Here is a 72,089-nt window from a genome sequence, read left to right as displayed (position 1 = left end):
GCCAAAAGTTTTCGGGCTGCACCCACTCCACGTGCCTCTCACGCGACTTCACAAAACCGCAAAAGCTTACCGCACCAAAGTGCCGCGTACGCGTTAAAGATGCATTAATATGCCGAACAAATCTGAATTTTCTTCTCAATAGCCGCAGACTGCCCCGTTCCAAAAGGAATAAAAGATGGCTGCCACCAATCGCTCCGGCACTGGCTACTCGCCTTTGCCAGAGAGCATGGGTTTATTTGCGTATAATAAAACTTTTTTCGTGGCCGTGTAACGCTTTCGAGAAATTTCGGCACCTTTACAACCTCGTTCTGCCAACTCATCTTTGCTGAGGATCCGTTTTAGCGTAATTCTTAAGCTTCCGTACCATACCGCCGCGATTGTCGACGAGCCACCGCAAGCTAAGTAAGAGAAAACGGACCCATCGCCGACGCCATCACCACTTTCTTCATCCAGTTATCAATATTCAGTGCAGTGGCTCGGCCGCATCGCGTCCTCCTCCCCTTGAGCATGCTCCTCGCCTCTTGTGAGCCAATAAGATAGGACAAGTCACTCAGTACAGCCAATGTTATTCATTTTTCAAGCAACCGAAAGTGACCTCCTATGAACGAGGGGAGCATTTAATTGATTTGTTCACACAACCCTGCGGGTGAACGCCTGTTGCGTGCGTCAGCGGTTACGCAAATTTGACGTCAGGAGATTGGAATAAAAACATATCGGAATAGTTTCGCATTATAGCCCCAAGTCATCTGCAACATTAGCGATGTCGCAAGGCGACATGGGGACTGCATCGAGTTCATTTGGTGTCTGCGAAATGATGCGCAGGGTCTGAAAACGGCTAACGGTTTCGCAAAGATGACTCGGGCATTCTTGCATCAAGCGTTACGCAAACTCAGCGGCGTTGACAGGAGGCGCAGTTGTGACCTGCCATGTAAGTGCGAACAGTTTACTCGACATTCGGAATGGCTAGTGCTCAAAAAAATGGCGGCAGAACCATTATAACGAACACTGTCGACGGTACTGCGTTTAGCGTTGAATCATAAGAGTGACTAAACATACTGCAACCTTCAAAACGAGTTATCTATATGGCGTTTACTGCATCGGGATTTCTTTTTCGCGCTCCCAAGAATAGGCAGCGCTATCTATCGCGGCGTAACCTACGCGTTACCTTGGAAATGGAAGGTACGCCGGTGCGTCCGAACGCCGAGAAACGCGTGATGCCGGCAGCCTGGCTCCTCTCTCGCGTTTCTTGCTGGACACACTGCGCCTAATGGCCTACGAGAATGCTGAGAATGCTTTGCTAGCTTGCCTCCCAATAATTAACGCACGCTTAGTAATCCAAGTAGGCGACAGCGTCATTAAATAGTGGCGCGCACCACGTGCATTCTTGCGGAGCTCGCTAAAGCGTGTGCGAAGGCGCTGCCTCGCAATCCATGGCAGCAGGCCCCAGTCCTGGCCGGCCGCACCCAGGAGCACCCGGACGAGCAGACGCCACGCTAGCCCACACCAATTGGAAAGAAAAATCCACTTACTCGACAATAAAAGTTTTCTCTCTCTTTCTCTCTCTCGAACTGCCGCTCGCGTTAGCAAATCACTTTGTCCTCTATGTCTTCTAGAGTTGGCTGCAATGCCGGAGTTCCGACGATGCCGGTGGCTCCGATGATGATGATGGCGGAGTTCCCATACTGCCCCTCTCTCTGCGAAGGCGATGATGGCGCTGGCCCACGGTGGCTTGCAGCGAAGGCACCACACTCCCGGCAGTAGGCAAACCTTGCAAACTGCTGTCCCGAAGGATCGGTGGAGCTGGCAACGTCTGAGTCACCTAGGTCTTCCATGACCCCCCAGATACTAAACATGGCTGGCTTCCCGGACGTACGTTTCGCGGACATGCGTTAGACCAGGTTATGGAACCTCGAAGCTGTCGTCTTGCAGAAACCGGCAGGCCATAAACCCCTAAACCACTCCAGGAGGAACACCTGGTGCAGTCTTCCTACGTTGTTCTTACGAGTGCACGCAGCATGTCGCCTAATGCAGCTGCCGTCCGCTAACGTCCTCTCCACCGCATGGCACCACACCACGCCGTTAACAATAGGGGAAGATTGCTAGATAATCATGATCGTTGCTCGAACCATCTCGCTTCCACTACCGTTAACTGATCTGACGCGCCCATGAGGTTCTAGTAGCTGCTGTTGAACTCCTCTTCAGAATCATCGTGATGGTCGTCTTCGCTTCCGCAGCCGTCGGCCGGCGGTGAGGAAGTACCGCCAGAGTCCGAGACTTCGCTCTCTTCGGGCTCGGACGAGAATGACCTGCTGCTCTTGTTCTTGGCTTCGTTACACGACGAGCGGCTTTTCCGAGCAGTTTTCTTGGATTTCTTGCTTCTGCGTGCGTTGGCGGCTCCCTTGCCGTCAAAGATCCAGTCATCGTTGCCCTCGAACGTCTGATTTGTTGGACTGGGCCGCGCCGCCGGTTCTGGTGCCCGCGTGTTCTCCGTGCTTCAACTTCTGGCGTTGATACAATACTGCATTGGGTTGATGCAGGACCTGCACCAGCAGGTACCATCTCCAATGGTGGCGCTGGGAGCTTCAGCAGCGCGTATGAGAGCCCTGCGCCCCCATGCCCCATGGTAAACCCGATGACGGCGACAGGGGGGGGGGGTGCCGGCGGAAACGCTCCTCATCGAACGCCAGAGCTCCAGCTCGCACCACCGAGATGATGATGCAACAGGCCAGACAGGCCCGTGGAACGGGCACCGTCCACCTCCCCGCGATCATGGTCCTTCCCAGAACTCAGCCGGGGCCCCACGTTGGGCGCCAGTGTGGGAACGGTGCGGCCCCGCAATCAGCGGCAGCAGGCCCCAGTCCTGGCTGGCCACACCCAAAAGCATCCAGCCGAGCCTCAAACCACCTTGTCTTATCTTGTCTTGTGGCCTCAACAGGGGCGCGTACCCACTATGGGGGATTGGCCAAGAAGCAGGCGGTTTTCCATATGGTTAGAAGTAGAGAGAAACTAGATTTGAATAGTGGGGGGTGAGACGATAGGACTGTAATTTAGAAGCGCAATGAAAATATTGTTAAGAATTTTGATAAAATAAGTTAACGTAAGCAAATGAAATAAGGGAAACTATGGATAATTTTAGAAATTCAGCAAGGTACTCTTTTTGTCTCTCGAATAAAATTGTAAACAGCAAGAAAAGCATCACTGTGGCTGGATACCAGCGAAGTCGCCGCAGAAGAAAGAATGCTTGGCGAGGTTAGGGATAGGCCAAGTTTGGTAAATGAGTATTGTGATAGTGTTCTATGCCTTAGAAAGCCGCGGCACGAGAGAAAATAATGTTCGATAGTTTCAGGTGCACTGCAGAAAGAACATAGAGGGGACAATGCTAGACCAGACCTGTGTAAATAAAAATTTATAGCAGGTATAAGACATCTCAATTTTGTAAAAGAAACTTCAAATTACCTTGAAGGATACCAATTAATATTCCATGTCAAGCCAAGATGGTGGAATTCAGAAGACGGTGTTAGCATGGAGAGTTTTGAGATATAGCTAAATTTCTGTACCTAGCCGCGGTAACATAAGCTGATGTCGGCAAAACAGATATGATAGGGACGTTCAGGGATGCTAGTGTGAGTGAATCAGCCATTTCATTCAAGCGCAATCCATAATGTCCCGGTACCCATAGCAAACATACTTTTCGTAAGTACGGAGGTACCATCGAACAAAATGTTCTTTGAATTGCTGAATTTAAAGATGCTGTTAGTGCTGTGCATACAGATAGCAAGTCAGTCACAATAACAGCCTTTTGGAGGGAGTTTGCGTAATGCTAATATAATCGCTAATAATTCTTCCTGAAGTATAGGTGTGAAGTCGGGAAGGCGAAGGGAGTAAGACCATTGAAGAAATTCAGAGAAGATCCCCACTTCTGCCTTCTCATTGCACACAGAAGCGTCAGTAGCTATGACATTGTCAGGGGTTAGCTGGTGTAGGCGGTCGTGTCGGATACTAATTAAATCTCGCCTTGGTAATAGTTTAGCATGATTTGAAAAAAGGTACTCGAACTCAATGTTGGCATATGTTAAGGCATCATTTGAATGGTAAACTTGGTCCATGGACACATCCAATTTTTCTAGCTGTGCTTGTACAAATATTATCTGAGGACTGTGGAATCTCGACCACGATACTTGAAAAAACTCAGAAGGTTCAGTGATAAAAGCATATTGCGTACGTCTTTTTTAAATAGTCCAACTTAAAAAAAATGTCTGAACCGTAAGTATGCGGAATCTGCAATCTAGGGTGAGTACATGAGCTTCGTGATATAAAACAGCGTTGGCAACAAATCTAGGTAGCCCAAGGCATGACCGTAGAGCTTCTCTTTCTAAAAGTATTGGATGTTTATTTTTGTAGGTGGGGCCACCGGAAAATATTACGCAGCCGAGTTGTAATATGGGCCGAACATACATTATATAGATCATCAGTAAGGTATGCCTGCGTAGTCCGGAGTGACCGTGGTTGAGCCGGCGAAGCATAGCTACGGCTCGTCCTGCTTTTGTTTAAATATCTTCAATGTGACTGCACCAAGTGAGTTTGCCATCGTAAATACCAAGGTACTTGACTTCAACTTCAGGAATGATTTCCTGTTGGTATGGTAAAGATATGTGCACCTGTGCAGTTAAAGGGAATGCTAATACCGCACTTTTGCGAATATTTAACGACATACATAACCCCTATAGCCATGTCTCCAGCATTCCTAAGTAATTATGCAACCACTGTTGCAGTGAATGTATAATATTTGCGGCCGTAAAAATGCGATATCATCCGCGTAAACATAAACATGTACTTCCGGAGTTAAAGGAATTGTGCTTAGCAAAATGTTAAATAATACAGCGGAAAGAACGGAACCCTGTTGTACACCTCTTGTCTGCTTGTGATTCGACGCCGAAATAACGCGTTGGTAACAGTAAAACTCTCTATATATTCATACAGCCAAGCGGATATATATTTTGGGAAAGTCGTAGACTGAACTTTATCGAATAGAATACGATGTTCTACAGAGTCGTATGCGTTTGATACATCTAGCATCAGCAAACTGTTTACTCTCGTTTGCGGCGAGCAAGTTTAATGCGGCTCTTTAAATCTACATGGGCGCACCATATGGAGTGGCCGGGACGAAATCCAATCTGGCAAGGACTGACAGGGCTATCATCCTGCATAAAATTTGTTATACGGCCGCGAAAAATCTTTTCTTTAATTTGACGACATTAGAAGTAAGCGAAATTGGTCTTATGTTGTCTAAGTCATATCCAGATGATTTTTTTCTTTAATAGTAGAATAATTTAAGCTACTCTCCACTTTCTTGGAACCCATGCATTCTTGAGAGAGAAAATTATGTTTAGGTGGGCCTGAGGCGCATAATCAAATAAACATTTTAGCATTCATGTTGTAATACCATGTGGACCGAGGCTGACGCCGGTAACGAACTAATTATTCTTTCAATCTCTGTCGCTGTTACAGTTTCAAAGTCATCTCCCAAGAGAGGGTTTTTTAGGCCTAACGGCAACTTATGTTTGAAACGTCGCGCAAGTCTTTGAACAATTTTCTCAAGTGATTCCGATATTTCTTTTGTTGATAGAACGACCGATCGGCATTAACGGGCGCCGGAAAAACTTTACGAGATTGAAGAAATTTAAAAAGGGCCTTTTTATTGCAATACTTCGAAATGTATGTGTAGTGCTTCGAATCATAATCCTCCTTAGATTTTGAGACTTCGTATAAATGTAGTAGCTTTATATGTACAATCAGCCCAATGAACTGGACTTTGGTTGTATAAAAGTTTTTTCCACGCAGCTTTTCAACGTTTAAGATCTCGCTCGCAGTCGAAATTCCAACACGGACAGCATGCTCCACCCTTAGAACATTGCACAACAAACTGAGGTTTTTGATGACTGTTTTAAAATTGAACATGGGCTCATTGCTTTAATTTCCCTCTCCATTCCCTCCTGAGCGTGTAAAGCAGATTTTAACGCATTTCAAAAATTTTTCGTAATTAAGAAAATTGCGCACATCACTCTCTAAACTAGTTAACGGAGTAAGCCGTTCAAAAATTATGGGGAGGTGATCACTGTTAGTTCCGGAGTCTACAGTCTTTCAGGAGGTGACAGACATGCTCGAGGTAGCAAACGTAAGGTCAAGGGCAGATCGCGACTGACCCGGAAGGAAAGTATGTTCTCTCGAATTTAAGCAATAGACCTGATTCGTTAAGACCTAATCCCACAAGCATTTGCACAAGTGTCCATTCGGAAACACCACGATACATGATGAGAATTAAAATCTCCCACCATTAGGATGTTCCTCTGACTGCGAGAAATAGAGGTATCCAGATAGCGGGTATCTTGCACTACAGCGTGGAAGTACGTGTTAATTATAGAAAAAGGTGCGCAGCCAGGAAATATTATATCCAGCGCTAAGATTTCACAGTCTGGGGACATTATCTGCTATGTTATAGTAGCTCTATGGCAGATTTTTGATGAGACAAACAAAACTAAACAACCACCTCGGTATAAGCAATCCAATCGAAAACATCAGAAATTTTTGAGATAAAAAGTCTGACCAAGTCAAGCAACAAGCCAAGTTTCCTGTAAAATAATAATATCTGGACAATATTTAGAAATGAGATATAACAAATCGGTTGCAGTGGGAAGTATGGAACGACAGTTCCACTGAATTATTGGTAATGTTCCTATGGTGAATAAATCCGAGCAGTAGAGACTGCTTGGCCTAAACCCCTCTTTTAAGAAGATCTTCTTAGTCGGAATCTCTCTAACGTATTTTTTGCCTTGGAGTTGGTGGGAGAGCTAGGTTTTTTTCTCTGTCGGTGACCTTGTTCGTTTAAGAGATCGAGGGTCCACATCTACATCTTGATTTTCCATCCCATCTGTGTTGGAGAGCTAGATTTGGTCGACTTTCTGAGAAGTTGCTGGCTTTGATTAATCGTTATTTGTGAATGCCTGCTCGGTCGATATTTCAATTGGTGAACTCCGCAGCAGACCGGACACCGGATCCTCAATATTGGCTTTATTAGTTAGTTGAAGCCACGGAGTTAGTTGTGAGGACAGCACCTGAACAAAGGAGTCAGTGAGATTTCTCATAATGCGCTGCATTGTTTTCTCCAGCGCCTTTTCTACGGAAGCTGCCACAGCCTCAGAGATTGAGTTTTCCATACACAGCGTTTGACGGGCTGTTATACCAGCATACTGCTGAGTCCTGCTCCGAATTTCTCCAATGGTCTCATGGCGAGAGCATCGACGTCTATCAGTTATTTCAAGGATTTGTACTTCTTTTGACCTTGACGAGCAATTAGGCTTACCTGCGGGGTGGGGACCACTGCAAAGGCAGCAGGACTCATTTCGGGAAGAACAGTCATTTTAATGATGGCCTTATCCACAAATTCGGCATCGTGTGTTGGACCTGCAGCCTTTTATGGGGTGCCGGAATCACTAGCACTTAAGACACTGAAGGACACGAGGTCATAGAGGCTCAACTCGGTATATAAGTGGCCATGCCTTGATTTCCGATGGGCGGTTCTTTCCAGCAAAAGTAGCAATGACTGTTCTTGTGGGTATGCGCTTATTATCAACGACACGGCTGCAACGATACACAGAAATCACGCCTGCCGCTGAAAACATTTCCAAAATTTCTGCCGGACATAGGCTTATGTCGACACCGCGGACTTGGCCTTTGGTACATGCAAGGTGATGATGAATGAAACTGCTCACCGGATGTGTTGCGAAAACAGTGCACTTCAGTAAATCTTGAACACAAGCCTGCTTTGACGAGCAGCAAAGAATGCCCCCTCGGCCAAACTGTCGAACCTCGGTGATTTGTTGAAAATTGGCCGAGGTCATCCGGAGTTCGGTTTGAATTGCTTTGGGATTCTTCACGCGAATCACTATGCTATCACTCGGAACTAAAGCCACATGTACGCTGCTCGTCCCACTGTGTAAGAAAAGCTCCACCGGTATATCAGAGTTAGGAACAGAAGCTGACCAGGAGGAAGCCTCCTGGCCTGGCGGTGAGAGTGACATGGCAAAGAAGTAGGAAATTACTCTGGAAAGTTAACAGATATTGAAACAAAAGGTAAAACACAATTACGTGAAAGACACACATTAAAAGAAAACCGCCAGCTACTTGAACAGAACCAGTGTTTGGGAGCTCAGGCGCCAGGCCCCGTTAGCGCGCTGCAGGTGCAGGTGGCTTAAGAACCACCTATCGCGCTGAGGAATCACTTTGTCCTCTATTTCTTCGACTGCTGGCTCCGATACCGGACTTATGATGATGCCGGTGGCACCGATGATGATGGTGGAGTTCCCATAGCCGTTAGCGTGAAAGTAATTTGTGGAAAAGCAGCACCTGAAAAGCTCAGACTGCTAAAGCGCCAAATCGTTTGACTAGCTTTGTTTCTGTCCAGAATTGGATCACTTTAAAGGATCTTTTTTTGTGATTTTGCAGCGGAAAAATCTCAGTGGCAGATACCAAGTTACCAAAGTTGATGCCAGCGGCGTTCATTGAAGAGAGGCAGACACCTGCTGGCCCATACCAGATAGCATAAATTGGCTTCAAATACGTTTATGGAAGGCTAGACCCGGTGGGAAACACATAGAAATCCAAGATGGCGTCCAAGTGTTTCTTCAAACAGTGGTATCAACCTACTCCCGTGTCTACAGTGACCCATCATGCCGGCGTAACAGAGCCTAGGTGAGGACGCGCACATACGGACACATTGCTACACGCTTAGTGAGACAAGTGGGTTACGATGGCTGGATTCGAACCTAGCTATCTCAGCAAGGAAGCCCGATGTGCTACCCATTTGCGCACTGGCTACCAAGTAACCAAGGTAGGCGGGAAAAGAGTTATATAGGAATGTAAACACAGAAACATATATAGCTATATAAATTCATAGCCCCCGCAAAATGCATGAAGCACCCAAGAAAGGCAAACGCCTTAAGAATAGTTAACTTTGTGAATCTACTTCATGCAGTTTCGGGGTCCTATTTATGCTTGTATGTATGTTTTCATCCATTCATACATATAGGTTCGTATCTAACTTTTTTCCTGCCTACCTTGGTCACGAGGTAGTGCGTGGTCGGGTCTGGGTGGCGCATCAGGCTTCTGTGCTTTGTGTGACTTGAAACCCAATCATCAGAGCAAGTTATGTCACTGAGCATTTGACAATGTCTACATATCTGCAGATCTACAACGAACCACTTTCAAGCTTGAATGGCTAACTGTACTTGCGGGAATGGGTAGGCACAGCTGTTCTAGGAATCTATTTGACGCCGGTGTGAAGCACTGGGCATCTGCTACTCGCTGTATGCTGGTCTCCATGAACCTCTTTGATAGCAGTTTGCATGACCCGGCATGCGCCAGTGTGTGCCGCTCTTCAATGAACGTCGTTGAGTCTAGCCGGGGTAACTAGGTACGTGCCACTTGAATTGCGATTATCCACTATGACGAAAAAGATTCATGAAATAAATCCACTAGCCAGCACAACCAAGACTGCGTCACAGGGGTTCCTCATGCACACCAGTCCGACGCGTTGGCAGGCTGCGCACAAATATACTGGGCATGTACTGATGAACACGCCCACACTTTAGCTAGCAGCACTACAAATGCACTGGGTATGTGCCGCTCTCTAATCAACCTCTCATCAAAATGGGTCACTCAGTGTCACACTACGTGTGCGGCAAGCGAGGAAACTGTGCTGAGCATTCGCATGCACATGCTCGCACGCCTTTCGTCTCAGAGACGACGCACAAACTTCTACGCAGTGCCGCTAGATGGCGCAGCGTGCCTAGAAAGGAGCGTGAGAGAGGAGCCCGGCTCCAGACATGACGCGTTTTCAGCATTCGCATACATGGCACGTCATGTGTTTCAGGGGTCTTCCACAGACTTCACAGCGGCAGGATACGTGGCGGTGAATGTTCGTAGTAAAGGCATTGCAGTGCACGCCTCATACAAAACTAGTTTCAATGGGAGCAGTAAGCCGCACTGCAATATTTATTCAATGCGAACGCATTACCTTCGACAATCATCCAGAGATGCATTCTGCGGTATTTTTTGCATTGTGTTCCTCGAGGGGTTTCGTCTCTTCCAGAAGTGGTCACGTATATTTTTCCGAATATTCGCCGCATACTTTTTTCTTGGGACCATACCCTTGTAGGTTTTGCTGTTCTGCTGAGTGTGCCACTAGGTTCTCTGCAGCAATTTGTCTCAATAACATATTTTACCATACGCATAAGTTTGTCCAAGGAATGGGGTGGAATTAGTTTTTTCTCACGATTTCCAACAGTGCTCTAGCACAGGCTGAGTCCGAAAGATTTCGCTTTGCTGGCTGAAGTAGGCAACACTTTCTAAAAAGATAATAGGAATGGTTTCTGCTTAAAGTTTCTCGCCTTATCCCAGAGATCAAGCGCATTTTATTGAAAGCTAGTGTGAAGACTTTTTGGCATTCACACGAAGGTTAATTCTTTACGGTCTACAATGAGGAGGTAACGCTATTATCTGGCAGTGCCACTGTGGTATTTCGCATGTTGTGCATTTTCATCCACCAATGATTTCTCTCGCAAGCGCAGATGTAATTGCAGCCTTTATCCAGTCTACTGGAGCTGTCGTCACTTAGTTAGGGCAGTGCATGTGTTCTTTGGTAGAACAGGGTGAGAGACGATGCGTATGAAAATCTATCCATTAAAGCAAAAGCATTTGCAGCGATGTTGGTGTTGTGAAAAAGACCGTGCTTAACTAAGAACCTCAACTTCTTCAGATCCGTATTCAGCACTGCGGCGCTTTTAGCAAAGACTTCATCTAGTGTCGCCTTGGCCATTGACAGCTCATCTTACTTCTAGCAGAGACAGGGTTGTCGCCTCCTCTTGTGCTGATGTGGAGCCTTCTCCATCGAATCTATGCAAGTGGCGATAGGCCAGCTGTCTTGCTGCACCATGTCACCCACATTTGGTTCAGTACTTGACTCTGAAAAATCTAAAAATCTTAAAAAAGCAGTATGCATTCGGTATTTTATTGAGGCTACATTGTCGGTGTCTATCACTTTTCCTTCCTTGTATATTTTCTCTTCTAGACTCTTTCGCTGTCATCTTCATCACATCGGTTTGAGCTCGGTCTTGTACGTGGATTTCTGCATAGTATCGCTTGAGAGTCTCCTCCCAACTGTGTCGCCACAGGCGTGTCAAGAATATGAAACAAAATGTAAAAGAAGTAAAAGCAATGGAAACTGAGCTAAAGAAATAAATTCTGCTTTCGTGCTACTAAGTTGGAGTCATCCTTATCATTATGGGACATTGTAATCCGGAAGAGATACGAAAGAAATGTGAATACAGATCTTGGCCTCCATTTCCTCCACCAGATTTCCGTGTTGTGCTGGGCTTTAACAGCATCGTACTTTAGCTATTTTCTTGAAGTTGCGACGTGAGTTTCAAAAAACATTTAAGTTAATTTCTTGCAGTAATGACGAAAAGTCATGCCAAATGACGGAAAACAGTTTTAAGAGTGCCTTACCAGACCAAAAGGAATTGGCATTTCTCTTTCATGTCACTGTGAAACAGGCTCTCGTCCAGTATATATCGTTTTCTCTAGATGTCATATAAATTCTAAGCCAATAGAATCACTTGTGCTCACGTGGTGCGATCCATCCTTGTGCGGGATATACCTGTTTTAAACATTCTGGTTGGGGCATTTCTGCTTGAACTGAACGGTATTGCGAAGTTTCTTACCTCCGCTGTGGAGGCTCAGCGGCTATGTCACCAAAGAGCTCAACACGATGTCGTGGGTTCGATTCCCATTCGCAGCGGCAGCACTTCAATCAGCACGGAACAAAATAAGTGCTCTCTTAATATTTAAGGGCAAATCGAAGAATCCGTAGCGGCTGAAATAGTCTGGAGCTACCCATCCACTATGAAGTATCTGATAATGTAGGAATCAGTATATATTACGCTACGATATTCACCTTAGCGTGCGCTTTCCTCGACCCCTTGTATGGGTGGAAGTTACAGCACAACTTTTTCAGCTGATCATAAGGAATTTATTACGCACCTTTTCCGCATACACCGGGAAAGTCACGACGACGGTTAAGTAAAATCGATATACAAAGGATGGTACACCCTTCAAAGGCTCATAACTTTGGTTGCTGTAAGAAACTTGCACTGTAACCTCAAAAAGACCCTCTCCACCAAATATATTCCATAGGCCGCTATAGATGCCATCACCTCTGATATCGTCGATTCCTGAAAAATACAAGAACATTGCTTGAAATGTATTTTTATTTTGTGCTCTGGGAAAGCCACATGTGACAAAGTTTGTGTTTTAATTGCACCATTTCCAGAAGAACCAAATCGTGCTTCGACATATCAATGTTACCACTACAACAACGTGTTATAAGAAGGCAACAAACACTAACACCAAGGAGAACATAGGGGAAAAAACTTGTGCTTAATAAATGAAATAAAGAAATGATAAATTATTGGAAATTAAAGTGGATGAAAAAACAACTTACCGCAGGTGGGAACCGAGCACACAACCTTCGCATTTCGCGTGCGATGCTCTACCAGTTGAGCTACCGCGGCACTGTTTCCCCATCCACTTTCTTGGGTATTTATGTGTCCAAGTAGAACCCTGGGAGTGTTAGCTAGCGCCACCACTCACAAACCTAGGCGGCGGACGCGGAACGTGCTTTCTGCCGCAGGCGCCACGAGAACGTGATCTTTTTGGGTGAAGGCAACTGGTGAATAGACCCACACATGCTACCTGAAGGCATCAATGTTGCCGGATTCGAGACCCTCGTTATGTAATAAACTAGGAGAGGGGGTTAACCGAGGGCCCCGACTTTTATTAGTCGTATTACAAGAAGCCAACAAACACTGACACCAAGGACAACATAGGGGAAATTACTTGTGCTTAATAAATGAAATGAAGAAACGATAAATCAATGGAAATTAAAGTGGATGAAAAAACAAGTTGCAGCAGGGGGGAACCGAACCCACAATATTCGCATTTCGCGTGCGATGCTTTACCAATGCTCTAACAGCACAAGTAATTTCCACTATGTTGTCCTTGGTGTCAGTGTTTCTTGGCTTCTTATATTACGACTAATAAAAATCAGGACCCTTGGTTAACCCCCTCTCCTCGATCACTATAACAACGTGTGATTCAAGAATTCAAACTTATGTTGAGGAAATTTCTCCCCATATCCCAAGTTTCCCAGAGTTCCACTCTCATTTACTTTTATTTTGCATTTTCGTATTGCCTCTGGTAAGACACCCACGCGCCTAGTACCCGTTATCGCTGGGAAAAGCCATTAGGCACGTCGCGTGATCAAAAATTAGAAAAAATATATGAATGCAGGTACAAACGAAGCAGTCAAATGACCCAATAGGGAACTTCTGTTAGATGCCAACGAAAACTGACACCATGGACCGCGTAGCTGAAATCAGTTGTAGTTCTGAACTAAATGAAAGAAAATCTTCAATAAATGAAAGTCAGAGTGGATGACAAACGTGCTACAGCTGGGATCCCATATGCAAACACTTCTTTTTTTTTGTTATCCACATTACCTTTTATATATTTATCATTTTGCTTAAGTTAAATAAACTACAAGTAATCTCACCTATGCTGTCCTTGCTGTCATTGCTAGTTGGCCTCCTAACGTGTGACTAATAAAAATCGGGCACCTTGGTTTTCTTTCTTGGTGTCCATCCAGAAATTACGGCATTAGCCCTACAGCCTTCTCTGCTACATTATGGTAACACACCAGTGTAACTCAATTGGCAGCTTTAAATATCACTGTTGATTTAGCGGCCAATGTAGAAAATGCACTAGTATTTATGCATTGTGAGCGCAACACTTGTCTGACTTGCATCTTCATCATCTCTACATACGATTATCCACTGTACATCTCTTCTGTCCATATCAACGGCTGCACAGCTTGATCCTCGCGGTAGAACGTGAGCTCGACTGGAATAAAGCGGTTCCTGACAATATATATATATACATATATATATATAAATATATATATATATATATAAATATATATATATATATATATATATATATATATATATATATATATATATATATATATATATATATATATATATATATATATATATTGTTGCGATATTATCGAGCGATGCTCAAGAGAGCCGCCGCGAGAACGACGATGAAGTGGGTCTTTGCCCTTGGCGCGAGCGAATGTCGGCCTGGTGCTCTGGCTCCAGTTTAGTGTACATTAGTGTAAAAAGCCTGTAAATAGCCTCTTCCGTCTGTGTCTTTCTACACGTAACATTCTGGTGGAGGTCAGCGATCGCCGTCCAAACCACGGAACTCCGAAGTGGTCGGCACACCAAGGTTGTCACCATGCGTCCCGGTGACGAGCCCGCCTCTGCAACGGCTTCGCCTTGTCCGACTGCTCCAATCGTCACGGTTGCCCCACACCATGACCCAGGTGTGTTCTGTGGCCTGGAGGGACAGGATGACGACTGGATCAAGCTCTATGAACACGCCAGTGCTAATAACAGGTGGGACCCAGCGATAATGCTCCCCAATGTCATCTTTTAGCTCGGCGGCACCCCACGCTTGTGGCACCAAACGCACGATGACGAAATAACAAGTTGGGACAGTTTCAAAGAAAAGCTTTGGGAACTGTTCGGCGACCCCATTGGGCGAAAGGCTGCCGCGAGAAAGGCTCTTGCGTCTCGTGTTCAGTCATCTGCATACTTGTACGTTTCCTACATCATCGACGTCTTGGCTCTATGCCGCAAAGCTGACGATAATATGTCCGAAGCATATAAAGTGGTAAATGTGCTAAAAGGCATCGCCGACGATGCTTTCAATTTGCTTCTTTTTGGCAACGTCTCGACTATCGACGCCATTATAAAAGAATGCCGTCGCCTTGAACAAGCTAAGATCCGCCGTATCTCACACCACATCGCGCGGCTACCCAACACTGCTGCTACGTCGAAATGTGATTGTCGACCGCGTCAGACCGCCACCTGTGAGGACGTCATCCATATTGTTCGCCGCGAACTCGAAGCCACCTGTTCGCCAGCTTTCCCCACGACGCCTCCCGATCCGCCAGCAACCACGATTGCGATAATTCAGGCCGTCGTCAGACAGGAATTTCAGAACATGGGTCTGAACTCCGTGTGTTCCACGTCTCGACCCAGCGTTTCTCAGTTCTCTAGCGGCCCTCCTCGTCCCCGGCAGTCCTTTTCGGCCACATCTCGCCGCAACCCGTCCGAATTGCGTACCCCTGATTACAGGCCGATCTGCTTTCACTGCTGTCACATCGGCCACGTCGCCCATCACTGCCGCAACGGATGGCCACCACCTCCTCGGACATACGCCGCCACTTATTCCCGCACCTTTGGACCTTCTGTTCCCTATGCCACCCGCCATGAACCCACTGCCGCTGATGTCCCTGCTTCGAACATTCGCTACAGCCGGTCGCCCTCACCTCGACGCCATCAGTCTTGTTCGCCCCTGCCCCACCGCTTCTCTTCGCCGCCTATCGTCTCCCGGACCCAGCCGGAAAACTAGACATTGCAGCTTCTGGAGGTGAAGCTGCGTTGTCGACCCTACCCTCAAATCCTCTGCTCACGTTACCTACTAACCGAAACCTTCTTGATGTTGACGTTGACGGCTATCCTGTCACGGCATTCATCGATACAGGAGCACATCTTTCTATTATGAGTGCAGCTTTCCGGCCACGACTGAACAAGCTCCTCATCCCTGCGTCGGCACGCGTCGTCCGCCTTACGGATGGCGGTACTGTGCCTATCATCGGCATGTGTACGGCACGTGTCAGCATCGCCGGCCGCCACACTCCTGTCCTCTTCACCGTGATTGCTCATTGCCCCCATGACCTCATCCTCGGCCTCGATTTTCTCTCCGCGTATTCTGCTCTTATTGACTGCTCTTCCAGTACCCTTCGCCTTGAGTTGCCGATTCTCGCACAACCTTCTGACACACCCCAGTGCCGCCTACACCCAACCGGCTTTATTCGCCTGCCGCCAAAATCAATATCCTATATTGAACTCTTGCCTTCCCCACCAGTCCCTGATGGCGAGTACTCCTCTGCCCGACATTCCACTACAATGTGACATTACCGTGCCTCACAGTATACTTAATATTACTGCGAATCGCACTTTCATGCCTACCTTTAACTTTGGATTGGCAAAGCAAATTCTACCGCAAGGTATTTGCCTTGCCAACGTTGATTGTCTCAGCGACTATCACGTGGCAACCTTATTGACCGATGCTTCTTGCGAGCTTAGCAGGCCCATCGTGCCAGCCTCAGGTGCCGATCCCAACATAAAGAAAATTGTTGCGACGGACCTGTCCTCTGCGCAGGCTGAAGACCTTTGCCAAGTATTATCGTCCTACCCAGATATTTTCGACTTGGAGGATCGCCCTTTAGGCCGGACGCTCGCAGTCAAGCATCGGATTCTTACTGGCGATGCTACGCCTATTCACCGACAACCGTAATGATTTTCTGCGTCGGAACGCCGAGTAATTCACAAAATGCTCGATAAAAACATCATTGAGCCTTCGAGTCCCTGGGCATCACCTGTGGTGTTGGTTAAGAGGAAGGACGGCACGTGGCGCTTCTATGTAGACTACCGTCATCTGAACAACATCAGTTAGAAGGATGTCTACCCGCTCCCACGTATAGACGATGCCCTTGACTGCCTGCAGGGTTTCAGCTATTTCTCGTCTATTGATCTTCGTTCGGGATACTGGCAGATTGCTGTTGACGATATGAACAGACAAAAAACCGTGTTCATCGCACCTGATAGCCGATACCAATTTAAAGTAATGCCGTTTGGATTATGCAACGCCCCTGCCACCTTTGAACGTATGATGGACTCCTTGCTCCAAGGTTTCAAATGGTCCACATGCCTCTGCTACCTCGACGACGTCATCGTCCTTCTCGCCAACGTTCGACACTCACCTTGAGCGTCTCATGACTATACTTGATATCAGAAGAAGCCAAGAAACACTGACACCAAGGACAACATAGGGGAAATTACTTGTGTTTCTAATAAATGAAATAAAGAAACGATAAATTAATGGAAATTAAGGTGGATGAAAAAAACAACTTGCCGCAGATAGGAACCAAACCCACAACATTCGCATTTGATGACTTTCGAAATACTTGATGTATTTCGAAAGGCGAAGCTGCAACTTAATTCGTCCAAATGTCGTTTTGGCCACCGACAAATTACTCTTCTGGGCCATCTCGTTGACGCTTCCGGAGTACAGCCTGAGCCCGACAAAACTCGCGCTGTCCGACAGTTTCCGGTTCCGTAGACAGCAGCAGACGTTCGAAGTTTTGTAGGGCTGTGCTTGTAGTTTCGTCGTTTTGTTCCAGATTTTGCAACAATTGCTAGGCCCCTGACAAATCTTTTGAAGGCCTATATATATATATATATATATATATATATATATATATATATATATATATATATATATATATATATTGTCACGTGGTCGTGACTTCAAAGAACACAGTAGCAATACTGTGAACGACAAAACTAACTTTTATTGGGCGAACCTGTGCCCACAAAGCAGGCTACACTTAAGCACAACGATAGCGGCGAACACGGTCGGCGATCGTCGAAAATCTGATCAGCGGGTCCAGCGCGTCAGCTTTTATACAGCAGTCATCGAATGTTCCAGACTAATAGTTGGGACCCGCGTGCCTTCCACAAAGTTCTACACCATTCGCGTCACGCGATGAAATCAGATAACACAAGGTTCGGCGACAACATACAGCGGATAGAAGCATCGATCACTTTCCAGAAACTTCGGATAGATGCAGGTGCGTCCCGCGCTGTGCGATAAGATTTGTTAGGCGGCGAAACGTGGTCGCCCAATAAATATAAGTACACGTGTCAATACCCCCCTCTTAAAAAGCATCGACCCGATGCTGCAAACAAACGAAAGTAATAAGGAAAAGCACTCGTAGAAAAGAAGACAACAAAATAAGGAAGTTCGTCAGCGTCCGTAAAAGGGTTTAAGGCGCACCACGTGGACCACTTCAGATCGTGCGCGGCGCCGCTGTGAATGCGAAATGCCGTCTGGCACGACCTCATAGTCCAGTGCGCCAATACGTCGGATAACCTTGCAGGGTCCGAAATAGCGTCGCAGTAGCTTCTCACTTAGTCCTCGTCGGCGTATCGGGGTCCATACCCAAACACGGTCACCGGGCTGGTACTCGACGAAGCGTCGTCGCAGGTTGTACTGTCGGCTGTCCGTACGCTGCTGGTTCTTGATCCGTAAGCGGGCGAACTGTCGAGCTTCTTCGGCGTGCTGGAGATAGGAAGCGACGTCAAGATTTTCCTCGTCAGTGACGTGCGGCAGCATAGCGTCGAGCGTCGTCGGGTTCCTGCCGTAAACCAGCTTAAATGGCGTGATCTGTGTTGTTTCTTGTACCGCCGTGTTATAAGCGAATGTTACGTACGGCAGGACCGCATCCCACGTCTTGTGCTCGACGTCGACGTACATTGCTAGCAGTCGGCGAGGGTCTTGTTCAGGCGCTCCGTGAGACCATTCGTCTGCGGATGGTAGGCAGTTGTCCTGCTGTGACTTGTCTGGCTGTATTGCAGAATGGCTTGTGTGAGCTCTGCTGTAAAAGCCGTTCCTCTGTCGGTGATGAGGACTTCTGGAGCACCATGTCGCAGCAGGATGTTCTCGACGAAAAACTTCGCCACTTCGGCTGCGCTGCCTTTCGGTAGAGCTTTAGTTTCAGCGAAATGGGTGAGATAGTCCGTCGCTACGACAATCCACTTATTTCCGGAAGTTGATGTCGGAAACGGTCCCAACAAGTCCATCCCGATCTGCTGAAAAGGTCGGTGAGGAGGCTTGATCGGCTGTAGTAATCCCGCTGGCCTTGTCGGTGGTGTCTTGCGTCGCTGACAGTCTCGGCATGTCTTGACGTAACGGGCGACATCGGCGGTTAGATGCGGCCAGTAATACTTTTCTTGTATCCTCGATAGCGTTCGGGAGAAACCGAGGTGCCCAGCGGTCGGATCGTCATGTAGGGCGTGCAGTACTTCTGGACGCAGCGCCGACGGAACAACAAGAAGGTAGTTGGCGCGGACTGGTGAGAAGTTCTTCTTCACGAGTAGGTTGTTTTGAAGCGTGAACGAAGTTAATCCACGCTTAAATGCCCTAGGGACAATGTCGGTGTGCCCTTCCAAATACTCGACTAGGGCTTTTAGCTCCGGGTCCCCTCGTTGTTGTTCGGCGAAATCTTCCGAGCTTATTATGCCAAGGAAGGCGTCGTCACATCCTCGTCATCTTGCGGCGGCGGGTCAATGGGGGCGCGTGATAGGCAATCGGCATCTGAGTGTTTTCGTCCGGACTTGTATGTTACAGTGATGTCATATTCTTGTAGTCTGAGGCTCCACCGTGCCAGCCGTCCTGAAGGGTCCTTTAAGTTAGCTAGCCAACACAACGCGTGATGGTCGCTGACCCCTTTGAATGGCCTGCCATATAGGTAAGGGCGAAATTTCGCTGTAGCCCAAATGATGGCGAGGCATTCCTTTTCGGTTATAGAATAATTGCCTTCCGCTTTCGACAACGACCGGCTAGCGTAAGCTATCACGTGTTTATGTCCATCTTTTCTCTGGACTAGGACGGCACCGAAGCCTAGGCTACTGGCGTCAGTGTGAATTTCGGTATCGGCGTGCTCGTGGAAGTGCGCAAGTACGGGCGGCGACTGCATGCGTCGTTTGAGTTCTTGAAATGCGTCGGCCTGCGGCGTTTCCCACTTGAACTCGACATCACATTTGGTGAGATGGGTTAGCGGCTCCGCGATGCGTGAAAAGTCCTTGACAAAGCGCCTGTAGTAGGCACACATGCCAAGGAGTCTACGCACTGCCTTCTTGTCGATGGGCGGCGGGAACTTTGCGATGGCAGCTGTCTTCTGCGGGTCGGGGTGGACTCCAGATTTGCTGATGACGTGGCCTAAAAATAGAAGCTCCTGGTAAGCGAAGTCCTGATGACATGATGGCCTCTAGTACTGTTGCAAGCCGCCTAAGGTGATCGTCGAAATTGCCGGCGAAGACAACGACGTCATCCAAGTAAACGAGACAGGTCTGCCACTTCAATCCTGCTAAAACCGTGTCCATCACCCGTTGGAACGCTTCGGGCGCCGAGCACAGTCCAAATGGCATAACCTTGAACACGTAGAGGCCGTCCGGGGTGATGAAGGCGGTCTTTTCGCGATCTCTTTCGTAGACTTCTATTTGCCAATAGCCAGACTTGAGGTCCATCGACGAGAAGTATTTAGCGTTGCAGAGCCGATCCAATGCGTCGTCTATCCGTGGGAGGGGGTATACGTCCTTCTTCGTGATCTTGTTCAGACGACGACAGTCGACGCAGAAACGTAGGGTTCCGTCCTTTTTCTTCACCAGGACAACAGGGGACGCCCACGGGCTTTTCGACGGCTGGATGATGTCGTCGCGCAGCATTTCGTCGACTTGTTTTCTTATAGCTTCACGTTCTCGCGGCGAAACTCGGTAAGGGCTCTGGCGGAGTGGTCGAGTGCACTCCTCAGTGATTATGCGATGCTTGGCGACTGGTGTTTGTCGAATCCTCGATGATGTCGAAAAGCAGGCTTTGTATCGTCGGAGCAGACTTCTGAGCTGTTGCTGCTTGCCCATGGGGAGACTTCGATTAATGTCGTAGTTTGGTTCGGGAACCATGGTCGTCGGGGCAGATGCGGCGGAATCCGAGAGGACAAACGCATTACTGGTTTCCAGAATTTCCTCAATGTACCCGATCGTCGTGCCCTTGTTGATGTGCTTGAACTCCTTGCTGAAGTTTGTCAGCAACACTTCAGTTTTCCCTCCATGCAGTCGAGCGATCCCTCTTGCGACGCAAATTTCACGGTCTAGCAATAGACGTTGGTCGCCTTCGATGACGCCTTCTACGTCAGCGGGTGTTTCTGTGCCGACGGAAATAACAATGCTGGAGCGAGGCGGGATGCTCACTTGATCTTCGAGCACACTCAAGGCGTGGCGACTACGAGGGCTCTCCGGCGGGGTCGCTTTATCTTCCGACAGCGTTATAGACTTCGACTGCAGGTCGATGATTGCGCCGTGTTGGTTCAGGAAGTCCATACCGAGAATGATGTCTCGTGAACACTGTTGGAGGATAAGGAAGCTGGCAGGGTAAGTCCGGTTATGAATCGTTATTCTTGCCGTGCATATTCCAGTCGGCATGATGAGGTGTCCTCCAGCGGTCCGAAATTGAGGGCCTTCCCATGCGGTCTTAACCTTCTTCAACTGGGCGGCGATGTGTCCACTCATTACGGAGTAATCGCCCTCTGTGTCCACTAAGGCGGTAACTGCGTGGCCGTCGAGAAGCACGTCGAGGTCGGTGGTTCTTTGTCTGGCGTTGCAGTTAGGTCTTGGCGTCGGATCACGGCTGCGTCGCGTTAAACTGAAGCTGGACTATCGCGTCGTCACGTAGTCTTTTGTTGGTGTGGTCTTGGGTTTCTGACTTCGTCGGGACGGCGGCGTGTCATTATTATGTCGTGGAGATGGTCTCTTCGGCGTCTCCGTCGGCGTCGGAGGATATTCGTCAGTTCGACGAACAGCAACCGCATCTCCATCGGTTGCTGCTTTTAGTTTTCCGGATATGGGCTCGCAGACCGGCCCCGGGCTGGGCCAGTGTATGGTCGGCGCTACGGCGACAGGTAACGGCCTAGTGACGGCGAACGGGACGGTCGTCGAGGGCTCCACTGAGTGGCGGCGAGGTAGTCTGCGATATCGCGAGGTCGTTCGCCAATCTGTGGTCGCGGCGCGTTCACGGCGAACCCTCGGAGTCCATCTCCCGGTATGGGCATTGGCGGTAGATGTGCCCGGCTTCTCCGCAGTGATAGCAAAGCGGGCGGTGGTCAAGGGCGCGCCAAACGTCAGTCTTCCTTGGAATGCCGCGTGGGATGACGGGTTGGCGTGATGGCGGCGGAGTTGGTGGTGGACGACGGAACTGTGTCGTCACTGGGCCCTGCCGTGGGCGCGGAGGGGGAACGTGACGGCGGGCTACAGCGGCGTATGTCGTCGCTTGCGGCTGAGGCTGCGGCGATTCAGGGGCTACTCCGAGTTGTTGTTGGAGCTCCTCACGTACGGCGTCGGCAATCGAAGCCACTTGAGGCTGCGGTGACGGGAACAGCTTTTGTAGTTCCTCCCGCACGACCGCTCGGATAGTCTCGCGCAGGTCGTCGGTGGCCAGTGACTGAATTCCTGTGTAATTGGTAGAGTTCGTGCGGCGGTTGAATTGCCGGTTCCGCATTTCGGGTGTCTTCTCGATGCTGGTGGCCTCGTGAAGAAACTCTTCTACGGTCTTCGGTGGACTTCGTATCATTGCGCCGAAAAGTTCTTCCTTCACGCCACGCATGAGAAGGCGGACTTTCTTCTCTTCGGGCATATCCGGGTCAGCGTGGCGGAACAGGCGGTTCATTTCTTCCGTGAATATGGCGACGTTCTCGTTAGGTAGCTGCACTCGGGCGTCCAGCATAGCTTCGGCCCTTTCCTTGCGCACGACGCTTGTAAAGGTGCGCAGGAAGCCGGTACGGAACAGGTCCCATGTTGTCAATGTCGACTCCCTGTTCTCAAACCACGTTCTGGCGGCGTCTTCTAGGGCGAAGTATACATGCCGCAACTTGTCGTCGGAGTCCCAGTTGTTGAAAGTCGCGATTCGCTCGTACGTCTCCAGCCAGGATTCCGGGTCTTCAGTTGCTGCTCCATGGAAGGTCGGTGGGTCCCGAGGTTGTTGCAGGACAACGGGGGTCACTGGGGCAGCCATTGGGGTTGTCTTGGCCACAATCTTCTTGGTCTTCTCAGGTAGAAGTCCGTGTTCCGGGGGCAGCTGTTGTAGACGACGGCTTACTCGATGGTCCGTGACTACGTTGGTGCTCTCTTTACGGTCCGGGCTTGGATCACGGCTTGTCGGGGGCGTCCGGTACCATGGACCAAAAGCACCTCCACCAGATGTCACGTGGTCGTGACTTCAAAGAACACAGTAGCAATACTGTGAACGACAAAACTAACTTTTATTGGGCGAACCTGTGCCCACAAAACAGGCTACACTTAAGCACAACGATAGCGGCGAACACGGTCGGCGATCGTCGAAAATCTGATCAGCGGGTCCAGCGCGTCAGCTTTTATACAGCAGTCATCGAATGTTCCAGACTAATAGTTGGGACCCGCGTGCCTTCCACAAAGTTCTACACCATTCGCGTCACGCGATGAAATCAGATAACACAAGGTTCGGCGACAACATACAGCGGATAGAAGCATCGATAACTTTCCAGAAACTTCGGGTACATGCAGGTGCGTCCCGCGCTGTGCGATAAGATTTGTTAGGCGGCGAAACGTGGTCGCCAGATAAATATAAGTACACGTGTCAATATATATATATATATATATATATATTTATATATATATATATATATATATATATATATATATATATATATATATATATATATATATATATATAAGCTCATCTGCGGCCTCGCTTTCAAACGTAAAGAACATCAGCGACGCTAGTACGTAAACACAACAAGTAAGTCATTTGAAAAGTTTCTACCGGTGGAGGCCTGCATCAGGGGTTACAAAAAATGGCACTTCGGCACCCATTGAAGACAGCATACCAAGTGCCTGATCGTTCGCACATACATCGAAAGAAAAGGAACAGTCTGGACAGTGAATTGGCTCTTTCTAGGTGCTTTGACAGATTTGCCGCAGCCTTTTTGGTAACGATGCAGGGTAAGAGGAAGGCTGAGTCCCATATATGTAGGGTAACGAAGCCAGTGAGGAAAAAAAGAGAGAAAGCAGGTAGACATTAGTCGTAGGAGGGCAAATTGGCGGAGAGTAGCAGTACAGAGGGTGCCGTTGACACGAGGTAGAGAGGGAGAAAACAGTCCCTGCGCCGCACCTGCTCGCGTGCCGCGGTTGTTGCGGGGGAGGGTTCTGACGTCGCACAATACACCCATACAAGGCAGGGCCCGTTCCGTCGACATTTGTGGCCCAGTTAAGGTGTGGGAAAAGATAAAACAAAGGCGCTTATATATATATATATATATATATATATATATATATATATATATATATATATAAATAAAGAGAGGCAGAATATAGTTCATGATGTTGGCTTGTAGCGCGAACTGAACACGGTCACAGAAAGGAGCAGACAGGACGAGTGCAAGGCGAGTGCGTTCCCGGACTTCAGTTTTAGGGAGCCATGTTGGGAGATTCCGAGCGGTGCAGTTTTCGAATGTTTACCGGAAGAACAGACACCTCACCAGCTCGTGCGGATTCCTAGATGGGTCAATAACTCACTCACGCTGACTACTTGAGCCGCAGGGTGGAGAAAATTGAAGTTATTAATTTGCTGCAGCGTGGAAACAGCACTACTTGCTGTTTCCACGCGTCCGCATGCGAACAGCAAGTAGTGGCCAAGGTATCAATTTTCCAGTAGAGCACATGCATCTGTGCTCCCAACTGTCACTGCATATCCTGGGGCCACTGGGACACCCCGGACTCTTAATTCCGCTACCATACGCTCGAAATTTGTGGATGAAAAATATTATCTCTGCTCGCGTGCTCGGGTGTTTTGGAAGCCAGCCTACGAGAACACGACGCTCACGCATTGAAATGAGTGATCTTGCAGTCGAACGTGGCTGGAGAAGGGTAAATTCGGGACACTTTTTACATGCGCGCCATGGTTATTGAACCACAGGCGTAAAGGACGCCCTCAGCACTCTGCGCAAGTCAGAGAATACAATGGATGTGAGATTCAATGCCTCGATGCACCGGTCATTTCTACTTAGTACCGAAAATTCACAAAATGAACGATCCCGGCATGCCTGTCGTTCCAGTAATCGAACAGTGACTCAGGAAATATTGAACTTCATTGACATTATCAATAAGGATATTCCATCTTCGTTCCTCTCCTCCATCGAAGTCACAAATCACTTCCGTCGGGAGGTATTAAACCTGACTCTACCGGTGGGCGGTGACTTGGTCACTACGGATGTCGCATCTTTGTACACCAACATACCCCGCGCCGATGACATAGCTTCCACAGCTTCCGCCTACACTGGTTCGAGCAAACCTAGCCATCTTGAGTAACATTCAATTGAAAATAATTGAAAATATTGACTATAAGTCCAGGAGTGTTGTGAACGAAACTCGATGCAAGGTTCTAAGCAGGAATATGTCGGAAAAAGAACGACAACTTTTCGCCGGCAGTTCCGCCGCCACATGCATGTGAAACGACTCCCGAGGTTGCCCTTCTCCAGAAAATTTCGAGTGCCAGATCACTTCTTTGAGCACCAGAGTGTCGTACGCTTGCAGTGAAGTTTCCAGCACAGCCATGCACGCGACCAGAGCCATTTTTCTTTATCCTTAAGTTTGGCACCTACTGTAAAGAAACTTACAAAACTACGGGTCGGTTGACGAGCTTCCGGGATGTACAGTGAGTAGAGAGCACGGATACTGTACTCTACTCTATAATTCAGACGCGGACGACCACTACCTCTTTCCTCCGCGTGTGACGTATCGGGCGAGCGGAAAAATATTAAATTCAATTTCCTCCACATTGCTACTGAAGTAGTCATTCTGAGTGACTAATCGCTTTCTCTAGGAGTACGCACGAGCTGACGTGGTGTCAGTTCTCGAGTAAACGCTCGAAAGGCGCCCCACACGGGGGCTCCTTAACTAGGCTCCCTAAGGCTTCACGTCCGAGGACATACTCACTTTGGGAGCCCCGAGTAAATATTCCTTCCATACATTTTTTCCCGCACCTCAGCACCTTCTTTCCCGCAACGGGCTGTGTCTCGTATATCTATATTGCGGCACTCTGTTACTTTGCACAAGTCGCTGCTTTTCCGTCTCTCTTCCGGTGTCCTCCATTGTGCCACCTCCCGCCCTAGTCAACTTGCTTTCCAGGCCGTTAAAGGCGACACGCCCACTGCTGCAGCGCAGCGACCGTTTTCTCCCTCCCTGCCTAATGTCGTGGCAAAGCTAGCTGCCGCTGCTCTCCACCTCTCTGCCCTTCTCTAAATTATAGCTCCCTGCTTTTTTTTTCTCTCTTTGGCCTTGATCTACATGCATGGTGATCCACCTTCCTCATGCCCTGCATTGTGGCCAATAAGGCTGGTTTAAGCCTGTCGAAATGCATAAGGGGCATCGATCACTGTCACCACTGTGTCTTTCGGTTTGATATACGGGAGAACGACGGAGCATGCAGTCTCTTGCTTTCGCTATTAGTGCCGAAGTTCCCTTTGTTTTTCAGGTGAAGCTTGTATTTCCTCATTCGTGCCGGTGTCGGTGTATGAAAACACTCAAACCGCGCGAAAATAAAAATAACTTGCCGGGCTGCGGATTCTAAGCACACACCTCAAAGTTGCGAGACCACCACGCTACCGATTCAGCTACTGTCGGTTCATGATACGCGCCCTTTTAAGCGGGGTTTTCTATGCATGAGGAAGTAGACGCAGTGCAAGGCGCCAGCCAATCTCAGGCATCTCCTCCCTCTAGAAGAAGAAAGGGTACGATCGCTCGTTCACTCGCCTCATGCCCGCTGTTCCCTCTTACAAAAAATATTTGAAATGTTATTGAAATGTCATTCATCAATGTCAGAATGGCATTGAGGTACATTGTGTAAATTTGGAAGCATTATTGAGGAAGTTGCTAACAAGCGTTGGTAATTGGCCCACCACATTTTGTCGAAACATCATTTGGGCTGTTGTAAAGTGACGTCAGCCGCAATCAGACTGCCTTGCAAGCGCTGACGGCGCGTGTGTTTTTCGTTCAATATTCTTTCCCTTGTCCTCCCTCGCCCTCGCTATTTCGTGTATATATGCTCCGAGACAGAAGCAATACACTTTCATGTTCGAACCTTCTAACTATGTGCTGTCCTATTCAGCAGAGACGTCACGTGATTGCTCATCATCAGCTACCGGAGTATTATGACCAGTGTGATAACTGGAAGGCCTACATCAGAAGGCGGAAGCTTATTTCAAAGCAGCTGGCGTCAGCAACTCGGAAAAGAAGGCTTGCTCATAGCAGCATTAAGTACGTACGCCGTGCAAGTGCTTTCAGGAGGATAGTTTGCACTGAAGAAGCCGAACTCGCTGACGTACGAGGATGCAGTAAATAATTTGGATGACTGCTTCGACCCCCAGCATCATTAGATAATGGAGAGCCACCTGTTCTTCAATCGTGGCAACTTGGAAGGTAAGCTCAATCAACAGTTCATCGTTGAAGTTGCCTAATCGCAGATCACTGTAATTTCGGTAGCATGCTAGAGCGGATGCATCGCGCAAGATCGTCTGTGGAATGACGTCAAGCGCTCTGCAGAAGCATCTAGTAGCGAAAACAGACATGACGTTGAGCGAACCCGAACCAATAGCCATATCAGCAGAAGTAGCTGAAAAAGATACAAAGTGACCTTGCACCCATGCTCAAGTTCAGCGCCCAACGAGCTTAGGCTGATGAACCGGTGTCAGAATGTGGGCGTTGCGGAAGTAAGAAACACAATAGAAACGCTTGCGGTTGGGCGAAAGCGAGGTGTTACCGCTGCGGTAGATACGGCCATCTGGCGAGGATGTGCCAAAGCGACGTGCCGAAAGTACGCCAGAAAGCACGTTCACAATGCAGGGAAGCAGACACTTTGCAGTAAGAGCGAATGTCCATGAGGAAAATGGAGACGATTCGCACATTTGGACTTTAACCGCACCCTCGAAAGGTCAGATATCACCAGCTATTCTTCGTACTTTCACATGGTGGGGCATTGACGTGCCTGTGATTGTGGACACCGGTTAACCCGTTTGTATTGTGCGCGATGGGGATATTGAGAAAAACCGTGAACAGTGGCGGCGATTAGAACAGTCATGCATCAAACTATCCTGTTATCTTGGAGAACTGTCAGTATTTGAGAAATTCAGTACGTCAGTGTCCTTCAAGGACAAGGAGGTCAAGAGTTCTTTGACCTTTTCTAAAAATATTCCTCAGGTATGCTGTGTTGTATAGACTTATCTTTGATGTCACGTTGATATGCCAGCTATGAGAGGACAAGGGCGAATTTAGATACATGCACTTCTGTATTGTAGGCCTGGGTCAGCTTGGGCTTGAAAGCATGCAAGTACGCAAGCAAGTTTTTCAATTGGCAAAGTCAATGGTCCTTCGCGAAATGAACAGTGCAGAACTGATGCAGAAAAAAACATTTTTTAGCTGAAGTGTTTATTTGTGGCCATACGTCTGTGTAACTGTAAGAATATTGCAATGTGCAAACTTCCTGCAGCCCAATTCCATATTAAAAATTAATACTGACAGATAAATCTGTGTGGCCCTCGAGTTAAACAAATTGCCCAAAAGAAAGAAACCGTAAAAATAAATACGTATATCAATAAATGTACAGACAGACCGACAAGACGGTAAATAAGAACATTCAAAAAACGTACCTGCTTTCTTTCTTAGGTATTACTCTAACCATGGCACGATTCGCTAGAGCGCGTAGCAGACACTGGAATACTGATATACAGGGTGGTTATTTAAGTTTTATGTAATTTTCTAAGACTGGCTGTTACAGCTAGCGTAATTCTAGATCGAGCTGGACTATACAGAAGGCCACACATTACTTGCATGAGAAATCAATACACGTTCGGCTAATTTTAAAAATTTATTTAACTTCCTAATTGTTGTTTTACTAACTACACCCAGTGATTTTGCAAGATATATGCTCTCAGAATGAATTTCCAGAATGACACTAGTGACAAGATACATGCCATCAATCTGCCCGTAAAAGTGCACTGTGGTACCACTTGCTTTTTTAAGCATAACGCGCTGTTCATTGAAGCACAAAACTTGAATGCCTATGCATTTCGTCTCGAGACTGGTATCGTCCTTCAAAAGGATTTCAAATGAATACGTCTTTCAAACTCACTAGCTACAATTTGTACACTGCAATATGTGCCGTAATGTTAAATGTGAATTGGTAACTTTGTGAGAATCAGTTTAATATGTTTCCATTTATTGTGCTAGAATGTCCGCCTCTGAATAATATAGGTCAAGTACAAGAATTATGCTACCTGGGTAGGCAATTAAAAAAAAACCTGTAAAACTGATAAAAGGATCTCTGTAGAAACCTTATGTGTCGGTTGAATGGTGCGTGCCAATTTCATTAAACATTATCTATTGCTCGATTTTGGCAACTAGAACAAGTGATGTCACGGGAGAAGTTTACTGTTCTGCACTGCTTGTTGCGTGATCCAGTTGTGTTTTTGTCATGAGAACATTTCTGCGCAGGTCATTCTATATTAAGCGACTTATTCATATTGATCACTTCAGTTCCTTATATCAATAAAACAGCACTTAGTGATCTGCTGACAAATTAAAAAAATGACATGAGTTCCATTTCGATTTTGTTCAGTAGCACAAAAATAACACGAGAATTCACAAAATTGTGATTTCATGCATACATGAAAGCGACATCATTGCAATTATCGGAGACCTTTTGCTGCGCTTTAGGTCTGAGCCAACTTATACCTATTATTGTTTGCTGATATATTTTAGAAAGCAAAATAGACTGTTTTGCGAAGCAATATGCTGTTGTTAGTGGGTCCCTTTGCAGTGGGTCCCACAGTAACAATAGCACAGATGCACTTGTAGGTGGGTCGTTCCATGCCTAATGTTTCTTTTCTGCACCGCAGATTTAGCTGAAAACATTCATACATGTTTATTAGAGTTCTAAACTTCTCCGCACTTTTATTTATTTTTGCCATAAATTTTGTAGCATATTGGCGACCTCTATTTTTCCTGCCCAGCTGAGCTAGAAGACGTGAATGAAAATTTTTTTGGAAGGCAATTTTTATGAATCGAGGCGTTAAAATGGCATGCACGGAAACATGGTGAAGTGGTGTGACTTCCAATGCAGCCATTTTCAAATATTTGAATACTTCGGGAGCTTTTCGCGCCCCCATGTGAGTAAAATTGCAATGTGGTAATCTTTTCGTAACGCAGCAAAACTCAGAAGGCATAAATTAAATGCAGAATGGTAGCCTAGGTGAATAGTATAGCAGGAAAATATTTGAAGCATTGAAGGTTCAGCCGATGGCCTGTAAAAAAACTGTAAAGTTCTAATCTTTTGCAAGAAGCTTCATATTCAAGGTAAAAAAGTAGCCTTGGTAATTGGCGTAAAAATATATATCATACATTATTTCATATCAATTACATAATATATTAGAGGTTATATTTTTAAATTATAAGTAGCGTTTTATTGCCAAGAGAGGCACGCTCTAACGCAACGAGGCTTGTGCTTAGTGTGGGCTGGACAAACCATATAGCCATTTTACTTAAACCTTCCATATGCGTTAAATTCCTTAGGGAGTCCTGAAGTGTTAAAGGATACGTTTCATGGAGCTTACAGAAAAAAGGTTTGCTTTATGTAACCAGTTAATTCAGAACGAGCACCGATATTGTTCATGCGAAGCACTTTAAAGGACATGTCGCACTGCAATGCAATGCTATATATCAACATGCAATGTGACATACAGGGAGCAGTACACTTAGTGCCTTGGTCCATGTAACCCAATGAAGATGCATGTAGAAAACATCTTCTTAATTAAAACTGAAAACCTTCATGTGTATGAGTGAATTCTTGTGATGTTGCGAGTTACCACTGCTTGACAGCCTGAAAATGCTCACCTCGTAAAGCAATGTGTGCCGTGTTCCGTGTGATGTGGTTGGCGACCAGTTTTCGCTTTCATGTTAAAAAAAGTATGAGTGGAACCTAGGGTGGTTCACGTCGCTTCCCTTTGTATTAATTAAAAGGCAATCACAGCTTGGTGACTATACTTCATGGCTGATTATATTAACAGCATCCTTGCTAGACGTCAAGGCTTCAAATATTTCTGCTGTATGCGCAATCCACAAAGGAGCATGAGAAAAATAATTTATCGCATTTAAAAAACAATGCCTTTTCGTAACTAGTCACATGCATAGCATATAACAATGGGCTATGTAATGACGGATGGCATATACTTTTGCGCCGGCAACCAAACCTATTTTTTTTACCTTCAGCACGACTGCTTTTCCGCAACATTCGAACTTTACCGTTATTTTGAGCGATCGACTGTACCGCCAAGATTTCAGACATTTTGCAGCAGTGACAATACAACCAGGCCATCATTCCGTGTTTATTATGTGCCTTTTGCATATCCCTGCGTTTGTAAAAAAAACATCAAACTGTCATTTCTGCAGTTGCAGCACTTCATTGTCTTGATATGAACACCATCTGTATATCTGCATCATACAATTCCCCTTTGAAAAGAAACGTTGATCAGTGCCTTCTAGCTTAGTAAGGAAATAACAATACATTTTCCCAAAAATTGTAGAAAATCCTTGCGGAGAACGATAAATAGGAAGAAAAGGCGTGGAACTTCAACAGACACATTGAAATTTTTTCAAGTATATCCATGATGGTAAATTAACACTGGTTGATTTGAATATAATGGCTTAAGTGTATGTACGAAACCAAAATTTTTCGAACCATTTTTTCATCTTACCTTCTTTTTGCATATCAAGCAAACTTGAAATGGTTTGCCCTAAATGAACTGTAATTTTCCAAACTGGATGGTTTGGCAAAAAATCACTGAAGATGTTAAAAAACATTAAGTAAACAAAATTTTTTCTCGAACTATCAAAAATTTACATAAAAATCTGAAGAATGTGAATGCACCACACCTGCGTCCTGGTTTGAGCCATCCCACATTGACTATTCAGGTAACCAGCATAATTATCAAAATAAAATAAACATAAAAATGTCAAGGCATACAAAGGCACAACGTTTGTACGCTCGTTGGAGCGACCGGAATCTGGATCTTCAGGAGAGTACTAAGACTACCATAAACACAAACTAACATAAAGATGTCGAGAGTTGCAAAAGCACAAGGCGTGTTTTAGTTTGAGCTGTCTAACTTAGGCTCTTGAAAGGGTTTCGGTCCTATGCAAGAAGCAAGGCCAGAGTGGTTTTTACATGGGGCACTTTGGTATCAGGAATTTGCAACATGTGATGCCTGTAAAGAAAACTAAAAGACAGAACAAGATTTAAAAAGCCAATTCCACATGAAAGAGTGTGGCATACCATGTGGCCTCGTTATAATGAAATTTATATGTGTATTTGCCTGCTTTATTCCAACTTTTCGCGGGTACAGCTTCACGGATGACAACTTAAATTTAATAAACATGTCACAGGACTTCGGTAAGTGTCTCGTGCAGCAAACGGAAAAGTGGAACAACAAACTGTAGCAAAAAAACTTTATGAATATCCTTCATGTCAACGATGTGACCTTTGCTTGCTCAGAAACAACATGGCGAAAAACTCTTAATGCCGTTCATAAAGAAACCTAAACTACTGAAAACATAAATTATTGCTTGTAACTTTCATATTAAAAATGCACAGCCCTTCACTTTGCCTTCCCATGGTCCAAATACAATATTGTCATTTTACTAGAATTGAGTATGACTCCATTTGAAGTTAGGTTTCACAAGATAACATGCAATTGGAGTGCACTTCGCGTCTTTAGATGGCTTTCTTAGGACTCTCTACCTTAAAGAAAATACTGCCTAATGCGAAAGTATTTTCAGCCTTAATGACTGGTATAATGAGGATTCTCTGTAGTCATGAACTAAGTTGGTTACTCTTACAAGTGCAGTATGTAACAAATACAAAGAAATGTTCAGGTATACAAGAGCCATACACCAGTGGACTGACTTCTTGAACCCTGCGAGGTTCACTGCCGTACATCTGTGGCTGCGTCGCAACATTTGAAAAAATTCGCCTTTTCAGAACAAAGCGTTGCCTTGAATAACACTGGAGGTGCTGCAACCATCTAGGACTTCTTGAAAAAATTTGTATTTTGCTGTTGCTCTTTTGTGGCTGTGATTGCAGTAGTTTGGGTGTGTTGCCACTTCACCTAGTTTACCATAAATCAAGTTTTTGTGGCTCTCATTACATAAAAAATATGCTATTTTACCCTACATAGAATAGTAAACCTTTAGGACTTTCGAACTGACTCTAACCAGATAAGTGAATTTTATTATAGCCCATTCGAGCTCCTTCTTCAGGGGTTGTTCCAATTCTGTCGAAATGTTTAGCTTCAAATAGTAAAACAAGCATAAAACTACAAATACAAAACGGTTTTCTCCCTTTTTACCCGTTCATTTCTCGAAAAGTCAGTCAGAAGAACTTGAATCTGCAATAAAATTATTAAGGATGTGCAAATACCTGTTTTCGAGACGGAACCGAATAATCTCAGTAGCAAATACGATATTGCATATCTTCTGCATAACGAACACCTGATATCACAATTATTGTGAAATGTTCACATCCAATTATTGGTATAGTTACAAAGCGTCTGTCATTGCATACTACATTGTGAAGGTATTTATAAAAAGCAGCACTGAAGCAGCATAAAAGGAGTTGTTCACATGCACAGGACTCTCCAGTAAGGTGAATGACTGCTGTACAGTCTCTAAAGTACAGCTACATAGGTGATGTAGCCTGCTCTACTACTTGTACGAGGTCTCAGATTTTATGTTTATAGAATTCTCTTGGAGGTCAAAATTTACCACATTTCATCTCAGATTTTATATTTTATTGGTGTTTTGAAATATTCGAAGAATAGTCTCATTTACAAATAGTGACTGTTCGATTGAAAGACTGAATAGAATAGGAGAGTATTCAATTCGTTATTCGAAAGTTTAGAGCATTCGTACACCCTTGAAAAATATATAACTCTTAAAACTCTTATAACTCTTATTCCCCCCAGATTCTGATCCTCAGAGGGTTAAACAAGAGCAACTGGAAAGGCCATTCCTTTTTTCGATAAATTTAAGCCCATAGGATACTTAGAAATAGTTGATAATAGCCCTGACAAAAGGCGAGTGAAGTAAAGAAGCAGGAGACACTTCTAAGAATTTCATAATGGGAGTTGTGGACATGTCCAATGGTCTGTAAGAAGGTTTTGAAAGTACTCGCCAAGGGCCTATTCAGCGCTGCTAAATTTAAGCATATGGGGAAAGTCCAAATAAATGTTTTTTTTCATATCTTAGAATACGAAGTGATAAAGTGCAGGTTAATAAAAGAGTTAGGTTCTTACAACTAATAAGCATTCACTGAACATATTATTGTTGACAGTGATGCTGGAAACTCTATCCCTGTTTCGTTGAAACAGCCAAAGAAAAATTCTACACAGCTCAGATTTCATCTCCTGAAATGCTGCTGTCGCGCATCACATTGCCCTCCTTTAATATAGCAGCAACTTCAATTCAATTTGGTCTGTTAAAAACGGTGAAGCTTCTGTTTTGCATTAGGGAATATGGAGAACAGCTTTATTCGCTGAAATTCGGTGGAAGTGCTGTTTCTCGAGCTGACCAGTAAGCATACTTAAGCATAGCTTCTCTGCAATTCGTTTATTAGAATGACACTTTCAGGCTGCTTAAACACGTCCTCAATGCCACTAGATTTGGAGCATGCTACACAGAACTATTCTTTGCAACTACAGCCAAGCAGCATTAAAAATGCGCAAATGCACCTCATTTCATCTTGTAGAGCCGCCAAAAACATCTGGCACTGAAGGCAGCTTTTGATTTTTCGAATTATATGAGTATAAAGGCATTCGGTATTTAAAATATGAACAGACATTCGAACTGGCAGGCTATTGTAGAACACAATTGCAGACATGGCCTACTGGAAAATAATTAGTTATACTAATGGCAAGTTGCTAATTTTAGATACAAAATGTGAATATAAAGGTGGAGCGGGAAAGGATGTATGCTACTTGACTATAACAGCGTCTATCCTGGCGGGGTCAAGAGCCTGTTTTTCCCCTTGATGTTATTTCCAAGGAGTAAATGGCCCTTGAGCTCCTCCTCTGTGTATAAAGTGAAGCAAGGGCCTTGCAAACCTTCCTGGTCCACCATGGCAGGCCATTTAGGCGCACGTTAAAGAAGCCCAGGTGGTCGAAATTTCCGGAGTCCTCCACTACGGCGTGCCTCATAATCAGAAAGTGGTTTTGGTATGTAAATCCCCATAATTTTTTTATGGCAGGCCATATTAAGCTGTGTGAGGATAACCTCCTCTATGCGCACTCCTCCAAGCGATGTGAACCTGCATGTTTAGGTAAATGTTAGCAAGGCATTTTTAAGTATGTTAAACATATTTACACAACAGCCCTACTGCATATAAATAAGAACACTGTCTGTTTCAGATATAGATTGCTAAACTTACTTGACTTCTTACTAGCTTTTATGGTGCCTAGGTGCCACTTGCTTCAGAAAAAAAGAATTTATCCAGCATAAAGAAGAAAAATACTTGGTAAACCAATGTATCGAAAAGATCTAGTATTATTTAATGCGATTACCATTATTAGAATATTTCGTATTGTTGCGAGGAGGAAACAAGCACGAATGTTGTTTATGCAAGGCGAATGCTGAAGGCACCAGCTAACACAGGAACATGGCAGCCGAAGCGCCAAAGCAACACTTTTTCGTCACCGTCTCTTGGCTGCACGTCCTGTTCCGCATCGCGACACGATGCCTCCGGTGTTGGAGCGCCAACCCGGCGCAAAGGATCGGGGCCTAGAAAAGGTACGCATGTAGGGCTTTAAACAGGAGACATGAACAACATCGATTCTTCGATGGCCTGACGACGGGCCTCGCTCTTCGGGAGCAATCTCGTACGTTATATCCGAAAGCTGTCAGAGGATTCGGTAGGGACCTGAATATCGCGGAAAAAGTTTTTCCGATAGGCCTACACGACCAGATGGTGACCACAGGAGCACGAGGGAGCTAGGTAAATACTACACGCCCCTATGGCGCGTATCGTAAAGAGAAGCCTGGGAATCAATGAGGCGAGCGCGGGAAATATGACGGCCATGTGCTGCCATAGAAGCGCATCGCGGGCATAAGCGGTGTGCGAATGTGACTTGTTGAAGCACAGTATCCAAGGGCAAAACGGGATCACAGCCAAACAGTAGATAAAACCGTAACTTAGCGGGACGACCCGTACACGAAGGAAATCCGCGACATCAGTGGCACAATCTGTAGGTCGAGCTTCAGTATATCGAAGCGCGTGGCGTAATTCGTTGCAACGGCAAATCCATTTTTTGCTGTTAGTTGAGGAAGAGGAAGAGCCAAGTAGGTCGAGTCCCACGCGAAAGAAAGGTTGTCTGGAAATATGAATGGGTTGTCAAAGCCCAGCGGGAGCAATGCGAGTAGGTTTCCGGCTTTGGCACAGGTAGCAAGCAGTCACATACCGGCACACAGAGCAGTAGAGTTCGGTTCTGAAAAAACAGCGCCTGACTCGGTGGTTGCGTCGTGGAAGCACCGTGCGTTGAAAGTGCCCGGTGCGGCCAGGAGTAGGTAAGCACCATCAGGGCGCAAGTTGCGTTGGTACAGGACTCCATCGGAAATACAGAAGAGACGCAGAGAAGGATCAGGAGTTGGCGAGCTTAACCGCCCTAGGATGGTTCGCTGAAAAGCATCACGGCGCTCTTCATCGCCAATGTTAAGGAAGCCTGAGTTGTACATAGCGCTGGCGTTGGATTCGAGGTGCGTGGCTTCCGGACGGTCAACGGGGTAGCGGGACAAGCAGTCGGCGTCCTAATGTAAATGGCCGGATTTGCACACTACAGAGAAACTGTACTCGTGCAAGCTGAATGCCCAACGCTCAAGGCGCCCTGTAGAGTCCTTCAACGAGGAGCGCCACCAGAGCGCGTAGTGGTCGGTAACTACGCGGAAATGTCTAACTAGGTATGCGAGAAACTTCGCTATCCCCCAAACCCGCGCTAGGCACTCTCGCTCCGTGATAGAATAGTTGCGCTTGGCCGTGGACAGCAGAGGGCTTGACCAGGCCCTCTGCTGTCCACAAAACAACTTCACAAAACTTCACAAAACAGAGCCGACATGTTTTAAAAGAAGAAATATTCGGAAAGTTAAAATCACCTAGTAAAAACAAGGAAGCCAAAGGAAATCTGGTGTGTATTATGTTACGTTCGTTACGAAGGTCGTTAATAAACGAGCGTAGAGAACTAGGAGTACGATAGCACACGCCGAATATTATTTTCTGATGGTCGAGAGTAATTGATGCCCAGATAGTTTTCAAGACGCTATTAGTGTAGGTGCAAGATGACGGTATGTCTTTCGAAATAGTAAGGAGTACGCCGCCTCCCCGCTGATTAGTTCGGTCATTGCGATATACTGCGAAGCGGTGCGCGTTGTGAAAGAGTTCGTTATCGTGAATTTTAGTTTATAGTCAAGTTTCAGTAAGTGCGATCATATGCGCAGAACAGGTGTCGATTGCCGATGAAAGAGAAGTTTTCTTATTCAAGATACTTCTGATGTTAGTATACAGAATCATAACATCAGATGGTGATGAATGACCACTGTCCCTCTCGTGCCTCTAGAACGCCCCATGGGGCGAAGCATCTGATCATTGGGGCGCGTGTTCGGATGGCTGCTAGATTTCATCGATTGTCTCGTTAGATGGATTGCAGATGAATCATTTGGCGCGTATGTAGAGCTTATTGTAGCGCAGGCGAAATTTGGGTGATCCCGGATGGCCGATTCGAAACTCGGTAAGCTTCCGTCTAGCAATTCGAGTGGCGGGCGAAAATTATTCGCTTACTGAAATTTTGTGTTCCTTGAAATTATTGCAGTGTCATAGGATTAACTCTTTTATTTCGTAGTTGGTAAACTTGGCAATGATGGTTCTGCATTTATTAGCGGAGAATATCCCTAAACGGTGAACATGCTGAAATGGGTCGTTTGGTAGTGAGTCAACAATCTCCGTTAGTGCATTGGTCAGTGTGCTTTCAGTTTATTGCCAAGTTTCAGATGAATCTGTCAGCCCATGAAAAATCAAATTATCGCGGCATGACTTGTCCTCCATATCATCTAGGCACTTTTGTAAAAAGGTATTTTGTGAAGATAGGCATTTAATAGATTCTTGCATGCCTGCAAACTCATTGCTGAAGGTGTCAAGAACTTTTCCTTTGTCTTCTAGTTCATCCAAACGCTTCTCAACGTTAGTTATTTTTGTTTCGATGCTTTTCTGCCCAGCCTTAATGGATTTGATATCTGCGGTCAGCTCATGTTGTGCCTTTGAACTTTGTTATGAGCGGCAGTGAACGTCTTTGAGAAGTTGAAAAATTACGGTCATGTGCTCTGCAGGGTCTTCAGGGAGCGATTCAATTTCTGATAGGGATCCGGATGGAGTGGTGGGGCTGGGGTTCGTTTCTATGTCGCCGGAGCACCAGAGGAGGAAAGCCATAGAAAAGCGATCATACACAATTTCACACAGCACCCCTCGGGATGGGAACAGCAGCAAGCAGATATCAACGTCCTTTTTAGCGTACAAGAAAAACGTACACACCTGCATCGGAGCAAAGCGGAAATCAGGACCCATGCTTCTTGCAATGTTCCCGTGCCCACTGAATCTGAGGGCGGAGAGGCCACAGCTTAAATTCCTTGGGGGTGATGATGCAGGTGTCGATGGGGTTGAACGGACGAAGCCCGGCGATTTCATCGGGTGCGCAGGGATGAAATATATGTTGAAGGGGCCACAGTCAGGCAGTGGCCGTGGTAGCATCTGAGCTGATGGGCATCAGGGAGATAGCGATTCCAGTGTCAGCCAGAAGAAGAGCGTCAGCGTAACCTGCATCGGAGCAAAGCGGAAATCAGAAGCCATGCTTCTTGCAATGTTCCCGTGCCCTCTGAATCCGAGGACGGAGAGGCCACAGCTTAAATTCCTTGCGGGAGATGATGCAGTTGTCGATGGGGTTGAATGGCCGAAGGCGAGCGATTCCATCGGGTGCGCAGGGACGAAAATTATGTTGAAGGGGCCGCAGTCAGGCAGTGGCCGTGGTAGCATCTGAGCTGATGGGCATCAGATAGATGGCGATTCCGGTATCAGCCAGAAGAAGAGCGTCAGCGTAACTTGCATCGGAGCAAAGCGGAAATCAGGAGCCATGCTTCTTGCAATGTTCCCGTGCCCGCTCATATGCATTAAAAACAAAGTAGATATCAGAAGGAATGTCCAGCTGCCCGAAACCTGTAGCGCAGTGTGCTAGGGCAGAATAGGCCTAAAGAATGTTCAGCCCCAAAAGCTGGTCATGCGGACCGCGCTCTCACACAATAAATAGGACGGTGGTTTCATGACGGGCACTCTTAGTTCGTGCTGTACCCATGCCAACAATCGGTGGCGTACTGCCGTCGGTAACGCGTACTCTGCACGGTATGGCAGGGGTGAGGATCCTTCTGAGTCTTTTGCGTAGGGCGGTATTCATTACGGACATCTGCGCACCGGTGTCAGCGAGGGACTTGAATGGAACTCCATCTACCTCAACGTCTAATATACTTCCAAAGGTGGGCAATGTAGTCAGATGACTTGCAGGCCGGCTCGTTGAAGCAGCGTCACCTCCGGAAGCTGCATCGACAATTTTTTTTCTGTAGTGGCAGGCCTGCGGCGAATGAGACCGACGACTTTGGGGCGATGATGACCGGCTGGTTCGCAAGGTCGTAGGTACGTTGTTGGTATTCGTAGATGAATAACGCACAGACAAACGTGGAGCACGTTGGTCTGGACAGTCGAACGGGAAGCTCCACCTATGGGGCGATGACCAACGACTGTGGCAGCAATGAGAAATATGTTCAACACGCGAGGAATTGAATCAAATAGGCATAGCGTTCGGTGTTGTCCATTCGGCCGGGTTGCGACGGCGGCTTGGAACCGCTGGAAATTGGCAAGCACTGGTTGGGCGGTGCCGGTCCAGGCTCAGCGCGGCATCACGAATTCGGCAGAGAGAGGGGAAGCCTAAGTTTGCTATCTCTGCTATAAGCGATACAGACATGCGTTGTTTGGGCAATTCTGACTAAGAATGGTGAGAGACATGGCTTCGAGCTCGCGATGGATTACCCGCGTCAAATTTTCTTCTCGAGAAAGAGGAGGTCCACGTAGTTGTTTCTCACGCGAACATGTCGAAGTTGTATTTGGTAGCCTGTTGAACTACTGCGTAAGGCGGCGACTGCTTATCAGCTCAAAATTGCGACACACTTCGATGATCGCGCCCACAGAGTCATAGTCCTTGCAGATAAGCAGGTTGAATGCATCATCTGCTATGCAATTCAGGATGTGGCCACTCTTGTCGGTCTCGCTCATGTCTTTGTCAGCTTTACGACAGAGCGCGAAGACATCAGGATTGTATGCCACGGAAGATTCTGTTGACATTTGAGGCCGGGTCAATAGCTCCTTCGCTGTCAGCTAATGGGCAAAGGGCTTTTCAAAGAGATCTAGAAGTTCCTGCTTGCAGACGTCCCAACTCGTTATGTCGTGTTAGTGGGTCTCGGATGTAGAATATCACATTTGCTTTCATTAGCGTTGGGTCCCACCGATTATTTTCGCTTACACGCTAATACCAGGAAATCATGTCTTCAACGTCCGTACATCGATGCCATTGAAGGTCCCTGGGTCTGGCGGCTAAGACAAGACGATAGAGGTGAGTGTCTACGGCCCCGGAGGTGGGGGGTCGGTCATTGTGGCGTTTGGCTGGTCATCATCGTGTCAGGGCTCACGCGGCGACCGCTGGGGAGCTACGTGTTGGTACCCCGCACGTCCACCAAACTGTTGCGAGGCAGAGATAGACACGCATGTTCTTTATGCAAGGCGAATGCTGAAGGCACTAGCTGACACTAGAACATGGCGGCCGGAGCGCCCCAGCAACAACACTTCTTCGTCATCGTCTTTTGCCGGCATGTCCTGTGCTGGATCGCGACAATATTTTCGGGTATTTGTCTCTATTTTCCCACCTCTTTGTGTCAGTAGGTAGTCCATGGTCTAATAGGTAGGGATCGGGCGGATATGTTGAGGGAAGCACGTTCACAATCAATCACCGCACCAGCTTGGGTGACTGGGTATGTCAGCCTCGGCATGTGACACTGTTCGATGAATCTCTTTCAAGCCATTTTGGGCAACTACTGCTGCTTCTGTTGGCAAGCAGCAGTAGGAGCTCGTAGAGGAACATGACTGTTCATGTTACAAAGATTACCGCTACCCATCAGGTTCGCTTGCTGTCCACCAGAAGTAATATGCGAGAATCTACTCTGCTGTATAATATGTACATAAGCCACACAGAGAGCGTATCCCAACAACCACCACATCAATTATTCCACTTGCAAAGCACAGGCTGCACAAGGTCACGGAGCGTACTCAGAAGTTGGTGGACAGCCAGTTCACTTCCATGTCAGGGACTTCGAAGAGACTCGGCCCTTTCCTCAACGCCACCATCCTAAGAATGGTTCTCACATATTACCACTAATTAAAATATAAGGAGACACCTATCTGCTGTTTAGTAAGCATTATAGAGAATGCCTTGAGCATGAGGTTTTGCAGAGATTATGAACGCCATAGCTTGAAGCAGCACTAAAGAAAAAATAAGTGATTTTCATTCTGGGGTTTTATGTGCCACAGCGAGAATCTGACTTTGAGGCAGATAATAGTGGGAAACTCGGAACTAATAGTGGCCACCTAGGGTGGCACGGTACAAGGGTACTTTGCACTTCACCTGCGTCAAAATACGTTTGCTTGATCCTATGACGTCGTGCGTAGCGGTGCTGTGTCAATGCCACTAAGCAACAAGGGGAAGAAAGCGCTACAGAGAAAAGTTTCGGACACATCTGTAAATGACCTCCCTAGAATTCAAGAGATTCACTCGTACCAACGAGACAACAGGCTGAGTAAAGTGTAAAAGGCACAAGAGGAAAGATTGGTGGCTGAACGCCCCTTTCTGAACGCCCCTTATATCAGCTATATACTCTGTGAAGGCACATTCTACGAATAATATGTTCACTTGTGACACTGCAATTTACTCCAACTTCCCGTGCAGTTCCACAGACTCTCAGCTGAGTGCTTAAAATCATCGTCTACTACTCAAGACACAGTGCACCAATTCCTCACTGAAGGAAATGGTTGCGGTTGCATTAGCAATGACTTTTTTTATGCTCCCTGCAACACATGCTCATGCCAACACTGCATTCCATCATGGTTACGCTAGAGAATGAATGGCCAATAAATCCTCCTTTCGCGTTCCGTCTGTGGTGTCTCCCAGCCTATATTAAATCTGAGAACAGATCTGAGTATTAAAATGTGAAGCCGCGATGCGCTAAGAGCAAGACTAAAAAAAAAGCTACATGGACCATTGGGCAGCCATAAATGGACGGATATAAATGACGTATTCAAAACTGTGGCGGCTTAGGGTGGCGTTAGGGCAAGGGATCCACCAAGCTGATCGACGGTGTCGTCAGGTGGCAGAAGATGAAGAAAAACAGTTTATTAGCTTGGTTACACGGCTCCAGTTACGGAAGCTCACTCTAGGCAGGAGCAAGTTAAACGTTCGATTCACATCAGGACCCTCTGTCCTGCTCGAAAAGTCTCCGCTTTTAATACCGTCATCTTCCCTAGGTGAGTGACTAAGGTATCTGATGTCTGTCCATCAGCAAATCCCGATCATCGATTCCCATTGCGATACCACGGCTATGATCGCAACCCTCCGCAGCAACTCCACCTCCGAAGCCGGCCGGTTTGGAATATGTGGCGAGAAATCAAATTGCGAACGCAAGGTCTCCGTTATTGTTTGATACCCTTGTATGGGGCCCCCCTTTTCATCCTTAGCTCAGGCTTCCAGGTTACGCTGGGTTGATGGCCTCTTCTCGGACCCGCCCAGAGTTGGTGTCCACGCTGGGTTGACGTCTGGATAGGTGCCGATCGATGGGCGGATCCAATCAACGCCGGGTGAATTAACGTCTGTCGTGTCAGTTTTGTCCTATTACCGCCTTTGTAGTGTTGAGGTGTAAGAAAACATTAAAGTGTGGCTGCTCTTGGCATAGACAGTGTAAGGTAGGCAAAAAATTTATTTCTAATTCCCTTCCTTATTTGAAAAATTATTTCTTTAGTTAACTATTGTGGTCACATCTTAAATGGAGCTCCTTCATATTGCCACGTGGTGTTTTGAGCCAGCGTTGCATGCCCAGCAAAAACGGCGATTGAAGACGACGAAGTCAAAGATCTTGCGCCAGCTGGAGAACCGTCCTTCTTGTGTCTGACATTTTCGTGTCTGGCTATACTGCTGCTTCATCTTGCCTTAGCGCGTGACAAACTGGTGGAGGTGCTGGGTAATCTAATCTATGCACCAAACCCCTCCGGGCAGCAGGAGCTCCAGCCCCGTACCGGTGGTTACGCCTGTATACCGCGCCAGCAGATGGATTCGTGGACAAGCCCCTGAGTTCGGACTGCTCCCAGAGAAAATGGCAGCTCCGACCACCCCACCCGGCATGGAAGGCACAACGACGATTCATTGTACGCTACTCAATCCGCGAACGCCGAATCCCTTCCACGGCGCCATACATGAGGACGTTGAAGTTTGGCTGGTGCACTATGAACGTGTTGCCGCGTTCAGCAAGTGGGGATGACGCAGACAAACTGAAAAACATATATTTCAGCCTTAACGATGGCGCACGTGTGTGGTATGAGAACCTTGCAGATGCCCTAACTTCATGGGCAGAATTCAAACGCCGGATTCTTGAGAGGTATGTGAGCCCTGACCACCGAGAGCGAGCTGAGCGTGATCTCCAGTCCCGTATACAAATGCCGAACGAGGGTGTTGCAATGTACATCGAGGACATGACGCGTCTCTTTCGATGAGCCGACCCCAGCATGTCGCAAGAAAAGAAGGTGCGGTACCTGATGCGCGGAGTGAAAGAGCAGCTGTTCGGGGGTCTCGTGCGCAGTCCTCCCAAGACTGTGTCAGAATTTCTTTCCGAGGCCATCACCATGGAGCAGACTCTTCGCCAGCGGGTACCATCTTACGTTCGCCAAGTGAGCATTGCCTCACCTATGGACTCCTTCGGAGCTCTCGGGGGTCACGTAGATTTCTTTCGAGAGCTCATTCGTTCCGTGATCCGCGAAGAACTCCAGAAACTGTCGGTACCTTCACAGCCGACGCTCAGTTCCTTCTCCAGCGTTCTCCGTGACGAAGTCCAGCATGCGCTAAGAGAACCACCCTTCAACACAGAAGTTCGACCGCTAAGAAATGACAGCCCACATATATCATATTCGCAAGCCTTGAGGCAACCTGCCCCACCTCGCTCACCGCTTCGCGCCGCGCGCCCGGCCATGCTAGAGCCCGTCCAAGCTGCATCGTATTACCAGGACCACCGACAGGCCTCAAGGAAATCAGACGTATGGCGGGCACCTGATCACCGTCCCCTTTGCTTTCACTGTGGCGAAGCTCGGCATGTCTACCGACAGTGCTCCTACCGAGAGCTCGGACTACGCGGATTCTCAGCGAACTCACCGCGACCTAGGTTCGGCCAACGTCCTCCTGAAATTGCAGAATACGTTGCCCAGCTGTGCGGATCTCCATCAGCTCGACATCAGTCACGCTCCCCTTCGCCGCGGCGGTTTTCTCCGACTCGCCGTACGTATTCAAGCGTGGTGCGGAGTCGGTCGCCCAGCCCACGACAGGAAAACTAACCACAGCGACCTTTGGGGGCGAGGCCGCTCAGTCTGGACGTGCTCAAGGACCCCTACTAACGCGTACGCGGACCGACGATACATCGACGACGACAGTACCTGCTGATTACGGAATTTCTTTGGACATTCCTGCACTGCTTGACGGTCATGAATTGACTGCTTAGTGGACACTGGAGCGGATTATTCTATAATCAGCGAAAAACTGGCCACCCTTCAGAAGAAAGTGACTACGCCTTGGAATCAAATGCCAGTTCGTACAGCTGGCGGGCACATCGTCACACCACTCGACATGTGCACGGCACGAATACAGATTCGCGGCTCTGCGTTTGTTGCCAGTTTGAGCATTCTCCCTCAGTGTTCTCGAGACGTAATCATCGGCATGGACTTTCTCAGGTAGCACGGAGCTATCATCAACATTCGACAACGCCTCGTCACTTCCAACCCCGAGCGTCTCTTTGTGTCATCGATGACGCTGTCACGTTACCACCGCGTGCAAGTGTGGTGGTTCAAGTGGCATGTGACAGGCTCATACACGTTGAAGCGGTCGCAGAAAACAATCGCTCTCTCCTGCTTTCTCATGGTGTTTGCGTAGCAAGAAGCCTTGTCGATCTCCACGATGGCCACTGTGAGGTTCTTGTCACCAACTTCAGCTACGAACACCGGCACCTTTTCCCCGGTACTGTCATCGCCTACGCGGACCCGATCGCCGATGTCACTGAGTGTTTTGTTTCCGAGGAAATCGGCACTGCTGAAGCACATCTACACAACTTCGACATTAGTCCAACGCTTCCTGAAGAGAACAGACAACCCCTGCGCGAGCTGTTGCTTAAGTTCCACTCTTGCTTTGCACGGTCGTCGAAGATACGTCAAACATCGATTACGAAACACCGTATCATCACCTATGACGACGTGCCCCCCATACGGCAACAGCCTTATCGTGTTTCCCCGACCAAACGACTTGCGATTCAAACGCAGGTGAAGGAAGTGCTTCAAGACGGCGTAATCCAGCCTTCATGCATTCCCTGATCACCGCCAGTCGTTCTTGTTAAAAAGAAAGATGGCACGCTTCGATGTTGTGTTGACTCCCGGAAGCTAAACAACGTCACAAAGAAAGACGTGTACCCGTTGCCTCGTGTCGAAGATTCTCTGCACAGGCTGAGGCACGCGAAGAATTTCTCCTCTATCGATCTGAAAAGTGGCTACTGGCAAATTGAAGTAGATTTAAGACGTAACTTTGCATCCGCTCCGACCTCACTAAAGCTTACCATGTTCTAAACGCTCGTCCGTCCAAAATTAGAATATGCGTGTGCCATATGGGACCCTGCTCATTCCAATCTCATTAATTCACTTGAAAGCATTCAGAACCGTGCAGCGCGCTTTATCCTCTCTAATTATTCACGTCATTCTAGCGTAACATCCATGAAAAAGCATTAGATCTACCTGACCTTTCACTACGTCTCAAGCATTCTCGCCTTTGTCTTTTTCATAAAATATACTTCCTCAATCCTTTCCTGAAAGAAAATCTCTTCACCAGACCCAGTTACATCTCATCTCGCATCGATCATCAACACAAAGTTGAAGTGCCATCTTGCCGCACTAATTTATACCATTCTTCATTTTTACCAAGAACCGCCACTGCATGGAACCGCCTTCCCGCCTCCTTAGTCACCATTTGTGACAGCACCAATTTCAAGCTTGCCGTTCAAAGTGCCTTATAGTTCCTTCATTATTTTTTTTTCTCGTTCTGCAAATAATGTACTCTACCACTCCTTTCTGTTGTGCCTGCCGGCCTTGAAAGTATGTACAATAAATAAATAAATAAATAGATAAGCGTGAGCGCGAGAAAACTGCTTTCGTATCTCCGGACGTCCTTTACGAATTTAGTGTACTTCCTTTCGGCCTCTGTTCCGCTCCAGCCACATTCCAGCGAATGATGGATACCGTTCTCGCTGACCTCAAATTGAAAAGCTGCCTCGTCTATCTCGATGATGTCGTTGTCTTTTCGGATACTTTTGACGAGCACCTCAGAAGCCTTCGGAATGTACTCGAAGCCATTCGATCCGCTGACCTTACACTCAAGCCAGAGAAACGCCATTTCGGTTGCGAGGAACTGAAGTTCCTTGGTCACGTCGTAAGCGCGGAAGCTGTTTGGCCCGATCCCGAGAAGACTGCTGCTGTAGCAGCTTTTCCCGCTCCAACCGATAAGAAAAGTGTGCGACGATTTTTGGGCTTGTGTGCATATTATCGACGCTTCATTGAAAGATTTTGAAGATTCCAGATCCGCTATATTACCTTACGCGTGATGACACGCGATTCCTCTGGACTGATGAACAGACCGCCTTTGCGGAGCTACAACGTCAATTGTCTTCTCCTCCTGTGCTCGGTCATCTTGATGAGGATGCTGACAGAGAAGTATGCACTGACGCCAGCAATATCGGTCTCGGAGCTATCCTGGTGCAACGGCAAGACGTAACTGAACGAGTTATCGCCTACGTCAGCCGCACTCTATCACGCGCAGAGTCCAATTATTCCACCACACAGAAGAAGTGCCTCGTGGTTATTTGGGCTACCACAATGTTTAGGCCGTATCTCTAAGGGCGGCCATTTAAAGTTGTGACCGACCATCACGCTTTGTGCAGCTTGACTAACTTCCGAGACCCTTCTGGACGATTGGCACGTTGGAGTCTGCGACTCCAGGAATTTAACACCACCATCGTATACAAGTCAGGCAGAAAAGATGAAGATGCCGACACGTTATCCCGAGCACCTGTTGAATCTCAACATCCTGACGAGGAAGACGACAGAGCCTTTCTGGGAGCCCTCAGCGGGCCGGATCTGCTCGCTAAAGAGCCATCGGACGCTGAGTTAAGACCAGTCATCGACCACTTAGAAGGTGGCATCGCTTCCATTTTTCGCCCTTTTTCGCAACGGTAGTCGTCATTTTGCCTACGAGCGGGCATCTTATACAAAAGAAACACACGTGCCGGTGACAAACCACATCTTCTGGTAGCACCTCAAGCCCTTCGCGGCGACATCCTATTAGCCTGCCACGACGAGCCGACATCTGGTCACTTGGGCTACTCAAGGACTCTGGACAGGGTACGGCAACTGTACTACTGGCCTAGACTGACTGCTTGCGTCAAACGCTGCGTGAAAGAATGCCAGGAATGCCAGCGCCGCAAGTCACTACCCTTCAAGCCTGCAGCCCTTCTACAACCCATCGACCCTCCGCGTACGCCGTTTGATGAAGTTGGAATTGACCTTCTTAGACCATTTCCCTTGTCTTCCTTCGGCAATAAGTGGATCATTGTCGCAACTGACTAGTTGACGCGTTACGCTGAGACGAAGGCACTACCACGCAGGACAGCATCTGAAGTTGCCCAGTTTTTTATGCATCACATTGTGCTTCGGCATGGCGCACCGTCATTTATCATCAGTGACGGAGGGACGGCGAAGCTTCTGGACGACATCTTCAAGCTGAGTTACACGAGTCATCGAAAGGCCACTCCATACCACGCTTAGACTAACGGCTTGACAGAAAGACTACACAAAACACTGGCAGACATGATCGCTATGTACGTGGATGTGCAGCACAAAACGTGGGACGAAATCCTACCGTACTTAACGTTTGCGTACAACACTGCCACGCAGGAAACTACACGCTTCACGCCATTCCGCCTCGTTTATGGTCGACATGTCCAAACTATGCTAGACGCCATGATTCCATGTGAAGATACCGACCAGCTCGACCAGTTAGCTCCTGACGTCGAGAAGTACACTCAGCGCGCCGAGGAAGCGCGTCAACTGCCCGTGTGCACATAAGACAGCAGTAGTGTACAGATACAATAAGGTACTATCTCCACCATCGACAAGTTACCTATAAACCTGGTGACCAAGTTTCGGTTTGGACACCCATTAGACGGCAAGGCGTCAGCGAGAAACTCCTCAGCAAGTACTTCGGACCATACACAGTACTAAGGCGTGTAAGCGTCGTGGACTATGAAGTGATTCCAGACGGAGACCTGTCATCGGCCAAGCGCTGTTTACCACGCCCAGAAACTGTACATGTCGTCCGCGTCAAGACGTATTTTACACGGTGAAGTGTACTAGTGAAACAACTTATTTTTTTTTGCTGTCGTCACGTCTTCCTCCAATGAACTGCGAAGCGTTTTTTTTTTTTGTTCCCGACCACAGAACACATTTTTCCTTGTGCATTTCCGCATGTGTGCTAGCGCGTTTACCCTTTTGTTTTGTCTTACCTAATTTGTGTAGTTTCCATGTACGTTTTGTGTTTGAGCATGGAGTCGATGCTCCACTGGGAGGGGGAATAATGCCGCCTGGTGCTTTGAGCCAGCATTGCGTGCCCAGCAAAAAACGGCGATTGAAGACGACGAAGTCAGATCTTGCGCCAGCTGGAGAACCGTCCTTCTTGTGTCTGACATTTTCGTGTCTGGCTGCTGATACTGCTCCTTACTCTTGCCTTAGCGCGTGGCAATATAAAACTACAGTGTTGTATTTTTCAAGTCCCCGTCTACCTGAAGCTACCGATGTTTTGCTTACTCTCAAAGAGAGTATTTCATACAACTGCTCCCCCGTCCTTCCATGCTTGGAAGCATTCTTCCAAGCTTCTGGCAACACCTCATTTAGTTCTCAAGGATGCGCTCCCCTTTGACCGTTCTCGTTATTTGCACGAATTCAAAGGAAACTAGCTTTTTGACATAACTAGTTACTCAATGGTCCCCAGTAACTTTGCTAATTATTTACGTTTATGCTGTCGATAACGCATACATGCCACCTCAAAACACAGTGAGACAACAAGCAAATATGCCCAGGCATCTTGTTCCTTTACTGATTTTAGGACTTTGTTAAATCAATCTGTTACTGAAGTGGCAAAAAGCGAAAATGTCGCGCGATAAGATCATTTTTAACGTTCTATCCCACTAAAGGACCTAGAGGGCCATGGAATCTGCCTTTCCTGTGAGTGCAAAGTGCGCCTATGCGAAGCCGTTTGCGCAAAGCACTCAATGGCGTTGAACGCAGAACTTGAAAAAATAAAGTGGAATGTGAACGAACTGGTAGAAAAAAAAACAGACGTGGTTGGGCAGGCGCGTAACTCGATGATTTTGCAGCATTCGGTGGCATCAGCCGTATTTCCTCTGACCTGTCCCATAGAATCGCATGTATACTCATGAATTTTTTTATTATTATCACGCCTTATCCTCCTATATGTTTGATCACGCGATCGTCGCCCGCACGGCTTGTCAGCGATCTTCCAGCAACATGGCGCATCTCGATCCTGAAGCGAACAGCGCAGCAGAATACATTTTCGCTGATCCCACCGCCACTTGCTGCTACAAGCCCGCTCACATGCCATGTACACCACGGCATTGGCGCAAACGAAATGTCTTCGGTTACAGTACAGTTTGGATGGTTTCATCTCGCATTCTTTTGCGCTCATTAATAAGGCTAATTGAATCGGTGCTTGACCACAGTACTAGAAATCGTGGAGTAGAACATTCCCAGTTTTAGCTAGCACCGCATAGTTGTTTTACGTCACCACAAGCGCATTGTGACGTTAAACAAAGACAAAAGTCTATGTTCGATACTGCAAATATAGTTCTGTGCAATCAATTCTCCCAACGGAACGATAGAACTAGGAATGAAGACTAGAAGAAAGGCGCACGGAAGACACACGCAGGCGCTGTACGCATTTTCGCGCTTTTGTCCTTGGCGTCGCAATAGACGAAAAAGGGGAATTCGAAACACTCCATCACCTTTGATGTGGCTGAGCTGGAGGAGATCATGGTGATTTTCGAGACAAGCAGCCCATAAAAGCGAGCAACACACAGGAATATTCCAAAGAATTCACAGGGAAGCACACAAAGAGTGCATAAAACGCAGGTAGCTCCCATGCAACCCGCGCGCAAGAACTCCAGGAATGAGCCAAAGCGTCAAGAGCGCAAATGCGCCTTCATACAAGTACAGGCATACCAATAAACGCTTATATCAACATGAGTTGTAATAGCTGTTAAACATTTTTGCAATATAATTTGACTCCTTAACAGTTGTGCGATTTGCAAGTGTATGAAAGTTTTCTGCTTGACTTCTTCGATGAACAACTCTCTTTATCGCAGTAATGCCGTGCACCGGCCGGAACTAACGGAGTCCGCGGGAAATGGTGCAAAATTGAAACTTTGCAAACGCCATGCCATGTGTGCGCGCATAGTGTTAATCGTTTGTATTATAAAAAATACGTAATGCATGCAGCAAACCCGTGAGCCGTACCATCCCGTACAAAAGCGACTGGTGATTTACCATTAATATATTGCTGGGCAATTTTTGAAACAACGGACTTCAACAATATTTCGAAAGTAAGCGAGTTCGCTCAACACTTGCACAACAACATTACGGTTGAGTGTTCTCAATACATAATTTATTGGATAATTTGTGTTAACTTTTGCAGTTTTTTTTGTTGTGTAGCAGCTGAGTCCAACATATAATAATTAGGGCTCACATACGAAGACATCCCAAACATCTATTGCGAAGCGTTCCAGCCTCATTTATGTCACTTTGCGGCAGGTAGGTTCTTCTTTTGCGTCGCCTTCATAAATAGAAAATAATATGTGACCGATGCTGTGGTATCGAACGTAGACCGTCGAGTCAAGCCTGGTGTTCTAACCATTAGGCCACGAGCGCACGCATGCTACTCGGGTTCGAAAGCCAGTAAGCTCTGAAATGCTTGGCGCGTGCCACTTTCTCGTGCTGATGCTAAATCTGGCGTTTTGAAGCGCCTATCTCCGGGACGATCGCCCCACTTTCGTAGCTGTTTTCGCTAGGTAGAAACTGCAACGTTCCACTAGCTTCATGGCCGCCCAAGTTCATAACGATTTAACATTTCTTCGTCGGTTGCATGTGTCATCGTCTTTTTAACATAGACTACACTCTAAAAATTTTAACACCCTTAAGGGTGTAAATGACTTGCCCCATGGGTGACACTCTTTTTGGGTGTATTGCTACACCCAGTGCAGAGGGGTGTAAATTAACACCCCACAAAGGAAAAGGTGTTATATATGACGTCACCTTGCCTATGGGTGTAAAGCAAACAACACCCTTCCTATATGGGTGTAGCATGGACAACACCCTTCCAAAAGGGTGCTATCCCTGCATTTTAGCGTTCACTACAGCCATGTAGTTAATGGACAGACTGGCTGTTGCGAGTGCTGCCTAGCCTTAGCTATGATAATACCTTGTTCAGTATGAGCCAGAATGTGTGAAGCGTCGTCCTATCGCACTTCTGGTCTGTCATGTGGTAGCATATATAACGTGTGACCCTTTCAGGAAAAAAAAATTAAGTTTCAAGACCGCAGCAACGCACGCACCCTGTGCTTTTCGTCATCTTCCTCTGCAGTGACATTATACTGCCGGCAGGATTCAGAGCGCAATAACAACGCACGCTACACTAAGGACACAGGATCTCCCGCACCTTGGTGCACCAGGACTTATCACTCCATGGAAACAGCACACAACCAAAAGCATGATGTTACATGCATTTCTGAAATAATTAAAACCTCGGCTTTTCTTGGTCAAAAATTTTCGCAGCAACACCAGCTTGACCAGGAGGGAAAGACACCACAGCTCGTTGTTGTAGCTCATATTCATGGAATAGACCGCAAGCAATTCATGGATTGGCGACGGTTACCAGTGCAGTACTACAGAAGCATACGTTTGCCTGTCAAGCAGTTTTTTGCCGTTTTAAGCACATATTTGATACCTCTATTCAGCAAAGTTGTCATTTATCTCCACGGGATGCATCTACTAGTACCTTCACATGTATAATGACCTAAAGGTAGTACTGAAAGCCAAAGAACAAAGTGCAACAAAGCGTTTCCACTTAGAATAATGTTTCATTATTTGCAAACAAAACTGCATGGGTAGCTGCGCGTGCTGTTTAATATATAAGCATGCACTATTTCAGGAAATTATGCATGCTCCAGTGACCTGCTTATACCCAATAATTTAGTTTATTTTTCACCATATGCTTGCACTGAATATCCCACAGTCATTGTAAGTTAAGCTACCACAATAGCAATCACCTAGTCTAAGGTTACCTAATTGAACAAAATAATCGTAAAATTTGTGACGAAATGTCAGAAGAAAATCATTTATTATTTCATTAAAGAGAAATGGTTACATAATAATGTTTCCACAATTTGAAAGTAAAAAGGAAGATAAGGAGTAAAACCATACCAATACAAAGACATAAGCACTGAATAATAGCACAGGCTTGTTCAATTAAATTTTAAGCAGAAAAGTTTTTTTAAATAACCTCACTACGAACTATCACATGTTTTCATACGAAAAGCACTGCATCTTATCATAAAGTACGAAAATAACCGGCCGCATAAGAAAGAACAAGTCTGAGTGTGTCTATGTGAACAAAAGGATAGAAAGTTGGGCGAGTTCATACGGTAACATGATCTTGGATTGTAGCGCAAAGTGACACGGACACAGACTAGAAGCAGGCAGGACGAGCGCTAACTCTCAACTAAATTTTTATTGAAACGCAGTACATATATATGTGTGTTTGTAAAAAACCGCAGCGTAGGAACATGACAAGGTATGAAGACATCAGTTAAACATATCAGGAAGTAGGGAAGTCAAAAAGGAAACAACGAAAAGACTACTTCAGACGTGTTGTGAAGATACCGAAATTCGCATTTGAACATAGACAAAGATGCATGGCTAACGCAAGTCTCCCCTAATTTTTTATGTGGAATGCGTCGATTATTTCCTGTGTGGTTTGGCATTTGTGTCTTGAAACAATTTTTGTGTCTTCAATTAAAGGTTGACAACCGCAACTGAAAATATGTGACTCTAGATGTGAAGCATTAGGGTTGTCAAGTGAATGTTTGTGTTCTTTTAGTCTTATATTAATACACCTGCCGCTCTGTCCAATGTAAGTCTTCCCGCACTTGAGAGTAATCTGATAAGCTATACCAGTGTTTCAAGGCACAAAACGGGACACGTGTCTAACGCCGCAATCATCTTTTCTTTTTTGCCAACCTGCTCTGGTTTCTTATTTATCATAGGGCACGATAGACAACTTGTGGGGGGCCGAGAAAACTGTACGCACGTAATATTTATTGGCTACGTTCCGTAAACCAAGGGATAATCTATGTACATAGGGCACCACAGCTAACCTTCTTTCTTTTTTGTTCTTGTTTCTTAGCGGGGCTTTTTACCCATTTTAAAAGCTTTTCGCAGGTTAGTGATAATAAATGCACAGGATAACTAGCCTTCTCGAGCCTATCTAGTTGTTGTGAAAAACTGTTTCACATTGTGTAGACATGACTAGCTTACTCAGCTCTTAAGTCTGCCATTACCAAGTCCTGCGCACACAATATGAAACAAAGTTTTTCACAACAAATACATACAGTTTTCATGCCCCCCCCCCCCACAAGTTTTCTGTCATGTGCCCTATTATAAATAGGAAACTTGAACAGGGTGGCAAAAAGAAAAGACTGCGGCGTTAGACACGTGTCCCCTTTTGTGCCTTGAAACATTGGTAGAGCTTATCAGATTACTCTCAAGTGCGGGAAGACTTACATTGCACAAAGCGGCAGTTGTATTAAATTAGACTAAAAGAACACAAACATTACCTTAACAACTCTAATGCTTCGTATCTAGCGTCACAATGTTTCAGTTGCGGTTGTAAACCTGTTTGAAGACAAAAATTCTTTCAAGACACAAATGCCAAACCACACGGAAAATAATGAGGCATTCCACATTAAAAGATTAGGAGAGACTCAGGTTAGCCGTGCATCTTTTTCACTGTTAGAATACGAATTTCAGTATCTTCACAACACGTGTGTTAATCTGAAGTAGTCTTTTTGTTGTTTCCTTTCATGACTTCCCTACTTCCTGATATGTTTAACTGATGTCTTCATACCGTGTCATGTTCTTATGCTGCAGTTTTTTGCAATCACCTATATATATACATATGCTCTTGGTTTAAATAAAAATTTAGTTGTGAGTTAGCGCGCGTCCTGTCTGCTTCTAGTCTGTGTACGTGTCACTTCGTGCAACAATCCAAGAGCATATGTGAACAAAACATGGCTAGTAATAACTAGTGAGCACTGCACAAAAGTTGAACATGAAAACTAGTAATAGTAAAGACATATACTTCGCTCAGCTGAACTGCAAAATATTGCAAATATCACAAAGACAGCATAGAAACTGGGCAGGATAGAGCACTGACGGTTAGTTACAGTTGCAATATGCGCACCAAATATAGACATAAAAAGTAAAAACTAAACTGCCGGAAATGGTCATGTCTCTCCATGAGACCACTGAGGAACAAAAGGTATACTTTTTATCATTCCATCTCATAAATTACTGATCTAATTAAACTTTAGACACATGACCCCTTGTGTGTCACAAATACCCTGTTCTCATTACCTATGCATGATTACCAGCCTTGGTGAAAGAATGACTTGCACTAATGTTTCGAAGAAACACCGGTAAAAATGCTGCTTGTTCTCAACTTTCTGCTGTGACAGCACACTTGTGTGCGGTTGTGAACGCATTTGCCTATAGGGCTCAAACAATGTTTTGGCTGCACAGGTACCGTCTATCGAACACCTGGTTCAAGATAACTTGCATCTCGGAGTGTGCGGCCACACTGGTGGCACAGCATTTTTTTTTCACCTTGCCAGTTGATAAAACCTCAACAGCTGCAATCACCTCCGACGACTCGTAAAGGTGCCATAAGGTCAGGCAGCAAACATACCACCTAGCAAAACTTTCAGAGTACATTGTGTGTAATTTGTGCTTTAGTTCGGCAGCATTACCACCGTCAGAACTACTCATTGCAGCTTCTAAATTTCAACCACATCAACAAAATGAATTACGAGACACTTCCTTCAGTACGGTGGCAGATGCTCAGCTGCAGGCTTTCTAGAACCATGCATTATCTTCAGACAGTGCCAGTACGGCCCGTAGCACATCTTTCAAGCACTCCAGGCAAGTACACCGATCACATTGCACACAGAGCATCTGGTGTCCATTTACCTTTAGAGGCAAGGTAGCCCCTAGAACACGTTTTGTGACAGGCATGCTGGACAGTTTGTCCCCTGAAATTCAAGTGCCATTTGGTACTTCAGTGCCTGGAGTGTCCTTTACATCTAAATGAATATTGAATACATAGTAATAACATGAAGATAACAAAAAAAAGCCATCAACCATCAACTGTGTGGCAAATCTGGGTGCAAGCTATTCTCTTATTAAGTATACCTGTAGGCATTGCAACCAATGTGCTCCCAAGATGTATGAGGCATTAGTCATTGCAGAGCTCTAAAGACATGGCAATCCTAGGATGATTATGTTCTTCAGGCTTTTTTTCCCCACTTTTCATCTTTTGAAACGTGTATACTGTAGTCATGAAAACGACAATGCTACAACTGGCGTGTGGTAAGTTTTGCGTCTTATTTCCAAGCAGCTCATTGAAACGAGCCACCATGACAAACTGGAATGCTGTTACCTCATCAGACATTCAAATTTCTTAAACACTAACAAAACCAGATAGGGATTACAGTGAGCATCACTTAAATACATTACACTGGTTTAAAGTTATAGCACTGCTTTGTGCCACGTAAAAATGTTAGAATCATCAAAATTGTTCAGATTCTATGGCCAACTGTGATAATTAAATAAAACCATCATTAAGCTTTCTTAAAGGGGTTCAGAAGCTTTACAACGGGCAGTCTTGATGATGGACACGCTGACAGATGAGCAGCCATTCCACTGAGACGAGAATGTTGAGGGCTTCGCATGGAAGTCTGCGAGACACTGAAGAGTAATTCTTGGTCCACATGAAGGAGGTCGCTTGCATACACGTCGGGGCCACCAAACTGAATGCATGGCGTTACTGGAACTTTTTCTCCCTGCGTTGTTGTAAAGAAAGCATGGTTAAATTTAGACGATATTTAATATGCATAAAAAGAGGTGAGGCGTGCAGACAGGACACAAAAGTACAGAAGTGGACAACACGAACGCAAAAAACACGAAAAATTTCATGAAATTGTTTTATTGCATAAAATTTTTCTACTATGTGTCATTCATTATGAGGGTTCATAACCACAAAATATTTCATATATAAGCAGGTAGAATTACCAGCTTGGTCAGTTTGTACAAGCTCGTTTGAGGCAACAAATCGAGTTTCACAAAGACAACCTCACCATTCTTTATTGAAAAAGGAACACCTCAGATGACATGCATTCCTGTGGGTAGGAATTGCACAGTTCAAGAAAAACAAATTAAGACTGGCGCACCGATCCTGAAAAAAGAATAAGCACCTGCTACTGCAAAAAGCTGATTAACTGATAGGTTTTAATAGCACAAGGGCATCTTTGGCCAAAGAGCGCGAAGTCTATACTGCAAAAGATAAACTTAGCGCATCTTTACAAAGCAAATATATAAAGATGACTGATGCCTCTCTGCACTACAGTTGCTTTGCTCTAGCATCAAGTCATTTTAATGCATGCACACTTACATACGCACGTGTAACACATGCAGAATTAAACTTGGGCAGCAATGAAGTCGCAACCTTTAACCCTTGATCCCGAGCTGTACTAGTGACTGGAGGTGGTACCAATATCGCCAATGACGAGTCGCACTCTTTCTGCCCGATGTTATGCTTCTTTTATTGTCAAAAATGAATTACAGTAGGCATTGAGGGAAATCTGCCCTCAAGAGCAGCTTTTATTTTTGTGTTATTTCTAACCAGAGACCAATGAAGTAATATATTTTTAGAATGAGAATGTCACCGAAAAAAATGAGGACATAAAAAACTTTGGAAGATCTCGTACATTTTTTCGGAATTAACTTGGCGGTTAACGGGTAAAGCGGCAATCGAGAAAATAGAACATGTTTGCTACCAGTGAATGCTAGAAAATATGTTGGCACTCGGTAGTTTTGTCCAACAATGCAAAAGGGATTCTTAATAACTAAAGAAATTAATGGAAAGGTATCATTAAGGCCATTTCGTGAATGTAATGCAGAATCACTCAACTTGTGTTACTATATGATCTCCACTCGATTAACCTGCACTTTCTGAACTAGTTCAGGAGGTGCTACATTTCACTACTCGTTCCACCAGTTCAACATGGCAGCAACTGCACGTTGTGATTTGTTTTACTTAGTGCAATATTTTGCACAGGGCGAGTCCACAGCATTCCCTGCAGTTGGTCAAAAGGTAGTGAATGTTTACGCAGCAGGTGGGGTGCCGCTTCTGCACGAGCGAGGTGCAGAAATCATAGAGTTTCATACAATAATTACTAGACGGAACTCTGACGCTACTGTCTACAAGAGATGAAACAAGAACGGTTGTACCAGCAAGGGAGTTACGGGGAGTACATGGATTTCCCTAAACTTCATCTGTTTGGCTTAAAACGGCTTTCTGACTTTGTAAACTAGCCATTTTCAGTAATATACTGTGTAATAAATAAATAAACATCATTAAAATCGTCCGACGACAGGATTCGAACACAGGAACTCTAGAACAGAAGTCTGATATTGAAACCATTAGGCCGCAGAGGCTTGTAACGACAAGCGAGTGCAACGCCCTGATGAATTTATCGCGGGCATACCAGTGCCTTGAGACGGTTGGCGCATTTCGATTTGGTCACCTGGACAAGCTCAATCATTGCAATTATTAGCAATTATGCGTGTTGGCGGCATCTTCAGCACTTCGAAGAGTATAGACTGAGCTGAAATTCACGACAGCAAGATTGATATAGCGAATAATATACAAAGCCACAAGAACGTCTGAATTCACAAGCACGAAGATCAGACAAATCTATGTGCTTCCCATCATTCCCATGGTGGTACCACGGCAGCGCCTGAGTTCCCTCTAGTAATTACTGTAAGAAACTCTATGGCAGAAATAAGCGAAGTGCCTGGCATTTTGTTTTGGAGTAATAAACTAACTTTTGCTGTCCCATAAATCTTACTGGTCATTAATTCCAAGTTTTAGTGCAGTCACATGTCTAGTAGGCAATTGTGGTATTTTGCATAAACATTGCAAAGCTAACTGTGATGAAAGTTCACTCTGGCAAATTGGTTATGATCGAGTAGCATAGACTACTGATGCAATCTCAGCAATCTCTGGAAGGCTAGTGAAGTAATTTTCTTATTAGCAGCCTTTAAACAGCATTCGAGCATATGACACATGCACCTCAGATATGCAGATATTTCCTTGAGTCAGCAAGAAGCGATGCTTCATGTTCGACGAAGCTACTTCAACGAACGCAGTATTGGTGCTCTCTAAAAACAATGCCAATGCAGACGATCCAAATATTTTTCAGGGGCGACAGTTATGCCTGAAATCATGTTAGATTACAGTTTTTTTAAACACATTATCAGACCATGTTGGAAGTGCTTCTTAAAATCCTCCTATTTATTAGACTAGTCATATCTCTGTACAGAAAGGCTACTAATTAGGTCCCATGCTATATCATCATCTTAACAAAGACTTCACTTAGTAATACACATGCTGTGATAAGATTTCCTTGAGATGCTGTACAAGGTGAATTCATTATTTTTCAAATGAAGCTCCTGTTCTTCTAAACGAGAAGAAAGGGAACTGAGGGTCAAAATTTTTCATAATCACAGCTGGGAGATGCCAGAAAAGGCACGTGGAAACCTATTTGTAATTGTCTATTTAAATGTAGAAATGATAAAGGCAAATGAAAATGGTAAAAAAAACGACCAGCCATGGGTGAAGAAAAAACCTACAACCTTTGCATTAGGCATGCGATGCACTAACCACTGTGCTACCAAGGCAGCATTCAACCGTCCACAATGGCCCCTCAGATTGTCGACGCTCGAACGCGGCCATAGTACCACAGTGGTTAGTATATCACATGCGTAATGTGAACATTATGGGTCTGTTCCCCACCCACAGGTGGATGTGCTTTCATCCACTTTCATTGCCCTTGAATTAATCATTTCCATACTTCATATAAAAACTTAAATCATGTTCCTGTATGCTTTCCTTGGCCTCATTATCTGCTGGCTTCTTCCAGTTCTGTTACTTCCAACACTTATACATATTCTCATCTGGTAAGTAAACAGCTTTTGCACGATGCAGGAATGCAATATAAAACATTATTGCAGGGCCGTGTTACGTAGAAAGACTTACATTGCCCAGGCTAGGTGTGTTAATGTAAGTATGAAAAAAAAATTCCCACTCTAGACAGCAATGCTGTGTACTGCTGCGTAACAGGGTTTAAAGAAAACAACTTGTTCTGAAATACAGCCACCAAACAACGAGGAAATCTGAAAACTAGATGAAAATTTGTGCAGTTGCATTTTAAAAATTTAGCACAGCAACAGATGAAGACATAATGAAGGAAGCGCGAGGATGGTTTATGTTGGTAACACGAGGCAATACACTTGAAAGATGCATATGAGCTTACATGTGGAGAAATATTGTTTATGTAGCAGCTAAACTACGAACAGCCCTAGAACTCACTGATACAAGGTGTCAAGCATGTAAATCTCACCCTGCCCTTAAGTCAAAGAAACATGGCTTTCTCATGATTCGCTACACATGGCTGGCTCACACAACTTAGCCGCTTGCATATATGCCTTGTAAGTACCAGGTGGTCTGTGTGACTTGTGCAAGCTTTAAATATGTACAAGTACCGCATAGCTGGACAGAACCAAGGTAATGTCGTTTGTGTGATAACAAAGTGACGTGACTGAGTTGGCTATCTTGTGCGCATGTCTTCCGTGTTAAACCCGTCGCACGTGTGCCGATAAGCGATACATCGCGCTTACATAAACCCTTGTTTTTTGTGCAATAAAGGAATATTGCAAAAGCTGCTGCTGCGTCCACATCGGTTATTACACTGGCGACGAGGCACGGTTGTGCCCATGCGGGGAGGGCGTTTCCAGCAAGATGGCCTTCAGCGTCCGTATCGGCGAATTTCACCCTAATGGTAACTCTTCCTGGGAGGATTACGTCGAGCGTATAGAGCTATGCTGCACTGCAAACAAGCTCAAGGAAGACGCCGACAAGAAGGCAGTATTGCTGATCTGCTGTGGGGAGGATACATACTCCCTGATAGCTACCCTCGTCAAGCCTCTCCGACCACCGAACGCTGACTACCAGTCCATCGTAAATGCCGTGAAAAACCACATCAACCCGAAGCCATCCGAGTTATATTCAAGGTACGTGTTCTCGAAGCGAGATCAGCAAGACGCCGAATCTGTCGCAGACTATGTTACAGCTTTACGTAAGCTAGCCGAGAACTGCGGGTTCAACGACAACCAGCTTCCTCTTGACGTAATGCTAAGGGACCGGTTGGTTTTTGGAATCTCTGTCAGCATTGTGCAGCAACGTTTGTTGGCCGAGAAAGACTTAACCTTTAAGACTGCCTACGATTTAGCAGTGACGGCAGAGGCTGCTGCAAAACATCAAAGGGTTATGGGCGGCCTACGTCAGGACGTCCCAGATTCGACAGCTAAAGTAGACAGGCAAACCATGAAGTAGCATAAGAATGGGCAAGATGCCGAAACTTCAAGCGAGCAGTTGAAGCGGCAGTGTTTCCGGTGTTTCGGCAACCACGCTGCATACCGATGCAGGTTTAAAACCGCAGTATGCTTCAACTGTTCCGTGAAAGGGCACTTGGCCAAAGCGTGTCGCAAGAAACAAAGAGGTCAGGTTAACCACCAGTTAGAAGATATGCCAAACTCGGAGCAAACTGAGTATGATGACATGCTAAATATTAGTCAAGTGACTAGCGGTTGTCCCAAGTTTATGGTGGCCGTAAGTATAGGCGGTGAAATAGTGTCCGTGGAAGTCGACTCGGGAGCAGCTAGGTCGATTATCAGTGAAAACACGTTCAGCAAACTGAAAGTGGCAAGGCGCATAAAGCTTGAAGAATCTGACACCAAGCTCGTAACTTGGACTAAGGAAGGATTGGACGTCGTCGGAAAAGCCACGCGTCCGGTCAACATCAAGGAACAAGACTTCGAGCTGCCGATAGTCGTTGTAAGAAACGAAGGTAGCACGCTTTTGGGTCGCGATTGGTTCAAGGTATTGAACATTAATGTCACTGGGCTTCACAGCATCGAACAAAACGCAGCAGCCCCTATCAAAAGGTTTCCGGATGTTTCTGACGAAACATTTCTAGGCGCTGCTCTGCCACCCCTACACATCGAGCTGAAGCAAGACGCCCGGCCCAAGTTTCTAAAATGCCGCAGCATTCCGTTCGCACTGAAGGATGACGTCATCACAGAACTGGAAAAACTGGCACGTCAAGGTGTTCTGCAACCGACGCAGTACTCAGAATGGGCCACCCCTGTGGTCATCGTCCGTAAAAAGGATTGGTCATTAAGTATATGCGGCGATTATCGAAGTACAGTAAACCAAGCGGTAAGGAACAACGTTTATCCTTTACCTACTAGCAAGGAACTTTTCACAAAGTTGGGGAAAGGCCGTATTTTTTCTAAAGCTGACTTGACGCTAGCGTACCAGCAACTTGCAGTTGATGATGCTACAGCAGAAGTGCTCACAATAAATACAGTAAAAGGCCTGCACAAAGTGCGACGTTTGCCGTTTGGTGTCTCGGTAGCAGCCGGATTATTTCAAAGAGCAATTGATACAGTGCTTGCAGGTCTATGCCAGGTGGCGGCATACCTCGACGACATCCTTGTGGCCAGCGAAGCAGAAGAGGAGCACCATGAAATCCTCATGGAGGTTCTCAACCGACTGTCAAAATCGGGACTGCGTATACAAGGCGCCAAGTGTCACTTCTTGAAAGAGCCTGGAGTATTTGGGACACCGGATAGACGCCACCGGCATCTACCCGTCAAAGGCTAAAGTCGAGGCGATTCACAAAGCACCTGTACCAAAGAACAAGAAGGAGCTCCAAGCTTTTCTAGGTATGGTTAATTTCTACAATCGTTTCCTAAAGGGTCGGTCCGAAGTTGCAGAAGTGCTCTACCGCCTACTGGACAGCGACAGTACGTGGAACTGGGGTGAAGAGCAGCAACTAGCTTTCGAAAGACTAAAGACTTTGCTGACGTCCGAGTCACTTTTAGTGCATTTTAACCCTGATGCACCCTTAATTCTGTCTTGTGACGCATCACCCGTGGGTGTGGGAGCTGTATTAGCTCACCGGGATGCTCAAGGACGCGAGCAACCTGTTGCTTATGCGTCAAGAACACTCACTAAGGCAGAACGTAATTACGCCCAGATTGACCGCGAGGCTCTAGCTATTGTCTATGGCGTTCGTCAATTTCATCAGTACCTATGTGGGCGAGAATTCCGCCTCTTTACAGATCTTAAGCGCATACTCGGTATCTTTCAACGAGACAAGCAGATTCCCGTTGTTTTGTCACCGCGAATGTTGTGATGGTCTTTGTTGTTATCTGCTTACGAATACAAACTGGAGTATAGAAGGACGCAAGATCACGCAAACGCTGACTGTCTAAGCAGGCTACCGATACCCGGTGACAGGAGGGACATCGAGCCTCCTGGCGACGTGCTTTTGTTGGAAGCAGTGGAGTACCCTCCTGTGAGCGCAGCAGACGTCTAATCAGCCACTATGCGTGATCCTTGCCTGTCGCGGGTGAAGAAATGGGTTACAACTGGCTGGCCAGAACAAGGTGTGCCCCCAGAATATGCTGCCTATCAGGTGAGGCGCGGAGAGCTGTCTTTTCACCGTGACTGCCTTCTGTGGGGTAACAGGGTCATACTGCCGGAAGAGCTGAGAGAAAAAGTCCTCTCCATTCTGCATGCAACTCACCCTGGCATAACGGCCATGAAGGCTCTGGCAAGGTCATATGTGTGGTGGCCGAAGATCGATGCCCAGATTGAAGATTTCGTGCGTCATTGCAAACTCTGTCAAGATAACAGGCAAAGCGAACCTAAAACGCCTGTGCGTTTTTGGACGAAACCCGAAAGCCCGTGGAACAGAATTCACATAGATTTTGCAGGGCCGGTTAACGGCGTTTTCTTTCTTGTTGTCGTGGACGCGCTATCAAACTGGGCCGAGATCGAGATAATGCCATCGCTTCATTCCTCAGCTGTGATCGAAAAACTGCGAAGAATGTTTGCTTCATACGGATTGCCGGAGTTGGTTGTTTCTGATAACGGCACAGCCTTCTCGAGCAGCGAAATGCAATCTTTCTTGAAGAAAAATTGCGTGCGCTACATGTATACCGCTCCCTACCATCCCGCAAGCAACGGAAGGGCTGAACACATGGTTCCCGAGCTAAAGTGTGCGCTTCGAAAGCAGAGCCAGGGCACAGTGGCATGTAAAGTTTCTCGTTTTTTATTCAAGCAGCACTCCACGCCCCACTCGGAAATCGGAAGGACGCCAGCAGAACTCGTGCTGGGCAGGAGCTTCCGCTCTGTCTTGTCGAGTCTTCACCCTGGCGCAAAAGGCCCCGGATGTACGAAGCCGCCATCCTCGAGGTAGTTTCTGCAAGGTGACCCCGTGTATATGCGGAACTTTTCTCGTGGTCCGAAGTGGCTGGCCGCAGCGGATACTGCGTCGCTTGGGCCGCGTCATGTACAAAGTACAGACTTCTGATGGCTTAGTACACCGACGTCATCGCAACCACGTGCGGAGAGCATGGGATGCTATACCGATAGTCTCTCACGCTAACCCCAGCTTCAAACTTCCAGCGACTGAAAAAACAGTGCAGAGATCGCCTATCCTTCCAGCGACGCCAACTGCAGTGCAGAGATCGCCTAGTCCAGAAGATCCGCAAGCATGCCGTAGGTCTACTCGTGTACGTCACCCAGTGCTTCGTTATGGCATTGAATACTAGGTGGGAAGGGATGTGATAACAGAGCGACGTGACTGAGTTGGCTATCTTGTGCGCATGTCTTCCGTGTTAAACCCGTCGCACGTGTGCCGATAAGCGATACATCGCGCTTACATAAACCCTTGTTTTTTGTGCAATAAAGGAATCTTGCAAAAGCTGCTGCTGCGTCCACATCGGTTATTACAGTTTGCCATCGTTTTGAGCAAGTGAAACCAATTCTTGCATTTTTCCTAATTAGGGAATTAGTTAACAATTATCTTATATTCAAACTAAAAGTGTCAGTGCGAAAATTGTAGAGCATGCTGAAAAATTCCCAGTCCAGCTTTCTACTGCACAATAGGTGCAATAAATTTTTTTTTTCAAGCTTGAAAGACGCCTGTGAATACATGCAAGAAGTGCTGTGCAACTAACAACTCATGCACCTGAACACCATTTGGCTCCTAGAAAAAAAATCACTTTTTGAGAAGAATATTTTAGAAATTGAATAATTATTATTGACTATGTTTTAGGCGAAATGCGTGAAATAGTGTGACTGCCACCTCCATTTTCGGTGACATCAATTGACTCCCTTTTAATGCCCGAATCTAGCTATACATGGTGCGTGTTTTGAGCTGGTTTTGTAGTTTAGGCTAGTTTTGACTATTGAAGCTTTGCACCCTAATGATGGAGTCTACAGCCTAAAAAGGAATTGGTACATAAACGGTCACTAAGTACTCCATACTCCTTTAAGTTAGTGCAAAGTGCTTGTGAGCCAAGAAGTTGGTAATTCTAAGCAGTATTTCTCATTCTGACCTGGTGTTATATACAGCCCAGTTACTATGATGCCATGCTGCTCAGTCATGTTGGTCACAGCTTCAATCTAGGCCATGGCAGCTACGCTCCAATGGGGGTAAAATGCAATAACGCTTATGCACTTAGATTGAGGTGTACATTAAAGAAGGTCAGGTTCCCAAAACTTTAGGTTGACTTTGGAATGTAAAAGCCCTTAATTTAATTTTAAAATCTAAAGGTGCTTTATTAGGAGCAGGACATCGTCTTGAGCTCTTGCTACTGCCATGGTACGAAGAAGCTCCGAGTAAATAAAAACAATTTCTTAGACAATCTCCATCTCTTGCAAGCATTTACAAACACTTCTCTGCATGCACCTCTTTTGGTGTTATATTTAGTTCCGTATGCCAAGGTGGGTTAGGATGTTAGAACAACTTTCAAGCCTGTTTTTTTTTTACCGCTTTAAAGTTGTTCGTTATTTTGCATCTCTGTGTGTGCCGAATGCTCATTTCAGTGCATCAATTTCTTCAGAAAGCGCACTCTTTATTTATATGTGCATGCAAAAAGGGTTCAGATGAACTGCTTTCTGAAGATCTGTGTAACAAGCAAAAACAATTCTATGTAGGCTGCACAAAAAGAAAGGATTGTTTTGTAAATATGTTATTTAGTTCTTTAAAAAAAGGCAGTTGTAAGTATTCTGTTCCAAAGTGAAAATTGCCCCTACCTGGCATTTTCCGATGTTGATGGTCCATTCGGGGGCACTCAACTGACAGGCTGCACTTTGGCCTGTCCAGTGTGCAGTCACCAGGCCCAAGGTCGATTGACATCCTCACCAAAAGTCGAGTCCGAACTCTAGAAAAGAAACATCTCATCATTTCGCTATCACTTTTGTCATCTTGTGTGTTTCACACACGGCGGTCAGTGAAATATTTCGTCACTTGGGTACTAAAAAAAAGTCAAGCATTTTCTGGCAGCCAAGTTGAATACACAATAAATGGAGAATATTAAAGAGCAAATACAGTTGTCACATTAGATTGATCAAGTACAACATAAATGGAAATAAATCAGTGATACTGTGTCTGTTGGCTTTGAATGCAAGAAACGTAAAAAACAGGAACTTGCAGCCACGCCACTTTGAATTTCCCGCCTTTGCTACACCCCACAACAAGTTTGGCATCATGCGGTACTCGGGGATAGCAATCGCGTAAAATTAAGATGAACGAGCGTCGGCATAAATTAACAGGATACTTAACCGGGCAATATTTGCGCATAAAACAACTCACGTAGCGAAGCCACTGTCAGATACCCAATGACGCATCTGCGGGCGGTGCGGTGTGGGCGAACAATTCAAAAAGGAATCCGAGTTTCACTTGTTTCACACCTACTAAGCTAAGATAGAACTTGAGTTTCCTGCTTAACTATACTGGATATTTACGCTCCGAATAAAACGCTGGAAATTTTCTTACGTCACATTGCATACGTATGAAAGTGAGAAAATTGATTTTATTGTATTCTGCCCAGGCGGCATGTAGCAGCTACCACTCTCATGCAACAAAAGCATGAAAATGGTACTCGCGGCACGGAAAACAAACGCATACAGCTCCACGTTAAACCTCTTGGAGTTAGAACTAAGCACGCTCAAGCCAGTTTTCGAGCCTTCATAACGCCAAGATTACAACCAAACATCGAGCGAAACAACTGTCTGCTCTCGAAAATTATTACAGCTTCCATTTACATACCTATCGCAGCCACAAGCAAAAGTCAATGGCCTAGCTGTCCACAAGCCGCAGGTTAGACTGACAGCAACATATTACGGTAACGAAAAACAATTTCCATGCTGACTTAGCAGCCGCGGTGTGTGCTAAGAGCCGCAGTTCTCGTTTGCCGCTCGAAATTCACACCATGATGACGGGCACTGCATCTTTCACATCAAATATTGCACGCTTTGCTCCGGAGCTCAATAGAAGGGCGAAGCGCATTTGCACGTACCTGAAATCCACATGCCGGAAATCGGTCGACGCTTCCGAAGCCCGTACGGCCGCTTCACTTGGACGGGAGGCATTTCTATCAAACATTTCACATGCGACATGTCTCACACCGATTATGCGAACACGAGAAAATGACGCAGGCCACATTGCGACGCCGTGCAGTCGTGCATCCACCGATCAGCTGCGTGCGCAGACTTGCAGAGATCAAAACCGTACAAAAAGTTAGGCGCGAGAAGATGGCGGATCTCGTTGCGCAGACGAAACAGCGGCGCAGTGGTGAACCAATGTTGCCAACTGTTGGTGCCGACGTTGTGCCGCCGGTGGTGGCTTTAGTGGCGTGCGTTGCGGCTGTCTAATTTTTCAGTTCTTTTCCCCAAGCAGTATGGTTAAGATCAGTTCTTTGTTTACATTTTTTTACTGTCACTTGGCAATATTTTTTGTCTTTTATGCGATTAAGTGGTCAATTATGCCTCCTAGATTCGCGTGCGCCAGCTTCGCATTCAAATCTCGGAGGCCATGGGACAACGCGTAAGGATACGGCGTTCTTGTCGTTGTTAACGTTTCATCATCGTTACTTCAACCTAGATAGAGGCGTAGTGTCCCTTTTCCCGGGGGTGGGAAGGGAGCGACCAAGGCGGCATCGCTCAGCGGGGGGCGGGGGAGTAGGTTGGGGTTGGTTGTTATGCGATTTTTGTATAACATAAGCATTTCTATACTTACCCAACAAGAAAAAACCATCCGTCCGTCAGTCCGTACCACACGATATCTTTCGAAATAGAACCCGCAGCAGCGAGTGAATTCACCTTCGTGCTGGCTCTCGCTTTAAAGCGACCGAAGCGGTGAGAATATAGCGCTCACGAGGCTCTCAGCTCATGCCGCACTATGCGCTTTTCGCAGATCACTTTCAACATAGGTGTACGCGCGTCTGTTTTCAAAGCGAAGTAAACGGTGAGAACACAGCGCGTGAAGTTTTCAGAAGTGGGCACACTCTGTCCGCATTGCAGTTCGCTTTCAAGATACGGTTCGCGCGGCCGTGCCACAAGCAGCAGCCGCCGCCGGAGAACGGTTGATAATGGTTCGACGCGGATGAGAAGGGCTAAAGAGCGATAACGGCTCAAAATGAACGGATCGTCACTAACGCACCTGGCCCCGCCACTTGCAGTACTTTGCTTGCGCCATTCACTTGGCGCCGTCGACCACAGCAGCTCGTGTCGCCGCAGCGCTATCGCTTATACTCGTCGGATCAAGTCTCATAACATTGATAACGACATGGACTGCGTGTAGATGAGGAAGAGTCACAATGCTTACGCATACTCAGACAAATCCCAGAGGAGTTCCTGTGTGATTTTTTTTTACCGGAAATGTGCAGTCGGCGGTGACCCAGAGTTGACAATGCATGTAAGAGGGGTACGAAGCTTTTCATTTTATGAGAGTCTTGCCTAGCTCCCAAATATCTGCTCAAGTTAAGACTTGTTGATGGCTGTATGTGTTTTTTTTTATTGTCGCATGCCCTCGAACCGCCATGAATCCTACTGCGTAATGACATTAGAGCAGTATTCACGTCCAAAAGGAAATGCAGCCGGTAATTGGGCTGCCTAAGGTTTGCGGCCTGGCGGCAGCTCCCCTCCCCCGTTTCCGTTGACAAGTTAGGGGGAGGGGCCTAGAGCAATCGTACACCCCCCTCCCCACAGTGGCGTAGCGATAAAATTTTTCGTGTGAAGGGGGGGGGAGGGGTCCCAATTGACCATGGAGGGGGAATGAGCGGGGCCATTGCCATAGTAGCAAAAAATTTACTGTTCGTGAGCGTTGCAAGTGCCCGGCGTGGCCCCCTTGGCTACGCCGCTACTCGCCCCCCCCCCCGGCAATTGACGCAAATCGAGCTATCATAACGTGCATGACCGGCATGACATCATCGTGTCGTGACATCATCTACATCATCAGCCTATCTTGATGTGCATCGCAGGACGAAAGCTGCTCCAGCAGTCTCCAATACCCGTCTTGTGCTAACTGGTTCCACGTGTCTTGAAGTCTGCTAATTCCATCACGTCCACCTTATTCTCTGCCGTCCTCGACTGTGCTTCCCTTCCCTTAGCACCCATTCTGCAACTCCAATAGACCAGCACTTATCTCCCTTATGCATTGCAATGTCTGCCCAGCACGACTTCTTCCTCTTGATGTCAACCAGAATATCAGCTATACCCGTTGGCTCTCTAATCCACATCGCTGTCTTACAGTCTATTATCGCCATGCCTAATATTTTTAATGCCATCGCTCGTTGCGCGGTCCTCAACGTCTTCCCAAGCTTCTTTGGTAGCTTCCAAGTTTTGGCCCCATACGTTAGTAACGGTAAAAAGCAATGATTAGCAGTAAGCTCCATGGTCATGATTTAGTAATGCCTGCCGTAAGCTCTCCAACTAATTTTTTATTTTTGTTAGTTTCCTTGATCAGAAACTCCTGCGAGTAGTGAACCTCAATAAACGTATTTATGCGCAAGTTCTAGAGGCTGACTGCCGACCATGACATTTCGTTCTCTCGCCAGGCTGCGGAACATTACTTTTCTCTTGTACGTACTAACTTTCAATCAGACTTTTGCACTTTCTGCGCTCAGGTCCTCGAACGTTTGTTGCGAATAGTCTGCAGCGTTGCTGAGTATGCCAATGTCATCTACAAACCGTAAGCTGGTGAGCTATCTACCGTTAGCCCTCACTCCTAACCATTCCCAGCCTAACTGGTTGCACACCTTTAACTATTCAGTGATAGCATTGTAAATATTTTGCCAATGATCATGCGAAGCCTTTTGCAGATATCTGGCTGTGGAAAGTCGGTGCGTTAGTGTCATCCGTTCGATATCAACATTCGTGGGAAACTTCATTTTTGACCGCTTTTCGGAGTCAGTGCGCTGCTGCCTAGATGCCCCGATCTAATTATTCCAGCTACCTGATTGAAGCGTAGGTAGCGCGCGTTTCATGTATCCAATATCAACGCGTTAACTGCCAATGTTGATTTATCATATACTGTAAGCTTGTTCACTTACTCCCTTATAATTAGGGTGTAAATGAGGAAGACTGGGGTGTTCCAAGGGTGTTTTCTTCTTGAACACCCTTTTCCGTTAAATAAGGGTGTTTCAAGGGTGTTTACAAGGGTGAAAAGATAAGTACACCCGCTTTACACCCATAAGGGTGTGAAAAAAATTTAAGAGTGTAGATGACATAGCCATGGCTACGATCTAAAATGAGCACGTTTCTGGGAGCACAAGAATGCGAAATTCACTTGCAAACACGGTGACTATGCACATGTGGAGTTCCCCAAAAGTAGACAAGGTGGCAGCGCAGCCGGCGATAAGACAGGCGCCGACACGCGACGACGCTACCTTTGAGCACCGGACGCGCTGTGGGAACCGTACGATGCAAGCGCGCACACGCTGCAAACATAGACGTGCGAGGTCTTCGAATTTCCTGCGACGCCCCCTTCAACGGTCAACGGCCCTGGTACTAGAGATCAAACAACGAACGCGCTTTGAGATCGCAGCGTGCAGCCGCTATATAACCATTGACTTCAAAGAGCTTCGAATTCAGCAACAGCCGCAACAAATCAGCGCTTAACAAAACGCTATCAGTCATAGCGCTCTTTGGCCATCCCTGGCCCTTGCGCCACTAAACAATACACATTCATTCATTCAAAAGCCGCAACCGTATCACGGCTAATCGCTTTATCTGCGACAGCTCCCGGCTCCCACCTTGCAAGATGCATGCGGTTTACTTGAGCCTCGCTGAACTGTCGTCCTGTCGTCTCCCAAGCCTGCAGGTCTCGTTGTTCAGTTAAATGAAACAAGACAAAACGGAAATGAAAGAAATACATGTAACGGATTCTTATCATACCTTAATTGTCACCTCATAATCTAAAAAGGCGTTGTAAACTATTTTAGTAATGTTATTTTGTAAAAATGACGAAATTTGTGATAATTCTTATTTCTAGGTACCGCTACAAACGTCAAGATTGTGTTCGGGTGTGTGTGTGTGTGTGTGTGCACGTGGTTGTAACCGCTGTCACTACGTTTTGAGCAGATTTTTGCAACAGTACACATGGTCACCGCGAGTTTCGTAGTCGCATTTTTTGGTCATAGTATTCATCGTTTACGCTACAAATTAGGTTGTTATTAAAAATTTATAAATTTTAGTAGATGAAAAATTATTACTAACTAGCGATTTTTCAGAGCGGTTATATTGTGTTTTAGAGGTTTTATAACTCAATACGATAGTGAAGTTGTGAACGGCTTTCGGCCTCAGTTACTTGGTTGCAGTTGTGCGGTGGTTCACGCCTCGCGCGTGAACCACCGCAGTATTTTTTTCTGTTAGGACATCATGACGCACATTTTAATGAAATGTTTTAAAGACGATAAGTGGGACGTTTATCCGTTGAAGTCATTGGATGAACCACCTACTAGTCTTCTACTGGTGTGCGAGCATGGCTGCTTTGATGAGTTGCGCGGCAGAGGTCATGGTACCTATAGGAGGTAAGGCACCCCGAAACAGTAGCAACCGAACTTCTGCACATAGGTAAGTAATCTCGTTTTCTTGAGCACGTAGCCTTTTTTTTCTATTTTGACATTGACAGGCGTGAGATGTTAGGCACACGGTTCACTTTCTTCTGGCAAACCGCATGCCTCGAAGCGAAAGCGCGTGATACTAACGCGAGCTGCCGCCGCCGCTTCGTTTGAAACAATGGTAGGCGAAGAGGCAGCGGCGCCCCACGTGCGTAAAATTGCATTGCTTCATTTGTACCTGTCTAATACCTTTTCCTTACCTAGTCTTAATTTGTATGAGAGAA

At 46.2% G+C, this 72,089-nt stretch overlaps 1 long non-coding RNA gene across 1 annotated transcript; it reads right to left on the bottom strand.

The window, feature by feature from the left end:
- Positions 1-54,574: 54,574 nt before the first annotated feature.
- LOC129383477 (uncharacterized) lies at positions 54,575-67,418 on the bottom strand. Its single transcript, XR_008611374.2, has 3 exons — positions 67,264-67,418; positions 65,999-66,126; positions 54,575-56,606 (listed from the first exon to the last, which is right to left on the bottom strand). It is a non-coding gene; the product is annotated as an uncharacterized lncRNA (long non-coding RNA).
- Positions 67,419-72,089: the final 4,671 nt, after the last annotated feature.

The sequence above is a fragment of the Dermacentor andersoni genome, chromosome 8 (genome assembly GCF_023375885.2).
Source record: "Dermacentor andersoni chromosome 8, qqDerAnde1_hic_scaffold, whole genome shotgun sequence".
Classification (NCBI taxonomy): Eukaryota; Metazoa; Arthropoda; class Arachnida; order Ixodida; family Ixodidae; genus Dermacentor; species Dermacentor andersoni.
The sequence above is the reverse complement of the archived record's forward strand: the minus strand, read 5'-3'. Positions and strand labels throughout refer to the sequence as shown.